General features: G+C 40.1%; 2 protein-coding genes across 2 annotated transcripts; both read right to left on the bottom strand.

The window, feature by feature from the left end:
• Positions 1-42,772: 42,772 nt before the first annotated feature.
• LOC145100624 (protein IQ-DOMAIN 19-like) lies at positions 42,773-46,144 on the bottom strand. Its single transcript, XM_079037826.1, has 4 exons — positions 45,764-46,144; positions 45,201-45,446; positions 44,501-44,962; positions 42,773-43,242 (listed from the first exon to the last, which is right to left on the bottom strand). Exons 1-4 carry the CDS (start codon positions 46,142-46,144, stop codon positions 43,222-43,224), a joined length of 1,110 nt encoding a protein of 369 aa, XP_078893952.1. The 3' UTR covers positions 42,773-43,221.
• Positions 46,145-46,746: 602 nt separating this feature from the next.
• On the bottom strand, positions 46,747-55,791 carry EMB3144 (AAA-type ATPase family protein). Its single transcript, XM_079034582.1, has 16 exons — positions 55,452-55,791; positions 54,544-54,799; positions 53,723-54,089; positions 52,739-52,997; positions 52,425-52,556; positions 51,459-51,659; positions 51,262-51,371; positions 51,101-51,179; positions 50,216-50,353; positions 50,008-50,119; positions 49,728-49,891; positions 49,322-49,427; positions 48,437-48,513; positions 47,589-47,732; positions 47,327-47,490; positions 46,747-47,130 (listed from the first exon to the last, which is right to left on the bottom strand). Exons 1-15 carry the CDS (start codon positions 55,680-55,682, stop codon positions 47,347-47,349), a joined length of 2,520 nt encoding a protein of 839 aa, XP_078890708.1. The 5' UTR covers positions 55,683-55,791; the 3' UTR covers positions 46,747-47,130; positions 47,327-47,346.
• Between the last annotated feature and the right edge of the window lie 16,298 nt (positions 55,792-72,089).

Genomic DNA, 72,089 nt, shown 5'->3' with positions numbered 1-72,089 from the left:
GGAGTATTTCGAGAAAGGGAATTGATAAGCCAAGAAGACAGTGGGAGGCAAATTGATCTTGAAGAGATTCAAGAACAAAGCGATGAAGGAACCTCTAACACTGGCGCTCAACCCGAGGAGGAAACTCCTGTTGAACCCGTCGATGAGTCCTTACCTCTTAGATGTTCTAGTAGGGTTAGTGTTCAACCCCAGTTTTATGGTTTTCATATTACTAATAAAGGGGATATGTTTATTAGTTATGAAACACTAATGAATTTGGACGAACCTAGTAGCTACAAAGAAGCCATGGCAGGCCCGGGAGTCTGCTAAATGGAAAGAGGCGATGGACAGCAAGATTCAGTCCATGTACGACAATCAAGTTTGGAACTTGGTTGATAATGTGTCGGGTCGTAAGACAGTCGGGTGCAAGTGGATCTTTAAGAAAAAGACGGACATGGATGGGAATGTGCACACTTATAAAGCGCGATTGGTTGCGAAGGGCTTACTCAAACTCCCATAGTTGACTATGATGAGACATTCTCACCAGTTGCGAAGATAAAGTCTATTAGGGTAATGCTTGCAATAGTTGTGTTTCATGATTATGAAATCTGGCAGATGGACGTGAAAACCGCTTTCCTTAATGGGAACTTGACTGAGGATGTGTATATGAATCAGCCAGAGGGTTTTGTCGATGAGAAGCATCCAAATAGAGTGTGTAAGCTTCAGAAATCCATTTATGGATTGAAACAAGTGTCTCGCAGATGAAATCTTTGTTTTGACGAGAAGGTTAAAGAGTTTGGCTTTCTGCGAAGTGAAAAGGAATCTTGTGTATATGTCAAAGCCAGTGGGAGTATAGTGAGCTTCCTCGTATTGTATGTTGATGGCATACTACTCATAGGAAACGATGTCCCAACCTTGCAGGAGGTCAAGTCCTAGCTTGGGAAATGTTTCGCTATGAAGGACCTCGGAGAGGCTGCTTATATTCTGGGAATAAGGATAGTAAGAAACAAGGAAAAGAGACTGATAGGACTCAGTCAGGATACATACTTGGACAAGGTACTAAAGCGTTTTAGTATGGAAAATTCCAAGAAAGGGGAGTTGCCAATCCAAAGCAATACCAATTTGAGTAAGACTCAAAGCCTGAGTACAGAGGCAGAGATAGTTGATATGATCCGAGTACCTTACGCTTCCGCGGTAGGCTCTATCATGTACATTATGACTTGTACTCGCCCTGATGTGGCTTTCGCTTTGAGCATGGTAAGCAGATATCAGGGGAACCCAGGTAGAGCTCATTGGATTGCGGTAAAGAATATTCTTAAGTACCTATGAAGGACCAAGGAATGGTTTCTAGTCCTCAGTGAGAGTAATGACTTAAGGGTACGAGGGTATAGTGACGCTAGTTTTCAGACGGATCGGGATAGTTATCGATCGCATTCGGGCTGGATCTTTACCCTAAATAGAGGAGCAGTGACTTGGAAAAGTTCCAAGCAGGAGACCATGGCTGATTCAACGTGCGAGTCAGAGTACATTGCGGCAAGCGAAGCGTCGAAGGAGGCTATATGGTTGAAGAACTTCACTGGAGCCCTTGGAGTTATGCCATCCATAAAGGAGCCGATGGAAATTTTCTGTGATAATGAAGGAGCGGTTGCCTTAACCAAGGAACCCAGAGATCATGGGAGATCTCGACATATCGACAGAAAATACCATTTTATCAGACATCGGGTAGAAGAGGGACTCCTTGTTGTGAAGAGGGTATCATCAGAAGAAAATCTAGCAGATCCCCTTACGAAGGGACTGAGTAGGATCAAACACTTGCAGCATGTTAGGAACATTGGGCTGAAGGATGATATAAGTTTGGATTAGATAAGAAATGTGTAATAGATAGTTTGTACTTGACATTTGATGAATAAATAAAGTTGTGTTATTTATAAGTAAAGTTACTATCTTGTGTTGGTTATTTATCTATGGTTTCAATTTTGCATGTTTTGACTTCCTGAATAATAAGATTATTCAAATGGTCCACAGTCGTTCATGTTTTGGAAGTAGATGTGAATGAAGACTGTCATGAATTGTTTGTAGATTGTCTAAAAGGTTTTGGGCATAGCAAAGGTTTGCATCAAAGTTCATGAGTGCTTATGAATTTGATTTGTGCATTGGAATAAACCCGTGTTTGCTGGTATCACTTCGTGGTGTTGTACCTAAAGTGATCGCAAAGAGATAATATCATATAGTCTTAAAACGTAGAGATATGATTAATGTTTGTTGGTTGGTTATGCATTGATGATGTGTAAACGCATCAGTAACTTGATGTTATAAAACACAATGTTGTGCATGATTCAATTAGTGAATAATAGATGCATATGAGTCGAAGTTGATCTATTTCTTTTATTCTATGAGAATAAAAAGTGATATCTTGGCCACTTGATGATTTGGTTTGACTTATGTGTCGGGCCCGGTCAGAATAAGGTTGATGTGTTCAACTAAATTCTATGTCAAACAAATAAGAGATCAAGAAACAAGTGTTGGACAATAAGCATTGTCAACATGATATCTAGAATAGAGGATTATACTATCCATTATCTAAAGGACAAGCTGATCAGAGTAGACAACGAAGTATAGAGCTACGATTGCCAATCGGATTCTGAAGTCATATGTGAGATATAGTTACTAGACTTATCCAAGTGGGAGACTGTTGGAATAGTGTCTAAGCCCATAACTATATTTGGTATGTACTTGACCCGGTTGTGCATGGTCCTTTTGTGTTGCCTTCACCAAAGCAACTTGACAAGGTAATTTAAGGAGAAAGAGAGAGTATTATGGTTTATTATATATTATCAGAATAATATATTAAAGGAGAAATCAAACTTATTTAATTAGTATTGGTCATAAATTAATTAGGAATTAATTTGGTAACTAAAAGAGATTAATTAAATAAAGGGGTATAAACTTTCAAAAGTGTGATAGTTAAGTTTTGGGCTAAGGAAGCCTTATGGACTTAAGGGGGAACGAAATTATGATGGGGATCCATCATATTTTCGTCCAAGGCCTTATTGCAGAAGGTTCCTTGGGCTGTTCGGTGATTAAGTTGTCCATTAGGGTTTAGACTTAAACCCTAGTAGCCTGCAAGAATAAATAAGACCCCTAGGCTATGGAGATCGGCTACACATGCTTCTAAAAGAACCCTAGGGCCGATTTCAGCACCTCTCACCCTTTCTCATATTGCCTTCTTGCTTGCGGGGTTTGTGAACCATTGGAGGGGTTACAATTGTGACTCTAGGCTCAAGATCAAGAAGATTACAAGGATTTCAAGCTACTAGAAAGAGGTAAAACACTTGGATCTATTTTCTTTATGATAATTTCGAATTATATATGATAGATCTAGGTTTTTAAGTCTTGGATTCAAAGCATGTACAATAGAGAAACCTAGATCCAAGCATTAGGGTTTGTATGAGCACATAGGATTTTTCTTATGCATAAAACCCATCATTTGTCTCTATAATATCGTATTCTAAAATGGTTGCAGTAGCATACTTTGTAACACCCATAAAAATCATGCCAAATTTGAACTTTTAAAAACCATTAAATCGTTACAAACTTGTTTTCAAAATATAATATATCAGAGTTTTCCCAGAAACATCAACAAAACATGAGGAGTTGTACGATCACGCCTTTAGCTTGCCGTGATCCCCAGATGTACCTGAAACAATAAACTGAAGATGTAAGCCCGAAAGCTTAGTGAGTTCCCTAAAATACTGATACACTACACATAACACATATACAAATAAAAACAGCAGGTACTGGGTCCACAGCTTTACATACTGGATTACCCCCTAGGCCCACAGTGTGAGTCTGGTTTTCCTTATGGCCCACAGCTCATATATGGCTTGCCATTGTGTAACACCGTAAATTTCAAAACAATTTTTCGCATTTTATACAAAACACAATTCAATCAATATTCATAAAAGTATCATTGTTTGAAACTCGAATTAGTAGCATATAAAAATCCCAAGATCTCATAACATAAAAATCCCGTGTGTGTATTGATCAGGCCGGCGCCTTCTCGCGATCCTCACTAGTACCTGAAACAAATAACACCAAACACTGTAAGCACAAAGCTTAGTGAGTTCCCCAAAATACCACACATAGCACATATTAGCCACTCGAGGCTATAACTCTGTGGGTCCGTGGACCCTACTCTGTGAACCCTCTGGTTCTAACTCTGTGAACCTTCCGGTTCCAACTCTATAAACATGCACAGCATAAATCACATAGAAATAATGCAGTACAACACATAACATACATATAGCATACAAATACTCTGTCACATAACTCTGATTACCTACTCAAGGTAAGGTATAGTGAGAAGACTCACCTTGTGTATCTCGGTAACTCGTAAATCCCTGAAATCACTAGTGCTCGATCTCCCGAGCTATAGTCCTCCTATAACACAATACATCTCTAATTAACACTTTCCCAACTAGGGTTAACTAACCCTATCAAGTCAACACCGGTCAACTCTGGTCAATGGACAACGGTCAACTCAACTCACCGAGTCTCTACGGGGACCCGATTCCTCTAAGTCCCTTCCGACTCACCGAGTCACTCACCCGACTCGGTTACTCAACCCCTGGTTCGAAATCACTAAACAACCCACACCAACTCATCGAGTCTGGAAATGGACTCGACGAGTGCATTCCATGCACAACCCCAAATGACCTTCTGAGGTCAGATCTGCTCCACTAACTCATAGATCCAGTCCTTCCAAGCTTATTTATCACGTAAAGTTCATGTCTTGGCGCTCATAACACACCTAATGACTCATAAATGGTGTTTTGACCTCAAGCACAAAGATCCCAAACTAAAACCTCCATGGATTCATAAAAATCTTGGACAAAGGGACACTCTGGACCTCCAAGGGTCTAGATCCAGAACCTAACTCGCTTAAGGGACCAAGGAAGCACTAGATCTAGCCACAAAAGGGCTCAATAAGCCCTAAATCAACATGAACGTCACCTTAACAGAAAATGGTTCGAAAATAGTACCTCAAACGTGATGTTCTGGACCTCAGATCTTCAGGAAGTTGATCCTCTTCTTTCCCCTTGGCTATAGCTTCCTTTCCCTTGCTAGATAACACCTCCAAGCTCAACAATGGCTCCTTCTCACTCCAAACGCTCAAGCTCACTAGGGTTTCGCTCTACGGACTGGTGAGCACAAATGATGGCCATAAGGCCCTTTAAATAGGCCCCAAACCCGAGAAATTAAGGTTTCATTAAACAGCGCGGACTCGCCGAGTCCACCAATGCGATTCGTCGAGTCTGGTCATTAATCCGGGTGAGAAATCGCGTCTCTACTCGGCGAGTCTATGCACCAACTCGCCGAGTTCTTCCACAAAACTCAAAATAAAATGAATAAATATAATACCTGAAATTCCGGATGTTACACATTGAGCCCACAGTACGAGTCTCCCTCAGCTCATAACTAGAATGCTCCCGAGCCCGCAGTACGAGTCTCCCTCAGCTCATATCTGGAATGCTCCCGGGTTTGTTCGTTACCGCATGGAGCAATGTCACATCAACCCATCCCACATAATATGTCAACATATATCATAACTAATACGCATACAGACAATCACATAACAACACAGGTAGTCCTACAAATCTACCTAACTGGCATAGTAACTACCATGCAACACTACTCAAATACAACATACCACCACTGCTAAGATATCATATCCAATGGTTCGGCCTTGGTGCCTTAGACCCCTTATTATAGTGAGGATAACTCACCTCGTAAGTGGTGCTGAAATACTGTAATCTTTGATTGTTGTCTCACCGGTAATCCCGAACTGTCACAAAATAGTTACTAAGTTAATGCCCTAAATAACCTCCTTAACTAAGTGTCCACATCCCTCATTAAGTCCATTCTCATTATTGGGCCAAGGCCCAATACCAAATCCTTAACCTGAAAGTCCCTATATATATATATATATAGCCTATTATTGGCCCAATTTGCTAAATTGGGCCCAACCTCCTAATTGGGCCTAACCCCATGTTCCACTATCACTATCTGGCCCCAAAATATCTTATTTACAGAATCCAGCAAAGGTCCAGTTCCATTTTGTCCATAAACAGCCCAAAATCCGAAGCCTATTTGTCAAAGGCCCAACAGAGGACGTACGCGGGGCGTACTCATCCAAACATTGACCACTGTCGGGGTGGTTGACCTAGTACGCTGGGCATACTAGACGGTTTGCCAAAACCTTATTAAGTGCTTAATGGCTTAAGCACTTAAGCCCAAACTTCAGATCCAGAGACCTAACATGCCTAGGATCCATAAAGTCGTGAACTTTATCACTTTGGACGTCCATAAAGTTCTTACTGATTGGTCTTAATCCATTAACACCTTATCTTTCCATGCATGGGACACATTCAGCTAATGGGACCTCATTTTTATCACTCAAGGTCCCTTCAAGAGTTTAGAAGGACAGTCCTTTTCATCCAAAACACAACATGCACCACCTTGTGGTTTTTGGGACAAGAAAGGGGTACTTTAAAGCAAAATGGTGAGATCTATTCTTATATGCATGAGTTTAGAGCTTTATACCTTCTAGAGCTTCTTAGGCACACACTAACTTCAGATCCACAAGCTTGATCTTCTTCTCCAACTCTTTGATGCAATACCCTCCTCTTAAAGCACTCAAGAACACACTAAATGCGCTTAAACACACAAAAGAAAGGCTAGGGTTTGGGAAAGACGAGTTTGATCTGTGGAGGCTGAGGTAAGGGAGGTTTTGGTGCACATTATGTTGCTTATATAGGCCCCAAACCCTAAATATTAGGGTTTCATTCCAGACGTTAGTACGCCCAGTGTACACAAGTGTATGGCCAACGTACTAAGGCGGACCTTAGTACGCTTAGCGTACACTTATGTACGCTCAGTGTACTCCCTTTTTGGACCAAATTTGCAAACTTGGCCCTTAAACTTATTATGGGCTCTTCATTCTCAATCCCAAGGCTATAATTGACAAAGTAATGATAGAAGAGGGTTCGGAAATGCCTGCAAAATTTCGAGATGTTACAATTCTCCCCCACTTGACCTAGACTTCGCCCTCGAAGTTTGTTGCGGCAAATTAATCCAAGTAATGCTCGTGCATATCAGACTCGGGTTCCCACGTCCACTCGGATCCTCTCCGATGCCCCTACTGTACCTTCACCAAAGGTATCTCCTTGTTCCGTAGAACTTTCATCTTCCTCTCTGGTATGGCCACAGGCCTCTCTACATAATTCAGGCGCTCATCGGCACCACTTCCTCCTGATCCATAATGCACTTTCGTAATTGCAAAACATGGAAAGTGTTGTGGATATGACTAAACTCCTCAGGTAGCTCTAGCCTATATGCCACCTTGCCAACCCTGACAATCATCCTGAATGGCCTAATGTAACGGGGACCCAATTTCCCCTCTTCCTGAAGCGGATCACACCCTTCCAAGGTGAGACCATCAGCAGTACCATATCACCCACCTGGAACTCTAGCTCAGATCGACATTCGTCGGCATAACTCTTCTGCCGACTCTGAGCAGTCTGAAGTCGCTATCTAATTTGTTGGATCTTCTCGGTAGCCTGCAAGATTACCTCCGTCTGTCCCATCACCCTGTGACTGACCTCACCCCAATAAAATGGGGTGCGACATCTCAGCCCATACAACAGCTCGAAAGTCGGGGAGCCAATGCTGGAATGATCGTTATTGTTGTAGGAGAACTCTGCAAGGGGTAGGTGGGAATCCCAGCTCCCACCAAAGTCAATGAAACATGCCCTCAACATATCCTCAAGGGTCCGAATAGTTCGCTCGCTTTGACTGTCGGTCAGCGGATGAAATGTTGTGCTAAAGTGCAGTTGTGTACCCAGTTCCTCGTGGAACTTCTGCCAGAAGCAGGAGGTAAATCTAACATCCTGGTCAGTAACAATAGAAACCAGAATCCCGTGGTGAGCGATGATATTGCGGAAATACATGTCGGCCAACTTCTCGGCCGATGAACTCTCCCATATGGTCACTCTTGGTCAATCGATCTACGGTGACCCATATAGCATCAAACCCTTTTGTCATCCTCGGTAGCTTGGTAATGAAGTCCAATGTGATCTGCTCCCACTTAAACATGGGAATCTCCAGGGGCTGCAGCGTGCCATGCGGCCTCTGATGCTCGGACTTGACCATCCTACAGGTCAAGCACCTCTCCACGTACCAAACGATTTCTCGCTTCATACACGACCACCAGTAGCTCAAACTCAAGTCCTGATACATCGTGGTGGCCCCCGAATGAATGGAGAAGTGAGACTTGTAGGCCTCATCCATAACTGTATGTCTAACCCCACCAGACATCGGAACCCACACTCGACCGCATCGGTTCAACAATCCCTGGTTATCCTGCACCAACGGGGTGTTCTCGCCCCTGATCCTCTCCAACTTCCAGTTCTCTGGTTGCATGCCCTCAACCTAATCATCTCTGATCAAACTCACCAGCAGATAATCCACTACTATCCTCATATATATCGTTGGGGTGGAAGACCCAGCTGACTTGCGGCTCAAAGCGTCCGCCACCACATTTTCTTTACCGGGCTGGTAAAGGATCTCGCAGTCGTAGTCCTTGACTACATCCAGCCACCTGCGTTGTCTCATGTTCAGGTTCAGCTGATCCATGATGTGTCTCAGGCTCTTGTGGTCCGTGTATATGGTACAGCGGACCCCATATGGGTAGTGCCTCCAAATCTTGAGAGCGAACACCACCGTTCCCAACTCCAAGTCATGAGTAGGGTATCTCGTCTCATGCGGCTTCATCTGTTACAACGCGTAGGCTATCAGCCGTCCTCTCTGCATGAGGACTACCCCCAAACCTGTGATGGATGAATCACAGATCACCACAAAATCCTCAACTCCCTCCGGGAGAGTCGAGACTGGAGTCTCGCACAATCATTGTCGGAGGGTCTCAAACACCCCTTGTTGCTCAGGGCCCCACCGAAAATCCACCCCCTTCCTCGTTAGACGAGTGAGGGTACTATAATCTTGGAGAAATCTCGTATGAATATCCGGTAGTACCCTGCTAATCCCAGAAAACTCCTAATGTCTGAAGGAGATCTCGGCACCTCCCACTGCATGACTGCCTCGATTTTGGCCGGATCGACCAAAATCCCCTCCTGGTTAATGAGATATCCGAGGAACTGGACCTCTCGTAACCAAATCTCACAGTTTGAGAACTTGGCATCCAGCCATTCTCATCTCAAAACTCCTAACAACTACCTGAGGTGCTCCTCGTGCTAATCTCGAGTCTTGGAATACACCAAGATATCATTAATAAACACTATAACTGAGCGATCAAGCATCGGTCTGCAGACCTGATTCATCAGGTCCATGAATACTGTTGGTGCGTTGGTGAGCCCAAACGGCATCACCACGAACTTGTAATGACAATAACGAATCTGAAACGTTGTCTTCTCCATGTCCTCCTCTCTGACCCGGACCTGATGATATCCTGACCTCAAATCTATCTTGGAGAACCAAGATGCACCCTGTAACTGATCAAAGAGGTCATCTATCCTCAGGAGTGGATAACGGTTCTTCACCGTCAACTTGTTCAGCTCCCTATAATCTATGCACATCTAGTTCAAACCATCCTTCTTCATGACGAAGAGGATCGGTGCTCCCCATGAAGAACTGCTAGGTCGAATAAAATGCTTGACCAGCAGTTCCTGCAGCTGCGATGACACCTCCTACATCTCGGGTGGCGCCAATCGGTATGGCGCCTTGGCGATAGGAGCCGACCCGACACCAGGTCGATCCAAAACTCAGCCTGCCTCTCCGATGGTATCCCTGGTAACTCCTCCGGAAACACGTCAGCAAAATCTCTCACCATTGGAACCTCTGAGACTGAAGTCTGATCCCTGACTCGCGTATCCACCACATACGCTAAATAACCCGCAAACCCGTGCTGAATATACTTTCGAGCCCTGGCAGCTAAACAAAACCCTGATCCCACTCTGGTGCCCTCGCCATATACCACTAGTTCTTCCCCACTTGGGGTTTGAACTACCACTCGCTAACCCTCATAATCAATCATGGCAATGAATCGACTAAGCTAGTCCATCCCCACAAGCACGCACCCTTCCCCCATCGGAATCGGAATCAAGTCTATCGGAAAGGATACTCCGAAGATCTCCAACTTACATCCTCAGGAGACCGAAGAAGCAGAAACCCCATGTTTGTTGGCGATAGAGACTCGTAATGGACACTCTAGCTCGCCTACTGGCATACTGAACTCCCTACTAAATGTTTGTGACATAAATGACCGACTCGCCCTCGAATCAAACAAAACCAATACATGCCAGGAGTTTACTAAAAATGTACCTAATCACAGGTACAATAGATAAGCATAAAACATATATAATAAATGAGATAAATGATAGAAACATACCAACAACTACATCCGGTGCTACCTTGGCCTCCTCGACTGCAAGCTGAAAGGCGCGCCCCTGAGCCCTCGGGGGCTCAGCTCTACCCTGCCTCCCATCGGTGATCCTCAATGTAGTCGGTGCAGGAGCCTACACTGGCTTAGCAGCAAGCAACGGACAGTTGGCCTTCACGTGGCCAACCTGATCACGGCGATAACATAACCTCATACACTGAACCGGGGCGGCCTGGCGACAATCCTTCGCGTAATGCCCCTCCTTACCACACCTGTGGCACCCACTACCAGCTTAACACACCCCAGAATGAACCATTTCTCACTTTCCACAAGTGCGGCTCTGCTGACCCCCGGTCCTAGAATCAGCGGTCTTAGACCGCTTCGGTGCCGACTGAGACTATGTCGGGGCCTGTCGCTGCTCCCTCAACTGCAGCTCAATCTCCAACTCATGCTGCCTAGCGACCTCCTAAATATCCAAAAGAGTATCACATCGTTGTGTGGCCACAAACTGACGGATGTCCGTCTTGAGCATGCCCAGATAACGAGTCATCTGAGCCAACTCGGAAGCAAACTCTGGGCAGAACATCACCCTCTCTGTGAACATACAGGTGATCTCCGTTACCAACTCCCCATCCTGTCTCAAACTCAAAAACTTCTAAGCCAAACGTTCTCTCTCGACCCACGGAATGTAACGGGCGCGGAATATGTCCCTGAACTGCTCCCAAGTAAAAGCAGCTCTATGCTCATCAATTTACAACCCTATCGTCAATCTCCACCATTCCTTGGCCCCGAGCCTCGGCATGTTCAGGGCACATCTGACCTTCTGGTCAGTAGGACATGAACATGTGAAGAAACAGCTCTCCATGTCAGATAGCCGCCTGATAGCTCTAATCGGATCCTGGGTACCATAAATGTCGGGGGCTTCGTGTTATCGAAGTCCCGGTACTAAAAGCCCCTAATGACTCCTCTTCCTCCTGCCGCTGTTACAGCCGATGCGGCTGCATCGGCAGCCGTCTCCGCAAGGGCTGTGTAACACTCGTCGAAATAGTTGACCATAGCGGTCTTAATAGACCCAAACATCTCTGGTAGTTGTGCCCGGAACATAGCAGCAATCTCATCAGGCAGGATCTCTCGAATCCTGGCATCCAACTCCTTTGTACCCAACTGCACCACAATCTCAGGTGCTCCTGGCCCCTCCTGGCCTCCATCTCCTGATCCTGATCCTGACCCGGATCCCACGACATTGAGTCTCGTAACCACCATTCTGAAAACATACCAAAAAGATATCAGATAATCCGCATAATAACAGGAGACCAACACCCAATAAAACCCTAGGGGTTTTGATTTCCTTGTTGCGCGTATGGGTCATGGGCTTTCAGTAGTACGGGCACATACTACCTTCCACACGTACCAATATTAGTCTTAAGTATCATCACAACACCCTACTATATACATAATCTGACAAGTGCTTAATCCTTACCCTTAGAGGAAAGGCTAACCACCTCATAACTGACCTCTCACTACCCACCCATCCATAAAACTTCCACCAACCCTGCAGCACTAGTGTATGCTACTCATACATAATGTAGGACCCTATAGACTTTCGAATATCCAATCCTACCCTAAGCTCCCAATCAAACAAGAACAGAACATAAGGCCAAATCAAACATTCTCAGGCTATAAGATCTTAATTATGTACAACCGTGATGCATACACAAGTAACTATAGTAATGATTTCAATCTCATATAAGGAAAACCCTAGGCTAGCAGGCATCATGTAATCATGCAATTCCTGAAGATCCCTAGCCTAATACTAGCATGTTGTTCTAACATATCACGATACCAAATAACTGTATGGTATTTTGAGGTCTACTTACTGACCCCGGCTGATCGTACAACCTGCATCCTCCTTTACTTATTTTGAAAACCATTTAGAATTCATTGTGAATACCTTTCCTTGATTTGAGACTAGATTCACATGAATGCCCCTCCAATTCACTCAAACCAAAGCGCTGATATCAACTTGTAACACCCATAAAAATCATGCCAAATTTGAACTTTTAAAGAACATTAAATCATTACAAACTTGTTTTCAAAATATAATATATCAGAGTTTTCCCAGAAACATCAACAAAACATGAGGAGCTGTACGATCACGCCTTCACCTTGCCACGATCCCCAGATGTACCTGAAACAATAAATTGAAGCTGTAATCCCAAAAGCTTAGCGAGTTCCCCAAAATACTGATACACTACACAAAACACATACAAATAATAACAACAGGTACTAGGTCCACAGCTTTACATACTGGATTACCCCCTGGGCCCACAGTGTGAGTCTGGTTTGCCTTATGGCCACAGCTTACATATGGCTTGCCATTGAGCCCACAGTACGAGTCTCCCTCGGCTCATAACTGGAATGCTCCCGAGCCCGTAGTACGAGTCTCCCTCAGCTCGTATCTGGAATGCTCCCGGGTTTGTTGGTTACCGCACGGAGCAATGTCACCTCAACCCATCCCACATAATATGTCAACATATATCATAACTAATACGCATACAGACAATCACATAACAACACAGGTAGTCCTGCAGATCTACCTAACTGGCATAGTAACTAGCATGCAACACTATTCAAATACAACATGCCACCACTACTAACATATCATATCCAATGGTCCGGCCTTGGTGCCTTAGACCCCTTATTATAGTGAGGATAACTCACCTCGTAAGTAGTGTTGAAATAATGTAATCTATGACTGATGTCTCACCGGTAATCCCGGACTGCCACATAATAGTTACTAAATTAATGCACTAAATAACCTCCTTGACTAAGTTTCCACATCCCTCGTTAAGTCTATTCTCATTATTAGGCCAAGGCCCAATACTAAATCCTTAACTTGAAAGTCCCTATATATATATATATATAGCCCATTATTGGCCCATTTTGCTAAATTGGGCCTAACCCCATGATCCACTATCACTACCAGGACCCAAAATATCTTATTTATAGAATCCAGCAAAGGTCCAGATCCTTTTAGTCCATAAACAGCCCAAAATCCAAAGCCTATTTGTCAAAGGCCCAACAGAGGACGTATGCGGGGCGTACTCCTCTGGTACGCGGGGCGTACTCATCCAAACGTTGACCAGCGTTAGGGTGGTTGACCCAGTACGTTGTGCGTACTGGATTTATGTTGGGCGTACTGGACGGTTTGCTAAAACCTTATTAAGTGCTTAATGGCTTAGGAACTTAAGCCCAAACTTCAGATCCAGAGACCTAACATGCCTAGGATCCATAAAGTCATGAACTTTATCACTTTGGACGTCCATAAAGGTTTTAATGCTTGGTCTTAAACCATTAAGACCTTATCTTGCCATGCATGGTACACATTCAGCTAATGGGACCTCATTTTTATCACTCAAGGTCCCTTCAAGAGTCTAGAAGGACAGTCATTTTTATACAAAACACAACATGCACAACCTTGTGGTTTTTGGGACAAGAAATGGGTCTTTTAAAGCAAAATGGTGAGATCTATTCATATATGCATAAAGTTTGGAGTTTTATACCTTCTAGAGCTTCTTGGGCACACACTAACTTCAGATCCACAAGTGTACGCACAACATACTTAGGTGTACCTTAGTACGCTTAGCGTACTCTTATGTACGCACAGCGTACTCCCTTTTTGGCCCAAATTTGCAAACTTGTCCCTTAAACTTATTTTGGGCCCTTCATTCTCAATCCCAAGGCTATAATTGACAAAGTAATGATAGAATAGGGTTTGGAAATACCTGCAAAATCTCAGGATGTTACATACTTGGGATTTGGCTCTTGGATTCTTTCCATCCTTCGAAGTAATGGAGGTGACATCTCCCTTTCACTAGCATCTCTTGTTTGATTTGCTTCTTGCTCAGTGACATCGGTGTCATTTGGATCTTCAAGTATATCAACACTTTACCAAATGTGTAATGTTTCCGCCCCCATCTTCTATTTTAGAATTTCTTCAATATATTCCAAGTCTGGTATAACTTTCTTCTTTATGGACCATTATAAAGATGATTCATCTAAAACTACATCTCTTGAGGTGTAGCATTTTCTATTTGTTAGATTACAGCACCTCCACCCTTTTCTTTGATTATCGTATCCAATAAATATACATTTGACCAATTTCTTATCAAACTTGCTACGTAAATGATTGGGCACAAATACATAAAAAAACGTAGCCAAATACTCAAAAGTATGTAAAAGTAGGTATCATGTTCCATAATGCCTCAAATGGTGAGATCAAACCTAACTTTGGTTAGGGAAGTTTGTTGATCACATGGGCAGCAGTTCGCATTGCAGTAGCCTAAAATCTTCCTGGGATATTCTTTACGTGTAGCATGCTTCAACAAATTTTAGCAAGATGTCGATTCTTTCTCTTAGCTACACCATTTTTTCTAAGGTGTGTTGGTACATGTGAATTAATGACGTATACCGCATTCTTGTAGATAGTGATTGAATTCTTTCAAGGTTTATTCTCATCCATTGTTCGAGCGTAGACACTAAATCTTTACTCTCACTTCTCCTTCGATCGATTTCTTGAATTCCTAAAACTTTGAGAATGTTTCAGACTTTTCTTTCATGAAGAAAAACCACACATATCTCAAATAATCATTAACAAACGTCACCATGTACCACATCCCACTAACTGATATCTGCTTGACTGGACCGAACACATCCAAGTGAATTAACTACAATGGCTTCTTTGCTCTAAAATTTGACTCTTCGTAGGGTTATTTTTGAGCTTTACCATACTGGCATCTAGCACAAATTACATCACCTTTGACTTCAAGTTGAGGTAAGCCATTGAGCATGGATTTCTCCATTATTACCTTCAACTTGTGATAACCAACATGTCCCAACCGTGCATTCTATAGATCTGTTGTATCATACTTTTGAGTCTTGTCTACATATGAAGACTTTTTTGAGAGCACATAGACGAACTCCACTCTTCATCCTTCTATTTTTGGATTTTCCGACATCTTAAGATCTCAATATACCTGCACATCTTGTGGGCCAAACAAGACATAGTTAACTGACGACGTTAGTTGCGATACTAACAATAATTTCTTCTTCATACCCAAAACATGGTATACATTATGTAATGATACCATCTCGAGTTTATTACTAGGCATGATCTTCGTGTTACCGACCTCATTAATTAGAAGTTGTGCATTGTTGGATATAAGTACCATGTGGCTTCCTTTGTACCCCTTCATGTCTTGTAGTTTTTTATGATCACCAGTCATGTGGGTGGAGCATCTTGAATCAATAATCCAGTTACTTTCATAGTTGACACACTCTCCTATCATTTCCATCAATTTCAACTCATTTTCTTCTATGACACATAATTCCTTAGCATCCCATTCATCCTCTATTTCCTTTTTAGAAGTAACTACATTGATTTCAATAGATTTTTCTTTGACCAGCAATCCTTGGACATGTGGCCCCACTTTCCACAATTGTTGTAATTGCCTTCGAACCTCCTCCACCGAGAAATCTTATTTTCAGTCTTTTGAGATCTACATGGTTGTGAGGTTCCTTGCCATCTCTTCCCTTTGTCAATAATTTCGTATCCTTCTTTAGTAGGTGGCTTGAAATTCCTCCAGTTTTTACTCATGTAAAGCGCCTCCTCTTCACTCTTCAGCATGATGTCTCCCATTTTCTTAGCCATAGCTTCTTGGTTGGCCAGCAAATCCTCAAACTCTACAAGTGATGGTTGAACATGCCATCCTTTTACAACCATAACGAAGCTTATATCTTCTAGCCTCATTCCATGTATGATGATCCTCTTCATTCGAGCATCTTCAATAACAAATTATGTACCTAGTTCGGTAATTTCCTGACATATTGACTTGAACTTATGGAAATACTGAGAAATCATCATGTCACATTATGAGATAGATAATAGCTCGTTCTCCAGAAGTTGTGGTCTTGTATCATTATTCTTTGAGAAAAGTGACAGGAATGTATGCCATGCTTCTTTTGGCATGTTTCCATTCCAAATATGCTCTAACAGTTCATCTTCGTTTGTGGTCTTCGAGGAAAACATTGATTTGCCTGCTTTGATTTTCCATTTGTGTAGAGCACTATTAACATCTTCCGTTGGTAGCGTAATTATGCTTCCACCAACGACCTCCCATAAGTTTTATCCTTGTAAGTAGGATATCGTATATGTTTTCCACATTTTGTAGTACTTGTCGTTGAGTTTCAAGATTCCTTCGACGTCTTGGAGATCACCCATCGTGTTGGCAGTACCTCGGTAATACAAGCTAGTTTCAAAAATAAAATTGTAGAGTCACAGACTACTCATGATACAAAGAGAATCACTCATTCTCACTATCTAGAAACCTCATTGTGATACCAGATTGTTGTACATGACTCTTTGAAACATCCCAAAAGTACGGTCCAAAAATTTCGTTTTCAATTCATATTTAAAATCATAAATCATCCAATGTCATAAGTAAAATCGTGAATCATGTATCATAAAACATCATAGTATCTATTAAAAATCAAATCTCATAACAAAACATCAGAGTAAACTCCTAGGCTAATATTGTGGCGTGTGTCATGCCATCATCCCGAGCTCTTCCCCTTGCTCCCGGAAGTACCTGAAACCAAAACTGAAACCGTAAGCATGAAGTTTATTAAGCTCCCGTAAAGTACCACATACCATACACATATAACATGCAACTAGGAGATACAGGCCCCGCAAAAACTCATGGAGATACGGGCCCCGCCTACACTCCGCTAACTTGGAGATACGGGCCCTGCCCACACTCCGCTATCTCTGATATACGAGCCTCACCCACACTCAGCTACTTTGAGATACGTTCCCTGTCCACACTCCGCTGCTATGAGATACTGGCCCTACCTACACTCATCTATTAGGCAGATGTACAAGTATCACACAGACAACAAGTATAACTAAATCTATCATTCGGGCATATATCATAATCAAACTTAGCTACTAGCAGATATGGGCCCCGCCCACACTCAGCTAACTAAGAGATACGGGCCCCACCCACACTCAACTACTAATCATAACATGTTGTGGGTCGGCCTTGGTGCCTTAGACCCGTTCCTACTGAAGGGAAACTCACCTCGTATGATCGTTGGCTGAAAACCTAAGTGAGGAATCCCTGTCTGCTGCTCTGGTAATTCTCCAGCTATAAATTCCATAATGACACTTAGTCAAGAACTAATAACTATTCTTAGGGTAAAATGACCATTTCACCCCTAGTCAAAGTCAACATCCTGGTCAAAGTCAACCTTCCAGGTTGACCAAACTCGCCGAGTCCTAGAATTTAGAACCCTGGAATCGTGACTCAACTCGCCGAGTCACCCCATGAATCATCGAGTTCCCAAGCTACATGTCATTACGATTTGTCGAACTGACTCGTCGAGTCATCCTCAGACTCGTCGAGTCCTGGCATAAACAGAAAAGGGGTAAGATCCATCTACTCGGCGAGTTCCTTAATCAACTCGCCGAGTCCTATGAACATTATCGGGGTTTCTTCATCGGAATCGCTGAGTTCCCTTATGAACTCATCGAGTCCTATGCAGATCTAACCTAGATAACTGATTTTACGTTTCTACAACTCCATAATACAGATCTAGGTTGTCTCCAAGGTCCATTTATATAAAGTTGGAGACTTGATGGCTTTGCACACCTTAAATGGACCCAAAATCAAGTTATAGCAATCTACTTTCATGAACATGGCCATGGCTTGGATGAAAACGGGTTCACGACCCTCTTTATGGCTCTAGAGGCTCAAAATCACAGAAAAGGAGAATTGTTTTGCATACAATCCATAAGAACAACTTTTCCTAATCTAAAGGGTCAAAAAGACCCATAAATCATCCTACAAAGAGATCTAAGCTATATATCATCAAGCTAAGAGCTTTTTACCTAAGAAACCTGCCCAAGATGATTATACTTCTGGATCTTGTTCTTCTTTCACAACCTTGCAAGCTCCAAGCTCTTCCAACTAACTCCAAAGGCACAAAACACACTCAAAAACTCAAGGAAGAGGCTCACAATTGTATTAGGGTTTCTAGAGGACAGGGAGGCTGATAAGGGAGGCCCAAAGGGAGATTAAGAGGTTTAAATAGGGTGCAAAACCCTAAAATTAGGGCTTCCTCCAGGCAGGCCTACTCGTCGCGTACATGCTTGGACTCGACGAGTAGACTCTTTAAGCCCCGCATCTAATCTGGCATATACTCGACGAGTTAGAGCTACCAACTCGTCGCGCAGCTCAAAAATAAATACTTGATAAATTGAGAAATTGCATACCAGGAACGGGGCGTTACACTCTTTATATGGGAAACAACAATACTTTTAGTAAGACTGCTTAAACAGTACATACACTTTGAGAGACTAATACAATTTCCTTACTTTGAGTGTTTCATGGATGTTTTGGATAAAATGAGCTTCACACCTATTTACAGGCCTCTTACGAAGCTTCTAGATACTAAAATACACTTACAACTTACTAGATAACTCTAGAACTATCTATCATACTCTATAAGCTTCCATATGTTTCCAAAACATTCTATCTTGTTCTAGAGAAGTCTATGACATTCTACTGACTTCTATAATGTTCCATAAACTTCCAGGTTCTTCCATGTCATTCTATAATATTTTAGAGTCTTTCGGCGTCTTCTAGACTCCTCCATATTATTCCATAATGTTCTAGATTCTTCTAGATCATTCAAGAACAAGATAACTTCTTCTAGGCAATAACATTGGTTCTATTAGGTTAGTGATGATCTTTAACATTTTCTAGTCGTCCTGCTCACTTGGTGGGCTCTTTTGGTTTTGATGTATGGCAGTTTCTCTATCAGGATGACGCCGTCTCCTGAAAAGGAGTTAGTTTGTTTTATAATTATTACTCTTAATATACATTTATTGGCAATTATTATATATTCGGCTTATATGTTGGTAATAATGCAGAAAGTTTATAATAATATCGTACCCTTCATGACTGAAAATGGGGGTATGTATATGATGGATCAGAAAACTTTTTCTTGCTAAGAAAGAGGGAATGAAAAAGGCTAATTAAGATATTGACTGATGAATCAGTCAACTTTTTCTAGTAAAAAAGAGTGCATGAAAAGGGCTAAAAAATGTGAAGTGTCTTTGGATTATGAGTTTAACATATCGGTTCTTATTGATGATTTTCGTCCCTAGACTAAGGGTATGCGAGTGTTGGTGGATTGTGTAGAAAAATAACCATACACAAGTGAAGTGCCTCGAGTGATAATTGAGAGGAAGCTCAAAAGCTTTATGTGAAAAATACTTCAAGCTGGAGTGGTAGAGAATATGAAGGAAGAAATTGGCTCAACAACAAAAAGAAGGTATTTCTATAGATTCTTGTCAAACTATTTTGTTTCCATTTTTAGTTTTTGCTAATAAAAGAGGAATGCTAAAAAAAGTTTGCTTTTACAATGTTGTTTTGGTTAGGCTTGAATTTTTGGAAAATATTTAATTGTATATGCTTTTTAATATATGTAGTTGCACAACTGTATGAAATATCTATTTACCATGGAACTTGCTATTAGGAACAGGGCATTCTAGAATGTATATTTTAATCTACATCTAAATTTTTAAATACATATTACATAATGAAATGATTTTTCCTACACATAAAATTCATTGAAGTCAAATATAGGTGCAAAAAAATTGCTATTGATTTTTTATAGTTTCTTAACACCAACACAATCTATGTTGTCAACAGATTTTTGTGAAGATTATGACTGTGTTATGAATGATTTGGTATTCATGTAAGTTTAAAAGTGTGGACTGTAAATAGGAGTAATAAACTTGTTATGTTTTTTCCTCTTGTTAAGTCCTGTGTAGATAAAGCTTTTTGAATAAGTAATGAGATCTAATAGTTTATATATATATATATATATATATATATATATATATATATATATATATATATATATATATAAGATAAACTACCTCGCCACTTAAGTTATATCCATGTCAAGTCCATTATGTTAAAAAAAACACTAAAGTATACTTGTGTGGAACATGAGTTTTTCTCATTAGGCATGGATTCCTTGTTACTTCAATAACTTGAGAGGTTCAAAACTACGTATTATGCTTGGCTTTATAGTATCCTCTCTGCTTCTAGAGTGTAGGAATAAGGATTGCACGGAAAGGGTTTGAAAACTCAAACCTTGAGATAAACATGAAAAGGTTGCTAATAATAATTTTAGTCAAGTCTTGATGTTATAAAATGTATTGTTGTGTATGATATGATGACTGAATAGTGCAAGCATATAAGTCGAAGTTTATCCGTTCCTTTTGCCCTAAATGAAAAAAAAAAGCGATATATATGGTCCCCTCGATGATTTTGATGATGACATCTAAAGCGCTTGGCCAAGCCTAGACTAAATTGATGTGTTCAATTAGTAGTCTGATATCGGTCGTCATAAATCAAATATCGGGAAACAAATATTGGATAGAGAGATTAATTATAACCCATGTCTCATTTCCTTACGATATCTTGTAGAACGGAGGAATATCTGACCACTTATCTAAGGACACATCATTGACTGGGTCAGAGCTCGACAACGACTTTTGGTAGCTACAATTTGCTGATCAATTTGGTAATTATATTGACATTATAGTTATTAGACTTATCCAAGTGGGAAACTATTGGATTAGGTGTCTAATCCCATAACTATAATTGGTATATAGTTGAATTGATAGTAGCAAAGTCCTTTTGGGTTTCCTTCATACCTGACAATTGAATATGATAGCTTTTAGAGAGAGAAAGATGATTTGTTAATTTATTACTTGTTTAATAAATTAATTCAAAAGCAAAATAAATGATTTATTAATGTATAGTGGATATAATATATATGTCAGAAATCATATTGTTTAATTAATATTTAATCAAAAATTAATTTTGGGGTTAAAAGAATTAATTAAACGTGCAGGGACTAAAGGTGACAATATTCAATAGTTGAGCATTGGGCAATTCTAGAACCTCCCTAAAGAGGGGGGAACGAAATCTAAAGTGCTCCTAGGGTTTCCTTGGGCTCTAAGGGTGACTTGGATGCCTTAGGGAGGAAGTAAAGGGATTAGGGTAATCTTGGAGATACCTGCCTAATCCAATACCTTCCTAACACCTATATAAATCCTCCTTATGGTAGAATTTCGGTCATGACTTCTTTCTAAGTGCCTTGGACAAAATTTAGGCTTCTTCTCTCTCTTTCTCTCTCTCTCTCTCTCTCTATATATATATATATATATATATATATATATATATATAGTTTTCCTTGGTTGCTAGGTTTTTGTGTGAACCACTAGAGGCGTGACACTTGTGGCGCTTGCTACCAAATGTAACACCCATAAAATTCGAGCAAATTTAAAAAAATTTTAAGTCATTTAAAACCATTCAATCATTACCATTTGTTTTCAAAATAGTTTAAACATTAGAGTTCCCAGAAATCAAAATCATCAATCGAAGAAGCGTATGGTCACGCCTTCGCCTTCCCGCGGTCATCCGCTGAGCCTGAAACCATAAACTGAAACTTTAAGCCCGAAAGCTTAGTGAGTTACCCCCAAAATACAAACCTCATATAACCGTAATCATATCATATTAACAAATACAGAACAACCATACATCTCGAGTTTGCAGTGTGGTTGGGCCGCCCGCATCGGGCCTTCAGTCCACCTGGTCCACTCCCTAAGTCTACAGTACGACTGGACCGCCCGCACCGGGCCTTCAGTCTGTCTGGTCCACTCTCTGAGCCTCGGCACGTCTAGACCGCCCTCTCGGGCGTTCAGGCTACCCGGACCGCTCGCTGGGCCTTCGGCCTGACAATGTACCCTTATGGGTCTGCAGTCTATCCGGTCCAACCTGGGTATGTTGGCCTACAGCACAAAGCAGGACCCGCCTCAACCCAAACCCCAATCAAACAACCATGTGCACATATAACAGATAATCACATAACAATCCATAGACAAACAACCAATCTAGCAGATCATATAACATAGCAACATCCTAACTAGGATACCGACCTAACCGATCACTATCATAACATCATTCTATATACCAAGATACCGACCTAAACCAGTTCACTAACATAACATCGTACTATATACCAGGATACCGACCTAAACCAGGTCACTAACATAACTACATCCTATATACCAGGATACCGACCTAAACCAGGTCACTAACATAACTTCATCCTATATACCAGGATACCGACCTAAACCAGGTTACTAAAATAAATTCATCCTATATACCTGGATACCGACCTAAACCAGGTCACTAACATAATACCATCCTAACTACTAGGATGCAGATCTAGCAAATCAATAAACATATCATGCAAATACCCGGATACGAATCCGATAAAGGGCCGGCCTTGGCGCCTTAGATCCTGTCGATATAGTGAGGATAACTCACCTTGCAACTGCCAAATCGAACCACGAAAGCATAATCCCGAAGCACTGCCCCATGCTCCAACACCTATAACCAATAATGGTCCATTGACATAAATATCCAAATTACCTTAATACCCTTGAAGATCAAACAGGTCAAAGTCAAAGTCCTGGCCAAATTCAGCCTTCCTGATTGACCCTACTCGTCGAGTCAACCCATTGACTCGCCGAGTTCTTAAACTCAGAAAACTATCATATCACGACTTGACTCACCGAGTTACCCCATGACTCGTCGAGTCCATCAATCTCCGAGTCTTATTCTGACCAACTCACTGAGTCACCACTCAACTCACTGATCTGAGTCTTAACCAAAAGAGGTTGGGGGTTCTGCGCTATGACTCGCCGAGTCCAAGAACAGACTCGCCGAGTCCACGGCAATCTTCATCAGACTCGCCGAGTTATTCATCCAACTCGTCGAGTCGATGCCCATCATCATATGACTCACCGAGTCAACTCATGCGACTCGCCGAGTCTTTTCAGTCCTTCATCCATACATTCACTTTTTGAGCCATGCGGAGGCTCCATACTATAGATCGATCCTCTTAGGGCATGACTCTCACGTAAAGCTGCCAACTTTACGTGAGTACAAGGTGTTATTGGCCTAAAAGAAGCTAGGACTAGGGTTTAAGACAAGAATGCTTCACAACCAAACCAAGGGCTGATGCTTTATGATTTCCTGGACCAAGGCAAGTCTAGATCTAAAGTTGCAACCCCAGATCTAGTCCTAAAACCCAAGATGGATCTCAAACATGACAAATAGCCCCAAATCATCATCCAAGAATAGTTCTAGAAGGAAAGAGCTCAAAGCAACGACTTGTTACCTCCAGAATATGCCTAAGATGAATTAGATTCTAGATCTACACGAATTCCTTGATGTTATCCCTTTGATTTACAAGCTTCCTTCTCTATATTCCTCCTCCAAAGCTCAAATCTCTTCAACAATGGAAGCTCACACGATTTTAGGGTTTACTGACTCCCAAGGGTAACAAGGAGGATGAGGGGAGGACATAAGGTCCTTTAAATAGGGTGCAAACCCTAAGAATAGGGGTTTCTCTTCCCAGCACCAACTCGTCGAGTCCAGCTGCCAACTCGGCGAGTTGGTCACTTAACTCACGACCAGAACCCGCTTCGACTCGACGAGTAATTGCACATACTCGTCGAGCATCTTCCTCAATTTACACTTTAGGCCCTTAAATTATACTTCTAAATTTTGGTATGTTACAACTCTCCCCCACTTAAATTAGGCTTCGTCCTCGAAGCCTACTGCAGCACACAATTTTGGATAACACCCCTACACTGCAGACTCCGATTTCCCAAACCAACTCAGATCTCTCTAGATGCGATTATCGCATCCCTACTAAGGACAACTCCTTCCTGAATCTAGTCCCTTTCCACACTAACGAGATGACACATCCTTCAGCTTCCGAGTAACTCTCATGAACAACCAGCTATATCACATAAACACTCATACCTAGCCCAATCAGCCTTGGGCTGGAATACCAGGTATGCCTATGACGGGTCCGGTCATCCCTAGGATGGTATACCCTCACATCCTCATGCATGTTTGGCCCAATCAACCCTCGGGTTGGAATACCAAACACACCTAATCCAATCAAACATAGGGTCCGGTCATCCTCATGATGGAATACCCTAGACTGGAATACCACTACATACATATCCCATGCCTACAATCATACTTGGAATCCAAGGATCTATCCTTGCATCTCCTTCAAACTCCTCTGATTCGACACAACCGAGTGCAACTCCCCCAAATCTTTAATAATACATCAAGTTCGAACGCGCTCTACAACAGACATAACCAACACAATCTCTATGCCCGCAGCCTATGACTGGAATGCTTCCGATGACCGATCAATACTACTATCGTCCTTCAGTTACCTGACACTCCAACCCTGTAGATATCCACTTTCCTCCGCCACTCGAAGGCCTAATCGACGCTCCTCTCGTCAACGAACAGCATAACGATACAAAACTAGTACCACATATGAATCCCAAGACACATCACAATAACTCAAACCATCATCAACATACCTACCACTACCGGCCAACCAGTACGGCACTCATATCTAACCCATATCACCCCCTTTGGGTTAGAATACCAACATGTCTAATCAATTCAACTATTGAGTTGAAATTCTCAGGGTTTGTTGGCCTACCTCCTCAACCCTACCGCTCCCTTCGAGCCTCCGTGCCTACGACTCACAGTCGGCCCGCACCGGGTATCTTGGCCTACTGCATAGAGCAGGACCGCCTCAACCCCAACCAAATGCCATAGACGATCATGAGAAAGATCTAACCCGGTTCTAAAAACCTTAATGACAGAATATTATAATCCCAAACCTTCCCAAAATTGACGAACACCTATTCGGATCCACTCTCAGTCCCTAACTGGAGTATTACCCGATCCAAAAAGATGAAACCTCGGAGACACTCCGAACTGATGAGATCACCAAGATCCTTTGAACTCCATCTGACCACTAATAACAACTTCCGATCAACCAAAATACATCGGAGTCCTCAGCCTACTCCAGCAGCATGTTCAATACTTGGAACAGGCCTATTGATTGCTATAGCATAGTAGCCTACTCAATACCCAAACATAGATCCACAAACATAAACATGGTCTTCAACATACCCAACAGCATATTCGATACCAGGAGACAGACCTACCGATTGCTATAGCATAGCAGTATACTCAATACCCAAATCATAAGTCTACAATGCTTGTGGGGTCTTCAGCATGGCTGGACCACCTCATCGGGCCTTTAGCCTATTTGGACCACTCCCTGAACCTTCAGCATGTCTGGACCGCCTCTCTGGGCCTTCAACCTGTCTGAACCGTTCTCCGAGCCTTCGGCCTGACTAGTACGCCCCACTGGCCTTCAGTCTATCCGGACCGCTCCAAACTGTTGAGCATCTCCCTGGACCACCCCTCCTGGTGATCTCCCCCATGCAGACTGTTCTCACCCACTTGGGGTTCCGAACTCCTGATCCATACCATCGACTCTAACCCCAGCCTAACCCTAGGCCTCATGTCGATCGTCCATCCTCATGGAAATCTATGGTCTAATCCCTGACCTGTGTATCTACCACATACGTTAGATAACCCGCACACCCGTGCTGAAAGTGCTGTCGAGCCCTGGCAGGTAGCAAAACCTTCAACCTATCAATCCAAAACCCCCATAGCCGAGCACACCCTTGACCGAATACTCGAGCTGAACTCAAATCATGACCCGATCTCCAACCTGATTCCCCAAATTCTGCTATCAAGCACCAGGAAGACGTGATACACATGCTAGGGAGTTTTACCAAACTCCCAACTCACACAACCCTCAAACCAAACAGCTACTTGGGTTGTCTTCCTCTCTGACCATGGTGTGATACTTATCCCATTTCAACACTGCTCCTACTTCTGTATCTCGGGGTGATTCTCCCCCACTTAGCTTCGACTATGTCTTCATAATACATGAATATTGTAGGATTCCTAATCCTTCCCACTTCCAACGATCGATCTGATGACAACCGACTCTTTCCCACTAGTGCTCTATTGCTAGTTAGATCCCATTGATCACACACTTCTAAGACCCAGATGAACACTTCCTGAATCCCAGTGAAACCGTCAACAACTAATGCCTGAACGACCTCACACTCATGTCCTGAAGACCAAAAGATAAATGCTCCAACTAATACCTCGGAAACAAATCCCTTTCCATTGGTGCTTTAGTTCATCAACAACTAACGATTGCTAGCCACTGAATCCTGACAATGCTTAATAACCCTTCGTTGGGATCCTATCTGTAGGCTTCCCACATAATACCCCCTTTCCAAAGGTGTTCCAACAATCTTCCGACTCTCGTGCTCTAGAAATCACTCTCTTCAGGGTCCGCACCCTGAATCACTTACCAGCTCAAATGCCCATAGTTGAACTGTAGTAGATGAAACAACCTCTGCCCTAAACTGAACTACAAACTACTCCCATGACCTAGTCTACAATCCCAAAATTGCAATAGATCGCACATTCCATACTTTCTGTCCAATACAAGAGATCCAAGGCAAGCCGGACCTCACGATTACTTATGCCACCAGGCAGCTCAAGGGCCTGCCATTGCTTCCAAGTTGTTGTGCAACCAATTGAGAACTCTAAGAACTCATATGCAAAGCCAACTTTAATTGGAATGGGCACAGAATATGTCAACACAATAGGTTATAAACCTCAAGTCGTGTGCTAGGGAAGAGCTTCAGGTTTTATTCTTGATTAGTTCTTGAGTCTTTCAAGACCTTTAAGACTCCCACTGTCCTCTTGACATATAAGACTTTCTTGTCAGATATTCAAGAGATAGTGTGGATTCTAATCAAGACAAACACTTCACACAATTGGCCTAAGTTGGTCTTTGTTTTATCTAAAACATCACAACTTACCAACTTCAAATGTACAAGAGTAGGACACTTTTACTCTTACATTTGACAAGTGTTTTTAAACCTTCTTTAAGACATGTCACTCAAGTTACAATCTTGGTGTATGACTCTAAGACTTATATTGGAACGAAGTATGACTCATCTTCTTGATTTAATCATTTCAACAATTCAAGTTCCTCTTCTTAGTCATAAGAATGCACTAAGATTTCCTTAAAGAACTAATTGTGCTATGGTTTCTTAATCATTAAGATGATCACAAAACTGATACTAAAGTGCTCTCCCATCTTTTCAGATTTGAGAAACTTTTATCCTTCTGCCTAATTTGATTCTTCTTATTCGCTCTGCCTTACATCGGAACCTTTTCCAGTGTCTCGGAATTATACTTAAACTTGTAAGTATAACCATATTTACTGAACTTAAGTAAATCATGTCGAATAGTCTTATCGATCTTTTGTGTTGGACTTAGTCCGTGCACAAGAATGTGTACTCGATCCCTTAGTCCTTTACATGACTCACACATCCATGTGAACAAGTAGTTAGTCTTAAATTTCCAATACTTGAAAGTTCTCATTCATCATGCTATACAACTTGCATGATTCCAAGTTCCGGTCCAATTGAAACTTGGGTGATGAGAATCTTTCCTTATTTGGTAAATTTAGACATTACCACAAATGAAAGAATCAATTTCATAATTCCACTCTTGCTATTAATGGAATCCTATAAGCAACAAAAATTTTCACAGATGCCATTGTAAGGATATTTTAAAATAAATAAAATCAGAAATTTTCCTTTTATTTTAAAAACTTTGCGGAAAAACTTATCCTTACAATCCATATGAAAACTTGTTGTTATCTATTCCTAAGCAATAGTTCATATCTCCTAAGAAGTAGCTCAAGAATCCGATCTTCAAACTATGCGATAGAAATCCATCTACGCGATCAGATTCAGCATATTCTTTCTTTAAGTTTATTCACTTTTCTTTGATTCTTAAAACATCAACATGTGACCCAATCACATCATGTATCAAGAATCTCATAATATAAACTTAGCAGAGTTAGATAGTGGACTTTACGTGAAGTAGAGTCAAACTTATTGACTTTAACATCCTTTGGCAATATAAACATATGGATCCTTTGGTAATGGTACACGGGACTATCCCAGACTTAACTTTTCTCTTTACCATTTGGTCAACCGAGTTGACTATGGTTGATCCCTTTCCATTGGGAAGAGAAGGCTTTACTGGATATCCAATGTCATCATTGTCAATGTCCATAAACTTTTAGGAAGTTGATCTTAGCAAATAGATAAGATCATTAAGGGTCTTGTCATACTATATTTCAAAGGTGTCCTAAAGGAACTCACTATGTGACTTATAAAGTGATTGAGCCACCAACTTTCTCAAGACTTTGACACCCAACTCTCCCGGCTTGTCAATATGTGACTACATCTCCAAGATGTGACCACACCTAGACCTTGCCTTGCCAATAGGGCTTGAGTGACCTTAAACTTTTCAAGAACTTGTGGGTTAGGGAGAATAATTGGAGGAGGTGAAAGAAGTATGATTTCCATGGGACATCATCTTCATTTAGGAAAGCTTGTTTCAAGAGATTTGGGAAGATCATAGATGTATTAACAAGACATCTTTTGGGAGATATTCAAGATAGTTGATCTAAAGTCCTTAATATAACACACAGTATGAAATATTAAGGCTAGGACCCAACAAACTATTTTATAACTTAGAAGAGGGATGTCGTAATCCAAGCTATAAAATATTTGAAGGTAGGTGAATGACGATTCACCAATTTCCACCAAGATAAACGAAATGTGTTGTTAGGTTTTAATTGAATTTGAAACTCCTAGATCTTTGAGATTCATTGAACTGTTCAATGGCATGTTTCAATCTCGAGTGTGCCCTTCAGGTTTTGTGACTGGGATGCCGAGAATCACAAAACAAGGTGTGAAGTAACCATGCAAATTACTTGGTACCCTTAAGTGTTTACCCCTCAATCGATGTGCCGGTTAACCACACACGCTCCATCGATACTATGATAAACATTAAGTTACCCTTTTCCTACCTTGTTAAATACGAGTTAGTGTGCTGGTTAACCACACACGCTCCACTAACCGACTTAAACAAAGTGCAAAGTGTAATTTCATGGATTAGCACCTTATTCACATTTTCCTAAGTAACTAAGATTGGGTATTTATAAAAGGTTTAGTTACTTAGTATTTATCATTAATACTTTTAATGAAGGGAGAATTATAGTCCTGTCAAACCCGTTCGGCTAACGACCCTCCACCGGTCAAGGAAGCGGTGGGTGAGAGTGGCCACCCATTAAACTGCCATTTTATAGGCAGTAACCTTATACCCCCCCCCCTTATAGACCGGCTTCGTGAATGAGGCTTACTAACGGTAAGACTGACTTTACTTTTATACTTATATATAAATATTATTAACTTATAATATTATAAAGTACAAGGGTTGAATTTTAACTTTTAAAATTCTAAGGGCTAACTTGGAATTAAAGTATTCATAAGTGAAAACTTTTCAAATTCCAAAACTTGAGGGCAAGTTTTGAAACTATCCAAAACTAATTAATTCCATAACTTATGTGTTAAAAGTAGTTTTAATCCAAAAACTCTTCAAGTTCCATAACTTGAGGACAAGTTATGGAAGACATTAAACTAATAAAAGAATTAACTTTTCTTTATTTTATAACTTATGGAATTAATTAAGGTTACACTTTTTTTTATTTAATGAAGAGAGTCTTGGTCCTCCATAACTTGAGGACAAGTTATGGAGTCATAAAACCATTTAATTAGAACTAGACTCTTCATTTTGTAACCTTTGCCAACCTTTATGAGTTTTATGAAACTTAAATGTGACTTTTCATATAACTTGGGGACAAGTTACAAAAACACATTTTAGAATCAACTCTTAGATTAATTTGGATTGAAAACAATAATTTCACATAACTTTCTATTAATCTAAGCAACTCATAAGAACAAGATAATTCAAATCAAACTTTTTCATGTAATTAGTCTAAACCTTAAACTAATACAAAACATGAATCTATTGACAATTATCTTTGAAATCGGATTAGCATGAACATTACCAGATCAAAAACAAGTTTATAAGTCCAAAAACATCTTAGGGTAATGTTCCTAGTCCAATTCCTGCCAAAAAAGTCGAATTTATGCTGTCTGGGGTTCCAACTCGGAGAGTGCACGAACCAACTCGGCGAGTTGGATGCATTTTGCCTTGGACTCGGCGAGTCCATTCATGGACTCGGCGAGTCTGCTGGGCAGACAGCAACAAAACTCGATTTTTCAGCTTCTATTGCAAGTATAACAAGAAAACAAGCCTAGGCTCTGATACCACTGTTGGGTTTTGAGCATTCTAACACTCCTAAGTGTACATGCAACCCTAAATACCTTGGATCTATGTTTTTTCTATTATACATACAAATATGAACATCCAAGGTATTATCCTAATCTAGCATACAAAACAATGAATATAACAAGATAGAATACATACCTCTTTGATGTAGAAAGTCTTCATGAAGCTTGAGTGCCTAGTGCCCCAAGTGTGACACCTCAAATGGTTCACACAACACCAAATACACTTGGAATAACTTGAGAGAAATCTAGAACACTTGAAATCGGCTAGCCCTTCTCTAGAATCATAGTGGCCGATTTTTCCAAGAGTATGATCTTTATATACTGTTACAATTAGGATAACCCCTAATTGTCATGACTTTCCATTTCCTTGGATCCATGGGTTCAAATACACCATGGAGCATCCATGGAGCATCCTATGGGTTTTAGCCCAACTTGATAATCCATGGAACATTAGCCCACTATACAAGTATGGATGATTTACACAATCAACCCATATATTTAATTAGTCTTCTTTTGATCACTTAATTAATTTAAAATTAATTCTTGATCAATACTAATTAAATAATCCTATTAATATATTAGAACTTATAGTATATTAATAATCTTTAAGTGTTATTTCTCTCATTATAGTCAATCCAAATGCATGATGCCATGCAACCCAAATGGACCATGCCGGGTCGGGTCAAGTCTTACCAATTATAGTTATGGACTTAGACATTAATCCAACACACCCCCCTACCCAACCCTAGGGGTTGTGACTTCCTTGCTATGCGTATGGGTCCTGTGCTTTCAGTAGTACGGGCCCATACTACCTTCCACACCTACCCATATTTGTCTCAAGTATCACCACAACACCCTAACAATATACATAACTATACCAAGCGCTCAATCCTCACTCCTGGAGGAAACTAATATCTCATAACTGGCCTCACGGCCTCTCACAACCCACCCATCCATGAAACTTCCACCAACCCCTGCAGCACTAGTGTATGCTATCCATTCACAACGTTGGACCCTATAGACTTTCGAATATCTAATCCCACCCTAAGCCCTAATCAATAAGTACAAAACATAAGGCCAGATCAAACATTCTCAGGCTATAAGATCTTAATTATATACAGTTATGATGCATACACAAGTAACTACAGTAATGATGTCAATCTCATATAAGGAAAACCCTAGGCTAACAGGCATCATACAATCAGACAATCCTGTCATGCAATTCCTGAAGATCCCTAGCCTAGTACTAGCATGTTGTTCTAACATATCACAATAGATAACTCTACGGTATTTTGGGGTCTACTTACTGGCTCCGGCTGATCGTACACTTCGCATCCTATTCTGTATTTTGAAAACCATTTGAAATCGGTTTGAAAACCTTTCCCTGATTTGACACTAGATTCACACGAGTGTTCCTCCAATTCACTCAAACCAAGGCTCTGATACCAACTTGTAACGCCCATAAAATTCGAGCAAATTTAAAACTTTTTAAGTCATTTAAAACCATTCAATCATTACAATTTGTTTTCAAAATAGATTAAACATCAGAGTTCCCAGAAATCAAAATCATCAATCGAGGAAGTGTACGGTCACACATTCGCCTTCCCGCGGCCATCCGCTAAACCTGAAACCATAAACTGAAACTGTAAGCCCGAAAGCTTAGTGAGTTACCCCCAAAATACCAATCTCGTATAACCGTAATCATATCATATTAACAAATATAGAACAGCCATGCATCTCGAGTCTGCAATGTAGCTGGTCCGCCCGCATCGGGCCTTCAATCCACCTGGTCCACTCCCTAAGTCTACAGTACGACTAGACCGCCCGCACCGGGCCTTCAGTCTGTCTGTTCCACTCTCTGAGCCTTGGCACGTCTGGACCGCCCTCTCGGGCCTTCAGTCTATCCGGACCGCTCGTTGGGCCTTCGGCCTGACAATGTACGCTTATGGGTCTGCAGTCTATCTGGTCCAACCTGGGTATGTTGGCCTACAGCACAAAGCAGGACCCACCTCAACCCAAACCCCAATCAAACAACCATGTGCACATATAACAGATAATCACATAACAATCCATAGACAAACAACCAATCTAGCAGATCATATATCATAGCAACATCCTAACTAGGATACCGACCTAACCGATCACTATCATAACATCATCCTATATACCAGGATATCGACCTAAACCGGGTCACTAACATAACATCGTCCTATATACCAGGATACCGACCTAAATCAGGTCACTAACATAACTTCATCCTATATACCAGGATACCGACCTAAACCAGGTCACTAACATAACTTCATTCTATATACCAGGATACCGACCTAAACTAGGTCACTAACATAACTTCATCCAATATACTTGGATACCAACCTAAACCAGGTCACTAACATAATACCATCCTAACTATCAGGATGCAGATCTAGTATATCAATAAACATATCAAGCAAATACCCGGATACGAATCCGATAAAGGGCCGGCCTTGGTGCCTTAGACCCTGTCGATATAGTGAGGATAACTCACCTTGCAACTGCCAAACCGAACCACGAAATCATAATCCCGAAGAACTGCCCAAGGCTCCAACACCTATAACCATCAATGGTCCATTGACATAAATATCCAAATTACCATAATACCCTTGAAGATCAAACGGGTCAGAGTCAAAGTCCTTGGCCAAAGTCAACCTTCCTGATTGACCCTACTCGACGAGTCAACCCATTGACTCGCCAAGTTCTTAAACTCAGAAAACTGTCATATCACGACTCGACTCGCCGAGTCACCCCATGACTCATCGAGCCCATCAATCTCTGAGTCTTATCCTGACCAACTCACTGAGTCTCCACTCAACTCACTAATCTGAGTCTTAACCAAAAGAGGTTGGGGGTTCTGCGCTATGACTTGCCGAGTCCACGGAAATCTTCATCAGACTCGCCGAGTTTTTCATCCAACTCGTCGAGTCCATGCCCATCATCATATGACTCGCCGAGTCAACTCATGCGACTCACCGAGTCAACTCATGCGACTCGCCGAGTCTCTTCAGTCCTTCATCCATACATTCACTTTTTGAGCCATGCAGAGTCTCCATACTTTAGATCCATCCTCCTAGGGCATGACTCTCACATAAAGCTACCAACTTTATGTGAGTATAAGGTGCTATTGGCCCAAAACAAGCTAGGGCTAGGGTTTAAGACAAGAATGCTTCACAACCAAACCAAGGGCTGATGCTTTATGATTTCCTAGACCAAGGCAAGTCTAGATCTAAAGTTGCAACCCCAGATCTAGTCCCAAAACCCGAGATGGATCTCAAACATGCTAAATAGCCCCAAATCATCATCCAAGAATAGTTCTAGAAGGAAAGATCTCAAAGCAGCGACTTGTTACCTCTAGAATGTGCCCAATATGAATTAGATTTTGGATCTACATGAATTCCTTGATACTAGCCTCTTGATCTACAAGCTTCCTTCTCTATATTCCTCCTCTAAAGCTCAAATCTCTTCAACAATGGAAGCTCAAACGATTTTAGGGTTTACTGACTCCCAAGGGTAACAAGGATCTACATGAATTCCTACGTTGGGCCCCCACCCTCAACGTAGTGTGTGTTCTACATCGAGCCCTGCTCGAATTATAGATTTGTCAATCACCAGGCCCCGCCAGACATTGGGCCCCACCCGATACACACATAATCATATAAACATATAACCTTACTAGCACATGTAATAATCACAAATACTATAGCATCCCATACATTCATCGAGCCCCGCCTGGAATCGGGCCTCATCCAATAATCATAAAAACACATATTGATAACTAACATACAATATCCTCATCAGGCCCCGCCTGACATCGGGCCCTTTCCCGGTAAACATATCATCAAATAACACATGCAAGGGTCGAACAGACATCTAACATCCTAACATAAAACCATGGGCCAACATTAATGCCTTCAACCCACTAAATCCAGTGAGGAGACTCACCTCGCATTGCCGAACACAAAGACAATCCCTGGTTGCTGGCTGACAGAGTCCCCAAACTGTCAATATCAAAACAACACCCAACTAACAATTGGATTCCAAACCATAACCATAAATCCATATTCGGGGTAAAAAGACCATTTTACCCCTAAGCCAGCTTGGTCCAAGACTATGACCAAAAATCACAACTTAAAAGGCCCAAAATCCAAATTACCAACCTAGGCCCAAATATGGCCTAATTTTCCAAATTGGGCCCAAACCCCTTACATGGGCCTTACCCTAAAGCCCAACCAATATTCCTAGTCCAAGACACTTATACTCAGATGGTCCATTAAGACTCAAACACCCAAGCCCCAAAAGGAAGCCCAACACGAAGTCCAGAATCCAAAACTCTCCTGACTGAGTAAGTGGGGCGTACTCGGCAGTACGCTAAGCATACATGCAATTTGTCTTGTACGCTGCGTATACAGACTTGTATGCCCAGCATACTCATCCATTAAGCCAAAAACTCCATTAAGCACTTAATTCTCAAGACCAGGAGTCCAAACCATAGATCTACTTCTTAAAAAATGTCTAGAACCATAAAGTCACTGACTTGGTGACTTTGCATGCCCTAAAAGAACCCAATCTCGAATCATAACAGTCTACCTCAATTAAATGAACTCAAACTCAATCATGGGGGATTCTAAGCCTTAAAGGTGCCAACTTTATGAATCTAGGACCATAAAAACACCAAGAGTGGCAACTCTAAGCTCCAGGAGTTGTATTAACCACTAGATCTCATTCTTAGGACCAAAATGAACCAAAACTCATACAAATTAGATCTAAGCCAACAATGAACAAGATCAAAGCTTTTTACCTCAAACAAGTTGGAAGTGCAAAACATAATCACGATCCACAAGCTCTTCATGATTCCCAACCTTGCACCAAAATCCATATTCTTGTGTAACGCCCTGTTTCGAATCGTTTCCCATTGTAGGGTGATGATAAAGGAGTGGGTATTAGCAAACTTAAAACACTTTAATAATTGAGTTTGGGCTCATTTGGAGGTGGATGATGTAGTTTGGATGATTCGGGTATTCGGTTTGTGTTTTGGAGCCCAAGAGTATTGGTAAAGGCATTGGTTCGAACATTTGATGAATTTTGGATTTAATTTTAATTGGCTTTCAAACTAAATAAAGTTTATAGAAGTGTGGGGCTTCTCATTACCTTTCTGTGGATATAAAGAACATCGAAAACGGATAAGGGATGCAAAATTTATGATCATTTGAAGTTAGAAGGGTTTGGACCAAACCGGGTACGCATGGCGTACGGGGGAATTTGGACGCGGGAGCATTTAGGAACTCCATGCGTTCCCCAAGGGAAAGCACTACGTTTTTCATGCCAAATTAAAACCCTAATTTAGGGTCTTGGACCCTATTTAAAGACCTTAACTCACCTCCAACCCTCATTTCCTTTAGCCTCCATCCTCTCTAACCCTAATAGCGAAACCCTAGCCTCCATTTGAGTGATTCTTGAGCTTAAAAGTATTTATGAGTATTTTTGGTGCTTGAGGGGGAAGAAGGAAATTCTTGAAGATTCATTGCTTGACTTAGAGCTTTTGGATCCATGCTTTGTGCACCTAGATCTACCTCTAAGGTATAAAGTCTCAACCTCGACAACTCTTTCATGTAGATCTAGCTAAGTGGTATTTTGTTATGGTTTTGGTCCCTTTGAGGTGGTTCTTATGAGTAGAAGTTACTCCAGAACCTTTAAGCTGCATATTTGGTCCTTGTTGAGGTTATGGAGTCATAAAGTTTGGTTCTTGATGGGTATAAACCTTCCATGCATGATCTGGTAGTCATTTGATGAAGTTTGGGACTTAGGGTTTTGATTTGGGTCCCATGGAGTTATGCTAAGTCATAAAGTTGGAAACTTTATGACTTAAGAAGTCCTTTGAAATCAGATCTGGACTTTTGGACTAAGGTCTTAAGGTATTAAGAAGTTATAAGTCATTTTTGGAGTGATTTTGACCTTTTGGAGTTTATCTTTGGTGATTGGGATTCATTAAGCCATGAAAAGGCTTAAAGCCTTCGACTTTATGGATCAAGTCACTTATATTTAGCTATTTTGAGATTTTGGACGTTTAGCCTAAAGGATTAAGTCAATAGAATGACTTTTGGGTGGTCGTCGTGAACGTTGTGCGTACCACTGGGGAACATCGTGCGTTCTACCTATGATACCCATTTTTGGACCAGTGACGTACCCCGTATGTACAAGCCATGTATGTCGTACGTACGTCTAATCAGATGGGAATTGGGCCTTTTGGACTTAGACTCTTAGAATGGGCTTTGACTGGTCTGGATTGTTTTCTTGGGCTATGAATTAGTTGGTTGGGCTCTAGTTAGGCCTCAATACTTTGAGTGGGCCTTAGGTATAGATTGGGCCTTGAGTTGTGTTGATGGGCCATTAGTGGGCCTTGGGCCAAGTTTAGGTTGGGCCCATTAAGGAAAGGTTAAAATTGTCTTTTACCCTAGGAGTGGGACTTATAAGTTGAGACCGCGGTTAATGGATTATGGCATAATTATTAATTGTAATTTTTTTGCTGTTAGTGTGGGATTTTCGGTTCGGCAGCCGAGTGTTATCTGATTTGCATCGGATCGAGGTGAGTCTTCTCATTGTATCCATGGGTCGAAAGCACCAATGTCAGCCCATTACTTGTTATGTTGAATGCTAGTTGTCTCTGTGATGCTTTCATGGAAGACCATGGTGGGAGCCTATGGCACTTGGATATCAGACCATGGGGGGATCCCATGGCAATCCAGGTAAAGACCATGGGGAGCCTATGGCAGTCCAGGTAAAGACCATGGGAGGAGCCCATGGCAACTATATGTATGTCGCATGATATTATGTCGATTGTATGTTATGTGGTATTTTGGGGAACTCACTAAGTTTTGTGCTTACGGTTTTCACTCTATGTTTCAGGTACTTCGGTTTCAATTGTAAGAGCTCGAGATGGTAGCAGAGCACAAACCATAAGTTTTCGCATTCCGTGATTTACTCTAATTTGATAATGTTTTGTTAGCTCTGAATTACATTGGTTTTATGGAAATCGTTTGTATTAATGATTTATTAATCTAAAAACAAAAAAATTTATGTCATGATTTTTCGGGACGTTACAACTTGGAAATGACCCAAAAACACCAAAATGCACATCATTAGCTCAAAATCACAACCATAGAGGCTTAGAGACGATTTTTAGGGTTTTGGGGACTTGGAGGCTGGTAAAGCGGCCAACCCTAATGACTTAATGAGTTTATATAGGGTACAACTTCCAAATTAGGGTTTTCCCTTTAACCCTCGTACACCCAGCGTACGAGGTCTTGCATCCCCGTTCTGACCCTTACAGTACGCTAAACATACACAAAATTACACCTAGCATAACACCATTCGCATCAGTACGTCCCATGTACTCCCTAAGTACTCCCCGCATACTAGGGTTTCCCCTTAAACCCTAACACGTTCTGAAGGTTGTAACTTCCTCGTTATAAATCCGATTCCGATGATCCATATATCCATAAAAGTAATGGGGAGCTCTACACTTTAATCAGCTCATACTAGCCTTGCAATTTCCTGAACAAGCCTCTATTTTCCATAAAATCTTAAGCTGACAAATTACCGAAATACCCTTGGCTCCAAAACACAAACTGAACACATAGATCATCCAAATTACGTCATCTACCCCCAAATGAGTCCAAATATCAATTCTTCAAGGATCCCAAGCCCTCTAATACCTAATTCTTGATCTCGACTCCTAAATGGGAAACGATTCGAAATAGTGCATTACTTTTGACTCAATACATGCCTGAGTAAAACAGTCATAACTTATTCATTTCAACTCCATTTTCGGTGATTTTTATATGCATGAGAAGGTATTTCCAAGCCCCATAACCCTATATAATTGTTTTTTTCTTAATACATGTCTGAGTAAAACCATAATCCATGAAAGAAGCCCAAAATATCACTTTCCCATTTTACCCTTTTGCTTTAAAGCATAATTCGAGGGTTTACTCACTAACCAACATTATCAACATCCGATAATGTCTAAAATTTATTCCCTTGAAGCCCAAATCCTTTACATGATCGAATTACAGTCCACAATCCTGAAATATAAAACATCCCGAAATTAGATGTTATAGTGGATCTGCGGAATCCATGTTTATATGTGAAAATGCGGTTTTTTATGTCTAATTTTTGGAATTTAACCCCAAAAAATGTCTATATCCGGAAAAATGCCATGAATTTAATGGGGAAAAAACTTAACTTGGTAAGCTATATATGAGTGTTTATGTTTCAAATGTAAGAAGAAAGATTAATTAGAGGAAATTGGTGAAATGAGGCTTTTCCGATGAAGTCTTAACTTTTTTACAAATTTTCCCTTGTGACCTTTTGTTTACCCATATTAAAATGTATATATGTGGAATAGGGTTTTTGGTTCTTTCTTAGTAACTTTATCTTGATTTCCTTTCATAGTATATAGTTTGTGTATATATAGAGGCTTTAACCTCTCTATCAAAGCAAGAAATATATTCCAGAAATATAAGTGTTTACAAACCCTTAGGTGCATGTTAGCGACAAAGAAAATCCCGAAGAAGCTTCCTCTTTTGAATCATATGAAGCTGATCATTCTTCTCATAGCTTATCCGGTTCTATAGCAAAGGTAAACTTGTTTATTTGAAAAGGGAAAAATATATTATTTTCCCCCTCTTACTGAAGTGTAAAATTATATTTGAGCAAATTGCATGAAATAGGCAATGTACTTTACTCTTTTTTACTAATAAAGCTGATGTACTTTATATTTCTTTACACTTACTAGCAACATGATTACATATTTTATCAAAAATAGCAATATATAGCCAAAAACTTGTAAAATGTAACTATTATACTCATAATAACAACATACTTACATTTATGTATTGATAATAGCAATTTGTAACAAATACATATTTTGATACTCATATTTTGAGACTAATAAATGATTATTATTTATTTATTTAGTTTTTTGCAAAAACTAGGGGTTAAAGCGCCACCTATTAGAACTGACAGTAAATGATTATAGGGGTTAAAGCGCCACCTATTATACTCATAATAACAACTGGTGGTTGTCGAGGCCAACACAAATAATAACCCTAAATATTACACACTAAAATAGTGTATAGTGGTAAAGGGATCGAATCCACGGAGATTGGTTCAATTTATAACTCTATGACAAATCTCTTTGTAAAAATACTTGTGAAATGACAATAAAAATAAAATGGGGGGTTTTGGTGTTTTGAAATACTTGAAACAAACTAGAATTAACTATGATTTAAATAGACAAATGCAACAAAAATAAGAGTTTGATGTAAAATCAATAAGGGAGAGATGGTTGACTTAAAGTTTCCTCACTTTGACTTTTGATGAACATATCATTAGAATCCAATGGTGCAATACTTTGATTTAAATCCTTAATTTGGCTATAGTAATCCAAGGAGCTTGAGATTACCTAGACTTTTCTTAATTGTTGAAATGGCTAGAGAAGCTCATAACAATTTCCTTAGCCAAAGTCACTAATTCCAAATAGCATGTAATTAGTGAAAGTTAACTAGCATTAAGAACCAAAAAGTCACCAAATCCAAGAGGGGTCAAATGCTTTCACCACCATGTTGGAGGAAATGTTTTTATGATTGTGTGAAGCAAAAACAACACAAAAATCATTTGTTGCTTGCTAATTTGAGGATCCTTTACTTAATCAAGAAATTAGCCAACTAATCACCACAAACACATTTAAACCCATGAACTAAAACATACAAGTAGTGATAAGATGTTAAAACACAAAACATTCCCATAAAGATTTAAGAACATGTTCATGGATTCTTCAACATTCAACAAAAGTTCAAAGGATTAACCAAAAGTCAACCAAGATTAGTTTAGCCAAGCATGGCTAAACTCAAAGAAACAAAGTTAGAGAAAATTGTACCAAACATTAAGCAAGAATCAAGAGGTAAAAATATGAAGTTCTTCAAGTGTTCTTGGCCTTCAAAAGTCTTCAAAACTCCAGAGAGAATCTCCAAAAATCGGATGCCCAAGAGTCTCCAAAAGATGGGCACCAACCTTCCTCAAATAGCCTTCCAAATGGATTTTCGAAATTGCCCCTGCAGGAGGTTGCGCGACCCCCATGCTGTTGCGCGGGTGGGTTGCGCGGGTGGTCCCTGAATGTAGCATCTTTGAGGTTTTGGGCCTCCATAGCTTAGCCCACTTGGCCCAGTGCGAGCCCAATCAGCTCCTAGCCCATTTTTCTTCAAGTTTTCTTCAATTTAAGCCCAATTTGGCTTCTCCAAATGATTCATAGCTCGCAAACTCGCCCGATTAATAATCTATGCATGCTTGAATATACTCCCGCATCTTGCAAATTTAAATGTTTATTTCTCTCCAAGCCTTCAAATAATCATCAAGCTCGCTCCATGCATCATCTCCACCACCCATCAAGCCTAAGATCCTTGTTTTCCACCAATTCTCATCGCTTTCCATACGTCCCGAATATTCCCGCTCCACTAGTCTCCATGAAATCTGCAATAAAGCTCACGAAACTAGAAAGTGCCCGAAATAGTCATAAAATAACAAAAAGGAAAATATGCATGAAAATTAACTAGATTATGGATGAAATATGCTAAAATAAACTATAAAAAGAAGTAAATAAAATGAAACTATCAACAACATACTTACATTTATGTATTGATAATAGCAATTTGTAACAAATACATATTTTGATACTCATATTTTGAGACTAATAAATGATTATTATTTATTTATTTAGTTTTTTGCAGAAACTAGGGGTTAAAGCGCCACCTATTAGAACTGACAGTCAGGCAAAATATGGAGTTATATAAAGAGGAGACGATGCGATATATTTAAGGTTTCCGAATAAAGGATATCGTGAAAAGATATTGGACCATTGTGTTGGATATATTGTTGTTACAAGTACATTCCACTTCTTTCAGTTTTTGTGTTATCTTTTCTTATTAAGGCATTGTACTTTGAGATTATACACCTATACCCAGTTTTTTGGTACTATAACACAACAAAGTTTGCCGAATTTACACATTTAGTTATTCAAGTATTTTTTGTGTTGAATAAACCATTAAAGATGAATTTTACATATCAATTACACCATTATATGACCTGATACCGGAACAATCGGTTACTTAAGTGACTAAATGTGTAAATTCCTCAAACTTTGTTGTGCTATAGTGTCAAAAACCCCATATAGGTATGTCAAGCCACGTCAACATGTCACCCGTAAACCGGATACAATTTCCCCCAAACTCGTAATTAGTCATTATTTCCTGACGTTAAGGACCAATTGAACACAAAAAATATTTGAGTAACTAAATGTGTAAATTCTTCAAACTTTGTTGTGTTATAGTGCCAAAACCCCCTATACCAAATATAGCAATTGCTATAATTGAGTAGATTTTTCAAAGTATAATATTGTAACAGAAAAAAAAAAAAAAAAAAAAAAAAAAAAAAAAAAAAAAAAAAAAAAAAAAGTAGGATTCTATAATAAACATGAAAGTACATTGTTATTTCTTGCATATCACCCTACTTTTTGGCCACTTCACTCCAACTTGTTTGACTATCAATTTTTCTTTGTCTATCTCACTTTTCCTTCTAAGGCATTGTATGTTGCTATAATTGTAACTTTCAGAAAAAAAAAAAAAAAAAAAAAAAAAAAAAAAAAAAAAAAAAAAAAACCGTATTAAGGTATTATACTTTATAAACTTATAGCATTGTACTTTAGGTTTTTTTTATTAGGCCATTGTAATAGCAGTGAATATTGATGACATTGCTATATTTAGGTAGAATTTTCAATACAAAGGAATGAAAGCATGATGCTATAACAAACAAATCAATGAAAGTATGTTGCTATTTCTTATAAAAAAAATTGATGAGTTTATTGCAGAAGCTGGAGGTGTTGCCTCGGATGCTTCCGGAAAGCCTTTAGACTTTTCAAAAGGAAGGTATCTTGATCTGGACACAGGTATCATTGTTACCAATCGCAAACTTATGCCAGCTGTCTTGAAAGCAGTTCAAGATTCACTCAAGGAGCAAGCTTTGCCATCACTGTAAATTTTAAAAGGTTTGTGTTGTGCATTATCTCAGTTTCTAAAACATGTTCTTGATTGTATTATTATTTTTAATAAAGATAAAGAGCGAATTATGTTTTCAGGGGCTGAATATTATTACAAAAATATTTCTTGTTTCCTTACAATGTTACATAAATCATCAATAACAACTATCATCTTAATACTTTTTTTCTCTTTCACCCTGTCTTGTCCCAAATTAGATCTAGCAGACATGACGATTGACTGTTTGTCATGAAAATGTGTCGGCTATTAACTCCTTGTTGATTCACTTGGTGCTAAGCTTTCATGCATATGGCTTGTTGCTAATAGAGATTTTCAGTCATCTGTGGCAAATATCCTTGTTAGAGTGTAGAAAAATAACAAAATTGTATGCATACGTGGATTCATATGGTATTTTTAGTCCCAAGAAGAAACTTTTGGACTTAGCCATGAGGCATTTTAACCGTATAATTCCTATGTCTTTTTTCCAGAGTTATTTGTTCTGTTGTGCATCTCTCTCTCTCTCTCTCTCTCTCTCTCTCTCTCTATATATATATATATATATATATATATATATATATATATATATTTGTGTGTGTGTGTATTATACGTATATACATGTATTTGAAAAACTAAAAGAGCAGGAAAGGGAAAACTAACCTATCCCAAGGCCCATCATATATAGTAAAAATCCCATAGCACTAACAATATTTTAGGCTTGTCAAGTTTTGAATGGTGAACTTCTTTTATTTAATTTCTCACTTTAACCAATAGGCTCTCTTCTGAGGGACAATGTATTTGTAAGTCTAGTATGCATGCATATGTGTGTCTATATAAGTTTGTGTATATGTATATTGTGTATTTGTATTTATATATTATATCAGTATGTGTATTGAGTCTCATGCATACATCTATTCTAATAAATAAATATTTTTTTGTCACATGTCACACTCTCATTCAATTTGCAATGTCATTTTGTGGTTATTTCGAAATATTTTTTTTTCACATGTAATTTTATGAGTATTATAGTTTATTAAATTCAACATAATATTTTATTGTAATAATTGCAATAAATATAATAATAAATGGATATCAATTTCATTAATGAACTTACCTTTTAATTTCAAAATTCTCAAATTAAAACTCATTATTTTCTTTTTCTTTTTTTTATTTAAATTATTTGTTTAAATTTAAAAGATAAAAAAACATTTCAATTATAATAATTCATTATTTTTCTTATTTTCTTATAAATTCAAAATTGTCAAATATTTTGACCATTATATTTTAAAAAAAAAATTAAATTAACCGATGTAATACATAGGTCTCACAACTAGTATATAATATGTACGTACATAACAGGTTAATAGCATAATAAGCGATAGGTTTAGCTTTAGCGACAGAAATAGACATTAGCAACTTTGGTTAAAATTAGCAACAGTTGGTCGCTTAGTTTTTTAATACAAATTCTGTCACTAATCAATGGTTATGGTAAATTTGCAACAGAATGAATCCATAGCTATATTCATTGCTGTACAAATTTTCCGCTGGTGGAAAAGATGATGAAAATTAAAGAAATTGTGCCCAGATGTTTGATGTACTAACCTGAGTTATACAATAAGATGAGCCATTAGTACAAGTACTTGCTGAGTCGAATTCAGAATCATTGATCGATTTTGATGACCGATGAGCCTTAGCCACACAACCCGAGTGCACCTTTTGATGGTTGTGGGTTCGAACCACCTTTGAACCAAGAGCTTCATTTGATGATGAATTTTGTCTATTTTCGCGTTTTTGTTTTGTGGGTCGTTGTCTTGGTTCGCTTTGTGACCGTGTTTTTGCTCTTGAAGACTTTGTTCGGGTCATGTAATTGGGTTCATCGTGATGTGATTGTGATCCCATTTGTGACACTGTAGAATAAGCCGCGTTTACTGGCTTATTTTGCAGTCTGGGTGAATTTTCTTGTTTCCATGGCAATGAATCTATTGAGAATCTGCGTGATGACTGTCGATAAGTTATAAAGCCGCTTGTCTTGCTTTCGAATTGTCCGATATTGTCATTGTGATCCTAAAGAAATAATACAATATTGCTTAGGAATTAGTATATTATGTAGCTAATTGAATTTGCCCTATCCTTTTTTACAACCGTCGGTCAAAATACAGATGTGGTCAAATTTTATGCCTTATAGAGCAACTTTGTACACATAGTTGTAGTTTTGTAACTCATTGAAAATTTTAACATGTTATAGCTTTTGAAATTGATTTTGTATTTAGATGACATTGCTATAGTAAGAATGAGAGTTTACGAATTGTGGTGCACTCAGACGACGTTCATGAGCTATCACAAATCCTCTTCTACCTGTGGCATGAAGATGGGATTGTGACTCCACATCTTCAACCATTTGAATTCTTTGATATCGAGCTCTAACTTGAATAGAGACAAGTGCCTTCATGCATCTAACCATGGTTGTGGTTCGCTTACGCACCAAGTGTCCCCTCACCAAAGCTTGTAGCTTCACTAATCCACGTAAAGCACACAACGCCCTTCGTGCCTACGTACAACCAATGTTAGATTCATTAAGGATGTCCTAAATAAATACTTTATAACAAGAAGATCCTGGAAAAAGGTTATTCTTTTAGCAACTTCTAAACTGGCCCATAAAACACCCTCCCAAAAGTATCATATGAGATATCATAGTCAGGTGACTTAAAATTTAAAAGCCCATACGAGCCCAATCTACATTGGAAATGAAACTGTGACTACATCTACCAATCTGCTTTGACCCGAACTACCTGTTTTTGTGAAGATAGTAAAAAAAAAGGGGGGGGGGGGGGGGGGGGGGGGGGGGGGGGGGAATAAAGTTGGTACCAAATATGAACGGAAAGCCGCTTGAATTCTTGTTGCAGCTGCAGCTAAAACCACACAAGGGAGTCCATATGTGGCGGCTTTGGGAGGCGGCACCACCAACATGGTGGTGTAGTTTTGCTGCTGAATCGCATAGTCGAACAAAGCTTGTGAAACTAACTGGGAGGTGATGATGGAGTCAAATGATCGGCAACTCTTGTGATTGACTACTATTTCTTTGTTATTTGATTTCCTAAAGCTCCATCTCCTCCGGTGAGAAGGTGATGGAGTTGCTGGAATAATGGCGGTGGTGCATGGTGGAGATGTGGGGCCACCTTCTTTCTTGTTGATTTTCTCCTCCTTTTTGCCTAACAAGTTTTTGATCCATCTACCTGCCTTACCCATATCAATAGAGGTTGTCAATATAGATTCATGGTGTGATATATATATATATATATATATATATATATATATATATATATATATATATATATATATATATATATATATTTCTGAGTTGGGTGTTCAGTTGACTATTTTGACAAGAAATAGAAGAAAAAACGCTAAGGCCTGCATCGACTGCTCTACTTATGCCAAATGACACTTTGACAAACACTTATCACTTGACCTTGCCACATACACACGCACAACCAAACTGGGTCAAACAACTGGTTCTTGTTACGGGATTTTCTTCACCAATTTTGAACCTGAAGTGTTATTTTTTTATTTCAAATTTGTCTTCTTTTAAAATTTTAAAAAACAGAATTTTAATGAATTCTTGTAATTCGTTTGGTTTATTTAAACTTTTAATGTATAATCAATCATTTAAGTATGTCATTTAGAAATATATATATATATATATATATATATATATATATATATATATATATATAATCTTTAATCTTTAATATGAAATATAATACAATATGATTTCTCTAGTCTTTAAAAATCCTTAATTTTCATTTCTTTTTTATTCGATCTATTATCACCCTCAAAAGACATGAACCTAAGAAAAAACAAAGCAAATATTATCCTCCAAAAAGTGTGGCAAGCATATTTCACTATATATATATATAGATACAAGCTCTCCCTGTGATTTGCATACTAGCACTACATAACCTTTTTCTACCGCTACCATCCAAAACAGATGTGAAATCCCATTTATGCCCTTGGAATAAACTTAGGCCTCTTACAAACTGATACATTTTCACTGTAATTATATCTGAGAACATCTTCATGCTCCATGGTTGCATGCAATCAAGTTTTTTTTTAGTGTGTGATAACATGATCTTCCAATGACCCATGAAATCAAGATCCAGTAAATCTTTGGAGTGAATGGATCTATGATCAAGAAAATGAATGCATCTAGATTCCACATAAGTTGTAATTTGCTGCCAAAAAAATCAAGTGAACACATTTTTAGATTGTATCCAATGTTACTTTATTAAAAAAAATACTGTATTCAAAATACAAGCGCCTTTTCTGTATTTTGTCCATTAAAAAATGAAGCCCTTTAATTGCCTAGCAACATTTAGTGCTTTTTAGTTTTTAGAAACTATATATTTACCAACAAGTAGACACACTCACCACCAAAGAGGCAACAAGAATCATAGAAAATGGCTTGCCATCAAAACCTGTGGCTTCTCATTTTCCGCTTCAATTTCCCTTTTTGCCCCTTCTCTAATTTCCTCAACCTTCGTGTCCCAAATTTTGTCCACTAGCTTCCATGTATCATCACTAATAATTTGAGTCTACACACAACAAAAGTGCAACCATTTTTTATTATTAAAAAAAATGTATGGTTAAAACTTAGAATTTAAAATTATATCTATATAGACTTGGCACTAACCTCCATTGGTCTAGGAGCACCAAAAGTTGCAAATCCAACATTTCCAGGTGCAAATGTGACCCTACCTGGAAGTGAAGCACCATGGATTCCCCACCTTCCAGCATATATCAGTGCACCATATTCATCAACAGGGGTCACACGAGGCTGAATCATTATAAATATTAAAAAAAAAAAAAGTAAGATTGTATGACATAATGTTCAAGTGGGCCCCGTTTGATACGAATGAGATAACAAACTATATTGTGTTTGGGGTGTATTGGACTAGGAGTGAGACCGATGTCAATGGGAGTAAAAATTACATTTTTTTGTCCAACCCAAAAAGGTGGAACAAGGGGGTATAGGGACACACTCTTGATATCTCATTTGTGAAAAAAAGACATAAATACCCTCCTCATCCCCATCATCGAAAATAACCCTAGAAAGCTTGTCTAGTTTAGTACTGTCTCATGTAACAAACACAAGAACAGGACTAGATGAGCTTTCTAGGGCTATTTTCGATGATGGGGATGAGGAGGGTATTTATGTCTTTTTTTCACAAATGAGAGATCAAGAGCGTGTCCCTATCCCCCATTGTTCCACCTTTTTGGGTTGGACAAAAAAATGTAATTTTACTCCTATAGACATCTACCTCAGTAGCCAAAATTAACTAGGGATGTATATGTTTAAGATAAGGATTCTGATATTGTATACATTTAAACGTTTGGTATTTCAAAAAAGAAAAAACTAGATGAATGATCAATGATGTATCAAGGTAATAAAAATATGTTACGTTTATTGAAATGCAAAATAAAAGAAGCTGATAACTAGATATACATGTACATTATCGGGTTGACTAGTTTGGAAATAACCTGAGGTATCCGAGGGCTATTCTTGTATATACTCCAAATTTCATCGGCTTCAATTTCTCCCTTCTCAATTAGAATATCTGTAATTTTTTTAATAGTTGTGTTAGCAAAATGGAGGGTTCCACATAGAAAATGCAGCACCTTTCAAGTCTGTTTGGTTGGATGGAATGGAATGGAAATGGACAAAGGAATGGAATAAGCAAAAGGTTTTAGAATGAGTCATTACATTCATTCTATGATTAAATTTGGCTGGCCTTTAGGAATGGAATGAATTTTTTATATGAATTATTTTATCTAATAAGTAAAATTAATGTATAGTTTTAACTCTACTTGATATATTATTTAATTATAATTGAGTAATTATTCATTTAGAGATATAGAAAAATTAACATAATGAAATCTTATTAAAACCCACATAATATTATAACAAACTATGTTTTTAGGTACATTTTAATATAAATTGTAATTAAATAAAAATCATGAAATTCTTTAAAAAAGATTTGTGCCATTAAAAATTACGTAAACAAAAATGGGTTATATTGTCATTTTCATTATTCCATGATGGAATGAAAAAAAAATAAAAAAATACAACCCCCCATTAAGGTGTAAAAATTAACAAAAAGGAAGGAATAATATTCCTTCAGGAATGGTCCATTCCATGAGGCAAAAGAAACAGGTTTTTCCATTCCGATGGAATGAATCATTCCACACCTTCCAAAGACTACCTTAATGTTGCATTAATGCACATATTTCATACACAAATATGGATGTGAACATGAGGGTTTTGATTAATAAATTATCTTCCACGATATTTTATCCATATATCAAAATTATAACAAACCACTTCATATAAAAAAGCAAAAAAAAAAAAAAAAAAAAAAAACGAACCTGTGATCTCTTCTACAGCAGAATAATGTTCTCTTAAGACAGAATAACATTTTTCCATGGCAAAACGCATGTACTCATCCTTAAGTGCTTCAAGTTTTACTGCAAGCTATGAAAATAAGTCAACTATCAGAACATCAATTATAATAATAAAGTTGATGCATAAAAACAAAGACTAAAACCGAAAAATATAATAATTAAAACCAAGACTAAATCGGTTGAATGGAATGGAATAAATCAAGCAATGGAATGAGTCATTACATTCCATGATCATGTTTGGTCAGCCTATAGGAATCGAATAATTTCTCATATGAGCTTTTAATATCCAACATAATTCATTTACAATAAAAATAAATAAATAAACATTATAAATGTTCAACTAAGATATGATTGAAGAGATGACACTTACATTTGGTACTAAATCATGATTCTTTCGGTAATACGCCTTCCCAAATGATGTCATTCCAGTTTGAAGAATTAAAAATTCAGCAAGCATAGAAGCTTCTAATGTAGCTTTTGCAGATATCCAGCATAAATTGTCTAATCCAAACATCTCCTCTTCAATTACTCTCGCTATAATGAAAAAATAAACATAACGAAACATCACACAAGTCAAAATTTATAAATAAATAAATAAACAAAGATGAGTAAAGTTATCTTAAAAAAAAATGGAAATTGAATATACATACGAGCACAGGCACTGACTATGGAGTTCACATAATCTGACTTTCTTTTAAACACACGCCCTGGAACTTCTACGTACTGAAGGTTTGATTGGCTTTTAACAGAATTGATATCTGTCTGCATGCATTTTGGAAGATTTTCAAGATTTACCAATCAACTTTACACATAATCACAGAATTTTTATATATATAAATATTTTATATTTATATTTACCCCTGTGAAAGGTCGATAGGGATCTGGAAAGTAGCATGCCAGAATGGAAACTGCTGCTTCTCTATATGCCAACCTTATTCTAAGCTCTTCAGGTACTTCACTTTTATCTTCTTGACCTGTTTCAAATGTTCCTTTTTGCTGCAATTTTGAAAAAGAAACCATGAATAGGGAGCAATATGTTGAGTCAAGGATGTTAAGTGAACAATTAGGGGTTTGGTTTGCAGAAATCAGAATGTTTTTGGATGGAATCGAATCTTGTGAAAGGAATTTGAATATGATGGAGTTTAAATCCATGATCCATATTCCATCGAGTGTTTGGTTGGAAGGAAATGGAATGGAATGGAATTCAATTTCATTTCATCCTTTTGTATATTCTGTTTGGTTTGTAAATCTGTCAAAGGATATGGAATGTATATAATGACAAATGACAGAATTGCCCTTCATTGCTATTTGTTTTATAAAATACATATTGGAAAATAAATTTCAAATGCTTGTAAACTATTTAAAGTACCATTTCTATCAAATTTCTGTTACAATTTTTTAGAAAAATATTTTTAGGTGAAAAAAATAAATAAACTTTACATATTAGATGGAAATGCTATTTTTCAAAATTAAATTCTTTAGAACTAGTTTTTGATTAAAAAAATAATAGATATTTAAAAAATAAAACCATATTTGAGTATTCTTAACAAGGAAATTTGTGGTATTGAATTCCATGAGTTTTAGGATGAAATGCTTAAATCCATCAGATAAAAGATTATGTGAATTCCAACAGAAATAAATTCCGCATTCCGTTGCAACCAAACGCCAGAATGGAATGGAATTCAATTCCAATTCCGGCCAAATCAAATGGAATCCTGCAAACCACAACTTCTGACACCTTACCCTTTTCAAGGCCTCAAGAAGCTCTTCTCGCCCTATGTAGTCCAAATCCTTTCTAGCAGTCAAAATACCAGCTTCATTCCTGTCAACTTAATCATTAGCTTCTATAAATAAAACCATAACTGAAAAAGAAAAAAAAAATAAAACACTAATGCATCAATTACAGTATATTCTGCAATTCTGCTCCAGTAAAATCTTCTGTTTTCTCTGCAATTTCCAACAATAACGTATCCTTCTCCTCCTCAGAACGAAAATACTTGTTTTTTGCATGCACCTAATAAACCACACTTATAAAAATCATCAAAAGGTAAAATTTAAAAAAGTTGGATTCCAAAAATGATAATCTTTTAGGGGAAGTTACCTTCAATATAGCCAATCTACCATCTTGAGATGGCAAACCAACCCTTATTATTTTATCAAAACGACCTTTTCTCAAAAGGGCAGGATCAAGAATATCCAGCCTATTTGTTGCTCCAATAACTAACACTTGAGATGTTGACTCTTTGAATCCATCCATTTCTGTTAATATTTGAAGAAGGCCTTGTTCCCTTTCTGCACCACCCTTTTAAAGTATATAGGATAAAGTTAATTGCAAGAAATAGCAATGTACTTCTGTAAATTTGTTTATTATAGAAACGTACTTTTTTTTCTTCCTATTACCAACATGTATGTTAAAATTTCTACCAAATTATAGCCACGACAATTGGTTAGAACTAGTGATAGACAGGGACCATTTTTGTAATTTTTTAAACATATGGACTGTTTCTGTACAAAAATCTACACAGGGACCTTTTCTATAATTTACAAGCACAATTTTGGTAATTCATTTTCTACATAGGGACCAAACCTGTCAACATACAAAAGTCTTAAACACATGGACTGTTTCTGTTAAAAAAATCTGCACAGGGATCTTTTCAGTAAATTAAAAGGACAGTTTTTGTAATTTATTTTGCCAACATATGAAATTCTTGTGGACAAAGTCTCAAACTTAAAAGTATACTATTCATTTCCCAATTCAAAATATTTTATAACGTCCCAATAAGGGAAAAAATATGAAAAGTAGAAAATGACAACTGGGTGGTATTTATAAAATATAATGTCCTAATACGAAGAAAAAAAATGAAAGTGGACAAGATAATTCGGTAGAGTTTTTAAAATGTAATGTCACAGTAAGAAAAAAAAAAGATAAAAGTAGAATGTTATGATTGGGTGATATTTCAAAGTACAATTTCCTTAATAAGAAAAAAAAATCGAAAGTACAATGATGTAATAGGAGGTTTGTAGGTTGAAATAAGGAAGGCATTGTTATTGTTATTTGTTAACATACCCCACCAATGTCGGGCCCACCACGTTTGCTACCAATAGCATCTATCTCATCAATAAATATGATTGATGGAGCAAATGATCTTGAACTTGAAAAAAGGTCCTTCACACGAGATGCTGCTACCCCTACAAACATCTGTGCATACACAATTTCTATAATTACAAACTATCATCACATCACATATTGACATGACATGACAAGACAAGACAGACTGTACTGTGTTTGGGGTGCAAAAGACGTAAATGCCCTCATCTTGTGTAACAAATGCAGCCTAATTAAAGAAAAAAAAGTGATGAAGTTGATAAGAAGAATTTGACCTCAACAAAATCAGTGCCATTTGCAGCAAAGAAAGGAAGACCTGCTTCACCAGCTATGGCTTTTGCTAGAAGGGTTTTACCAGTTCCAGGTGGGCCATGAAGTAGGACACCTTTAGGACAATATATGCCTTTATTTTGAAACTCTTCCTCATTCTTTAATATCCTAACAATTTCTTGTAATTCCCTCTTTATATATTCCTGTCCTGCAAAATCATCAAAGGATACGCCAGTTGTTTCTTCTGCTGATATAAACTTGGCCCTGGGGAGTCGCACAAAAAAAAATTAGAAACCTGTTTCTGTCAAATTAACTGCAACACCATTGCTAGGATGAACACTATAAATGTTTGAATTCAAGATTTGTATTTCAACTTATTAAATATTATGTTCAATGTAAGTTATTAATCATCATGTGATTGAATGTTAATTGCATTTGTATCGTTACTCATATAAAAAATAATTTATTTAAGTATTTCAAAAAAAGAATTGTCAATTACAATTTCAATCCATATAATGCTTCTCAATCATTTTTTCTTCAGCTTCATTTCTAGAAAAAAGGGTAAGATGGTAATTTACTCTCATTCAAAGTGTTCATTAAGTCCAAAAAAGAAACAGTCTTTGTTCACACAGTACTTACTTCAGACAAATATTATTAATCCATTATAGTATTTAATCATTTCTAGAGACAAAAGGGTAAAATGGTCATTCACTCTCGTTAAGACAGTTCATTCAGTCCAAAAAGGAAAACAGTCTTTGTTCATACAACTTACTTTATATAGATATCATTTATCCAATCTAGCACATAATGGGAAAAAAGAAACACACCCTTAATGCAGACTTAATATAGAAAGTAAGGGAAATGAGGTTTTTCCCATTAAGTCCAACCTTTTTACAAATTTGCCTTCATTATTTTTTCAAATCTTGAATATTTTTTAACATCATTTTTTATATATTCAGCCCAAAAAAAAAAGTGAGTATTTTACTTACCGACTCTCGCCTAATGATCCAAGTGCCTGGTTTTTTAGAGGCTGTTTAATCTTTTTAGGAGGGGTTCCAAGATCACAAGGTATTAATTTTGCATAAATTGGCCTCATTATATTATCAATCCACACGTATAATCCAATAGCAAGAGCAAGTCGCATTGACCACACAACAATAGTTGCAACACTCGAATACACCTCTGCAGGAATATTGTTCACATTAACAACATCAACATTCACAAGTTGTTGATGCAACTTTTTCCAAACATCATTCCAGCTGTCAATAGGCATTCGATCAACAATATGTCTCTTGAAAACTATATCTTTTTCTGACTCGCTTTTTGATACTCCATCCTTGTAATGTGGTAGAATCACTGTAAAAAGGGAAAATCAAGGATTTAGGAAACATTAGGAAATTGAAGTAACGATTAATAAAACAATCTTGCAACTTATTTGCTGAAATAAAAACTCAAAGATTCCTATTGTATGGTTTTATGGTCTATATATGGTAAAGGGTTAAATGCAAGAAATAGCAATGTATTTGCATTGATTAGTCTATTATAGTATCCTAAGTTCATATACGTATATAAAGTACTTGTCAGAATTCTAATACAAAAATACATTATTTGTATTCACAGTATTATTTGGAAATGATCTGAAATACTAGAGTTACAATTCCAAGATTTCCAAGATTACTGTTTCATCCTGACAAGCCCTCAACTTTTTGAAATGAATTGCATTAACTAACATGGGTTTAGGATTTTGGGTTTAGGGTTTAAGGGCATGTTGAGATAAGTACCAAAACAATCATTACCAATGAGACTTAACCTGATACTGTCTGCCCATAATTTGAGTACTCCATATATTGAACATTATTTGAATTAAGGAGCCTTAAGAATTCACTATACTCGATCTTGTGAGAATTTTCAGGGTCCCACTCTGTTCCCTTTAACTTTTGCTGTATTGTCAATAATGTCCTGCTCCAATTTGAAGCCATAACAAGCTGTCTTTCTAACTGTGTATTTGCTTTTCTATCAAGCTCCTCCAGCTTGTTTATGCGCTCTTTCTCTCTATCCTTCAGCTTCTGAAACACACAATTTATCAAGAAAAGTTTTATTATTAGGTAATAATTGAAGTATAGCTTTCTAACCCTGCAAAAACAAGTTTTTTATAGCTTAATTATTCCTATACAACCAATTCATACTTTCTTGTGGTCTTCATCTTCTATTATACTGGTAATTACACCTCTAGAGACCTAGTAACAAAAGATTGGTCTTTTGTGTGACGAATTTTCAAGTTTTTCCCAATTTTTAGACAAAATATGAAACCATGTTTCATTCTAGGGCCAAAATATTGAAAATCTTACATGTAACCTACTCAACTGGTTGAAAAATGGTTGTATAATTTGTAACGGTTGGATAAATGTTAACCCTTTGGAGAATATATATACTTTTTCATAGTTGAAAACGAGTAGGATTACACCTTTATCTCTTTTTCAGGCAAGGAGAGAGTATATAACAAGTTGATTAACCAGTTACTCTCAATCCTTGCAGAATTTCCTACATTTTTAAACCCACTGTTGTAGCATTGGTAGAACATACTGTAAATTTCAATCAATGTATCAATTTAACATGAACACACATAAAAAACACAAGTTCAATCCATAAATAAAACTAGAATCAGAATATCATAGCAGTCAAATTCATGATAGTGCAAGGTTGAATTAGGTGATCAACCTCAAACAGCTGCGAGGACTCTGCATCCTCGTTGTCGGGAGTAGACGAGGACACAACAGAATTCGAAGACAAAGAAGCCCTAATTTTGAGTCTATTATTGCCATGAAAAGAAAACTTTGTCCTGTTGAGCTTCAATCGAACGAATTTAGGAAAGAAAACATGGGAAGATGAAGATAAAGAGAAGGGTTTGACTAGGGTTTTATCAGAAGAATGTAAAGACACCATTTCCATCCTTGTTTTCCTTCTATCTTCCTTATCTTTGGCAACAATGAGTTGAGTTTGCAGTCAGTGCCACGGGACACCAAATGTTCTTGAGAGACAAAAAGGGTTGTTTGGTAACAGCGATATTTCAAAATTTCGGTGTTTAGAAATTTTATAAAGATTTTAGAGTTTTTTTTTTTTTTTTGAAATGGTTCTAATAAAAAAATTTCATTTTGAGAAACCTTGAATGCAAATAGTCATTACCGTAAATGTCTAGATCCGTTGAATTGAAAGAATTTTGCTAAAAACAAGTATTTGTCATTTTATAAAACTTGTTTAAGAATCATTTGTAAAATTTTACACAATAATCATTTTAAATATTATATTCTTAGTCTCTTATTTTTCCTTTTACATTTTCATTCTTTCTTTCACAATTATTATATATTTTCTTTGGGATTTTATAATATATCTCCTGAAGAGAGATAAAAAAATATTAATTAGGAAAAATATTACCATAATTAAATATGAAATTCAATTATTATGAATATAATTAATGCAATTCACATTTAATTATGGTAATATTTTTTATAATTAATGCAATTCATATTTAATTATATGATAATACTAGTTGTAAAACTCGTTTATTACACGGGTTGATTAAAATGTAAATACTAAGTATTTTTTAAAATAAAATTTTCAAATAAGGATTGAAATTTGGAATAAAAAACATATTAATTGCAATTTAGTATAATATTTATTACATTTGATAGTTTACATATATAAATATAAGTATTATGTGGCTTTTTAATTTTAAAAATTGAAAAAATAACCATATATTGACATGTGGATATTATTTATTTAAAAAATATCATAAAATGACAAGTGTCAAAACTCATTAGAGATTGACATGTGGCAAAATTATCTTCATTTATTATAATAGATTTGTCATGATTAATATTTTTTATATCTCCTTACGGCATATGTTAGAAAATCTTATTTTCAAAATATATAAATATTTTTTTGTTGTCTATACTTTATCTAAAATATTCAAACTACGATACATAATTAAATATTTTCGTTTTCTATTTTTTACTTAAAACATTTTGAAGTATAATAACATAATTTTATTACTTTTTGATTTTTACATGATGTAAATTTTAAGATTTATTTATTTATCTTATACAAATATATTTATTTCTATGAAATTCGTAACTTCTTCATACGAGCTCCATTTTCGACATTTTTTATATTGTTGGTCTCCTATTGAAGAGTAAATAACTTTCATTTAGGTTGTTTTAGCTAACAACCAACCGATTTTTATTTCAATTTCTGTATCGCACGCTGATTTATTGTGTCGCACTTGAAATTTTGAAAAATCATAATTCCTCATACGAAATCACATTTAGGCATCCTGTATATTGACGCGTTCCTATTATTTCAAATTTCGTTTACATCATTTATCCAAATTTCATTTTTATTTTTAATTGATACTTTTAGCTTTTTATCTCGTTTTTAACTGTATTTTTATACAAATATTATTTCGTAATAATATTTATCCGTATAACATAAATACAATATTATATACAAAGAACACTTTGTAAACACATAACACATAAGAAAACTTCTCATTTATTTATTTATTTATAATACAATTTACATTTAAACGACAACGTAAATGAGGGTCTATCCGTGGAAAGTCTAACGAAAAATGTGGATGTTACAGTATCTTAGCTAATAGTTGACTTCGCTGCTATACATGCTAAAATAATTAATTATATGAATAAAACATTCTATAACACATATAACATATCAACATATAAGGGTATTCTAGGAATCACTTACTCGAGCTTGGTTGATTGGATGCATCGTACCCTTTTCTTTATAAAAATCCTTTTTAAAAAACTTATTTTTTTTTCAAAACGATTATAGATTCCTCAGTTTGAGTTCAGACACACTCGAGAGCATGCCTAATGATGGGTTTTATACATAGCAAACAATCATATGTGTGCAGGCAACCCTAGATTTGGATCTATGTTTTCACTATTAGACATACAAGCATTGGACACAAAAATTGGAAACCCTATCATGCATCTAATAATTTCGAAAACCATATAAGAAAGATTAGATCACATACCTTTATTGTTATGTAGTAATAACAATGTAAAACTTGAAGATACCTTTTGTCACAACTAGCAAATTAGGGTTGAGATTGTGATTCTTGTACGAGACAGTTTCCTCCATGTAACCTTGCAACACCCAATTAGTGACATTCAAACTACAATGTTATTTAAGTTCATACGTACATACATTGCAAATCAAGTTGAAACAGCCTCGTACAAGCCCAAAAACTCGATCCAATAGCTAAGTCCAATCCATTTTGGGTTTTGGTCCAAGAATTCTTAGCCCAACACCCTAGTGGGCCGAAAACTCTTTCTTTGGCCCTATTGGGCCGAAAGCATTCCTTTGGGCCTTATTGGACCGAAAATTTTCTCTTTGGGCCTTATTGATCCGAAAACTTCTCCTTGGGCCTTGTTGGGCCGAAAACTTCTTTGGTTCTTCCATTGGACCGAAAACACTCTTGTTGGGCCCAAATAAACCAGAAAGCCATACACATCATATTGGCCCGAAAGCCCATTTAAAAACCTTGAGGACCGAAAACCCTATAGGGTTCGGTTAGGGTTGATAAAAAAAAAAGGAAAAAGAAAAGGGGAAAAACACTTGCCACCTCAATATTGTCCCCCAAATAACAAGGTCTTGGACCATCACGTATCTATGAATGTATCATATCAAACCATCAAGAAGTCAAACATCTTTCCCTCCCTCTCTCTTATACCCCTCCCCCATACCCTCACCAAGAATCATATTTCACTCCATTTGCTCTCAAGAATCCTTCTCATCTCTCTCCCCAAAAATTCATGTGTGGTGCCATCCTCAAGGTTTTCTTCAAACAACTCACAAGAACTTGGTAAGTTTCTTGTAAACTTAAGTGATTTCTTTACATATCTAGATCAAGAACTCTATATTTACACATATTTTCGTGTGTATAATTCTTAGAACTTCCACTTTTCGAGAACTTCTCCAAGACCAATCTTGGCTCGAAAACTCCTTCCTTCTTTCTTCCTACCACACGGAATCAACCAATGTGAGATTCATACCTCACTATTTTCATGTTCTTCATACTTTTTTTTTTTGGGGGGGGGGGGATACAAGTCAAACCTCGTTTAACCATTGCATAATTTCATGTACCGATGTGTAATGTGTTTAACCTTTGGGTAATAGCATGCATCTTAAATATTGTGATTGAAATATTGATTACTTCATGTTAACCCACCATAAACTCGAGATTTACAAGGCTCATGTTGCTAGATTAAGTTTATCCTTTCGATAATTTCATGTACCATAGTCATGGGTTGAAGATGAAGCAAGCTCTCAGCTAAAAATATTATTAATATATGTTAAAAATCACAAAGTATATGTTAATAACATCCTTGAGTTATGAAAGTTTTGTGGCCATGTTGTTCACCCAAAATGACGAAAATATGGGTTTTATGCTCAAATATGTTAACTTTTGGACATACATCTTTTAACACTTATAACTACAAAGATATTTGGATAAAATAAATTTCAACGTTATTTTATGTGTATTGTAGAAATTGTGACATGTTAGAGTCAACACAAAATAAATTATTTTGTGTTACAAAACTCTCACAACAATTTTAGTATGTTAAACAAACTATGTCGACACTTGTAACGCCCGTGTTTCTGGGCTAAAGCATTAATAATGGTGTAATAGTCTAGGTCAACCTTTGTAACTCATTTTGAAGTAATAAAGATGAATTATGTGAATATTATGTGAATTATGTGCTTATTTGCTTAATTATTATAAATTAATTAATTAATAATAAAAATAAGCGTTGAAAATAAATATTAGATATGTAACAGCCCGGAATCTCAGGTATTGTTAAATTATGTTTTTGGGGTGATTTAAGAGGGGACTCGGCGAGTTGGAGCCTAGACTCGCCGAGTAGGATCGCAGACTTGGTCGCAGGTTCGCGACTGGACTCGACGAGTCCAGATATGGACTCGACGAGTCGACGTTGTTCAGCGGAAACCCTAGCCGTTTGGTTTTGGAACGTATATAATGCACTTATAGGCCGTCATTGTCCGTCTTTAGTCGACTGAGAAGAACCCTAAACGGCTGTGGGCATCTAGAGCAAGATTGAAGGATATTAGGGCTTTGAAGAAATTGTTGTGCAAGGAGGAGAAGAGTTTTGGCTAAAGGAACAGCAAGGGATTCGAGTTCTGCGGTTTGGGGACACAGAGAGTGCGTTATTCAGGTAATATTTCAGATTCTTTCTGTATTGTTGATGTGTGCATGGATTTAGGGTTTATGGAACCCATTTGGTGATTAGATGAATTAGTACCTTGTTACCCAAACGACTATAACCCTGTATTAGGACCTTTAGAGGTCCAGAAGGTCCCATGCTTGTGTATTTCGGGACAAAACTTATCTCAGGAAGCAGTTTGATCGACTGCATGGCATGGACTCGCCGAGTCCGATGAACAGACTCGGCGAGTAGCTTGGAGATTGACTGGAACTCGTCGAGCTGTTCTTCAGACTCGGCGAGTGGAGTCGGGGTGGCCCCGCGATTCTTTCACGAGGATCTCGTCGAGCCAAGAGGGATACTCGACGAGTAGAAAGGGAACATCAGGGGAAGTTGGGGAGGACGTCTAGACTCGCCGAGTCGTCATGGCACTCGCCGAGTCCGGTCGAGTTGACCGTTGACCGTTGACCAGAGTTGACCTAAGTCTGACTTCTTAGGAATAGTCACACTTAGAAGATATAAGTGTTAATGAGGGATATGTGATGTTATAGGGAGGTTGTAGCTCGTCGGATTGTGCACGAGTGATTTCAGGATTTGCTAGCTTTCAGCATTCACGAGGTGAGTCTTCTCACTATACTGTACCCGGAAGGGTTTGACTGTGTGACCGGAAGGTCGGATATGATATGTGATATGTGCTATATATGGTAAGTTATTTGTTATATGTGTGCTATGTATGTCATGGGCCGGAAGGCGATTATATTATGGGCCGGAAGGCAATATGTTATGGGCCGGAAGGCGATATGTTGTGTGATGGACTGGAAGGTCGGCGTGGGTAGGACCGGAAGGTTTACCCAGCAGGGACGGAAGTCCCCTGAGACACATGGACCGGAAGGTCAGGGCCTGGAAAGGCGTATGTGCGTAAGTTGTATATTGGGGAACTCACTAAGCATTTATGCTTACAGTTGTTATGTATGTGTTTCAGTTACTAGCGAGGACCGTGGGAAGGCGCCGGCGTGATCGATACACACTGAAGGATGTTTTTATGATCTTGGGATTTAGACAGTTTGTATTTGACATGACACTTAAATTATTTATGCCTTGTTTTGAATGAAAATACTCTATTTTTAAAATGAAAATTTGTTTGAAAATTTGCGTTGTTACAATTGGTATCAGAGCCTTGGTTTGAGGGATTCGGGTGCACCTTCGGGGGTAACTGAACTCAAACCGAGGATTTGAGGAAACTTTTTAAATAAAGGCATAAACTTTTGTAAATGGTTTTGTGGTAAGCAAGAAAGAAGCAGTGTGTACGATCAGTCAGCGCCCGAACGGTAAAGATCCCCAAAATACCTTACAATATTATATGATATGAATAGTTATGCATGCTAGAAGACTAGGTATTCATGATAGGACTAGAGTGGCCTGATTTGTGATGCCTTAGTCTAGGGAAGTTTGCCGATATGAGATGCTTTGTTAGTGTGCGAGTAGATAGTGCATAACAGAAGTAGAGTACTCACTATCCGGGGTTTGGGGAGGAAGATTTGGGATGAATGCTGATGCGGTGTGGTCGGTAGTATTGGGCCCGTACTACCGAAGACACCGGGTCAGTGGGAGACCCAAGTAAGAATCCCTGGATATCGGAGACTGAGTAGGGTTGCGTTATCGAGTACGATTATACTCGATGGAGTCTCTGATGGTTTTATGTTGTATTTCAGAGACATCATGGTTAGACCACGCCACAGAGCGAGTACGAGCGGGGTGAGTGACGAGGAGATTCGTCAGATGATTCACGAGGAGGTAGCTGCGGCGATCCGGGCTGAGATCCCGGAGATGTTTGGGTCTATTAAGACCACCCTGATGGAGACGTTTGAGGAGCGGTACGCCGCATTGACTGAAGCTGCAGCCGCTGCAGCTACCGCAGCTGTGGCCGCTGCCAGGCCACAGGGGGGTGACTCGTTGCTGTTCCGGGAGTTCAGCAACACGAAGCCACCTGAGTTCGATGGGACGCAGGATCCGATTGCTGCGATGAGGTGGATCGCGGATATAGAGGGGTGCTTCTACACTTGTTCATGCCCGGAGCACCTGAGGGTACGGTTCGCTTTGAACCAGCTCCGTCTGGGAGCGAAGGATTGGTGGAAGTTCGTGACGGCGAACTTCACTCTGGCAGAGATTACAGCAGTGACATGGGAGGGGTTTACTGCTATGTTCAGGGATGAGTACGTTCCCCCGGTGGAGAGGGAACGATTGGTTCAGGAGTTCTTAACCCTCAAGCAGGGTACTGATTCTGTTGCGGTGATCACGCGGAAGTTTCATGAGAGGGCGATGTTCTGCCCCGAGCTGGTATCCACTGATCAGGCTCGGATGAGCCGGTACTTGGGTGTGTTGAGGAGGGATATCCGGGAGTTTGTGTCAAACTCCACCTACCATACTTTTGCTGAGCTTCAGGCAAATGCCAGGAAGCGCGAGATCGAGTTGGAGACCCAGGCCGGGGAGGAGGCCGAGTCTCAGCGGGTGGACTGGCGACCGGTTCAGTCCCAGCCGGCAGCTAAGCGGATAAAGTCCGCCGATTCGAGGACAGGAGGTTCGAAGGGCCGCACTTGCGGGAAGTGCGGCAAGAGTCATGATGGGGTATGTTGATCTGGTGCTTGCTACAAGTGTGGCAAGGAGGGGCACATTGCTAGGGAGTGCCCCAAGGGGTTTACGGTTTGCTTTCATTGCAACCAGACAGGCCATCGGAAGGCCGAGTGCCCTCAGCTTCGTCAAGGATCTGCACCTACTGCCGGGACTACTGAGACTCGACCGGTGAAGGTCAAGGCCCCGAGGGCTCATGGGAGAGCCTTTCAGCTGACTGCGGAGGAGGTCCGCGCTGCGGCCGATGTTGTGGCAGGTATGCTGTAATTCATGTATTTATTTTTTTATGTTGAGATGTTATGCTTATGTTATTATATGCGTAGGTACTTTCCTTGTGAACTCTGTGCCTGCCTTAGTGTTATTTGACTCGGGTGCGAGTAGGTCCTTTGTATCTTTAGCCTTTAGTCAGCATATCAGCGTTAGTCGTCGTTGAGTCGACCTTTGAGAGTTTCTATAGCTGACGAGAAAGTGATTTATGCCACGGAGGTTCTTCGGGGATGCGTGCTAGAGATTTTCGGGGTTGAGTTCCCGATAGACCTGATTCCTATTGCGATGGGTGACGTCTGTGTCATCGTGGGCATGGACTGGTTGAGCCGATTCGGCGCTGTCATCGACTGTGAGCGTCAGCTGGTGACTATACGAGACCATAGTGGGGGAGTTCTTTCGGTGTACGGCGAGGGTACCCGTTCGGGATCTGCTTTTTGTTCGGCCGCTAGGGCGAGGCAGTGTCTACAGCAGGGCTGTAAGGGTTTTGTGGCGTATGTGATGGATACGCGGGAAGTTTCCGAGAGACCGAAGTCAGTGGAGGAGGTCCCAGTGGTGCGTGAGTTTCCAGATGTTTTCCCCGAGGAACTGTCGGGAGTACCTCCTGTGAGACAAGTAGAGTTTGGTATTGACCTGGTTCCGGGGGCCGCGCCTATTGCTAAGGTGCCTTATCGTCTTGCACCTCCAGAGATGCAAGAGTTGTCCTCGCAGCTCCAGGAGTTGCTGGGGAAGGGATTCATTCGGCCGAGCAGCTCGCCATGGGGAGCACCTATTCTGTTCGTCAAGAAGAAGGATGGTTCACACCGGATGTGCATTGATTACCGGGAGTTGAACAAGTTGACGGTCACGAACCGTTACCCGTTACCGAGGATCGATGATTTATTCGATCAATTGCAGGGAGCATCTTGGTTTTCCAAGATCGATCTGAGGTCAGGGTACCATCAGGTGAGAGTGCGGGATGAGGATGTCCAGAAGACAGCGTTTAGGACGCGTTATGGGCATTATGAGTTTGTGGTGATGCCTTTCGGGCTCACCAATGCCCCGGCGGTGTTCATGGATCTCATGAACAGGGTATGCAGGCCGATGTTGGATCGGTCAGTGATTGTATTTATCGATGACATTCTGGTGTATTCGAGATCTAGAGAGCAGCATGAGGAGCATTTGAGGGAGGTCCTTGAGGTGTTGAGGTCGGAGAAGCTTTATGCAAAGTTCTCCAAATGTGACTTCTAGTTGCGGGAGGTCCAATTTCTAGGACATGTTGTTAATCAGAAAGGGATATTGGTCGATCCGGCCAAGGTTGAGGCGGTGATGAGTTGGGAGGTGCCGAAGTCACCCTCTGAGATCAGGAGCTTCCTTGGGTTGGCAGGGTATTATCGGAGATTCATTAAGGATTTCTCCAAGATCGCAGTGCCGCTCACCAGATTGACCCGGAAGGGTGTTGCATTCTCATGGGGGCCCGAGCAGCAGACCTCCTTTGAGACACTTCGCCAGAGGTTGTGCGAAGCCCCGGTATTAGCTCTCCCGGAAGGAATGGAAGATTTTGTAGTATATTGTGACGCATCGATTTCGGGACTGGGTGCAGTGTTGATGCAGAGGGGTCATGTGATAGCGTATGCGTCGAGGCAGCTGAAGCCTCATGAAGCGAGATATCCCACGCATGATTTAGAGTTGGGGGCAGTAGTATTCGCTCTCAAGATTTGGCGTCACTACCTGTATGGGGTTCGATGTACGATATACACGGACCATAAGAGCTTGAAATATTTGATGGATCAGCCCAACCTAAATATGCGTCAGAGGAGGTGGTTGGATGTGGTCAAGGATTATGATTGTGAGATCCTGTACCACCCAGGCAAGGCTAATGTGGTAGCCGACGCGTTGAGCCGCAGGGCGGAGAGCACTCCATTGCGAGATGTATGCTTGAGACTGACTGTGATGACTCCAGTATTGGATATTATTCGTGGGGCACAGGCCGAGGCTGTGCGGCCAGAAATGCAGAAGAAAGAGCGGATTGTGGGGTTAATTTCAGAGTTCGTTAAGGATGGACGAGGGCTTATGACGTTTCAGGGTCGGATCTGGGTACCGTTCGTGGGCGGTACGCGTATTACTCTGATGGAAGAGGCTCATAGATCGAAATTCTCGATCCATCCCGGTGCTACGAAGATGTATTTGGATTTGAGGAAAGAGTATTGGTGGCCCTGTATGAAGAGGGACGTGGCATGGTTCGTTGAGAGGTGCTTGACCTGCCGTAGGGTTAAGGCCGAGCACCAGAGACCGCATGGCAAGTTACAGCCATTGGAGATCCCCGAGTGGAAGTGGGAACAGATCACTATGGATTTCATCACCAAATTGCCGAGGACTGCTAGGGGAGTTGACGCAATTTGGGTGATTGTGGATAGGTTGACGAAGAGTGCACACTTCCTTGCCATCAGCGAGGGTTCTTCAGCGGAGAAGTTGGCGGAGATATATGTGAGAGAAGTGGTATCTCGGCATGGAGTGCCGATCTCGATTGTTTCAGACCGTGATGTGCGCTTCACTTCCAGGTTCTGGAAGAAATTCCATGAGGAGCTGGGCACTAAATTGCATTTTAGTACCGCATACCATCCCCAGACAGACGGTCAGAGCGAGCGGACGATTCAGACGCTGGAGGACATGCTTCGAGCGTGTGTGTTAGACTTCGGGGGTAGCTGGGATGCATATTTACCCTTAGCAGAGTTTTCCTACAACAACAGCCATCATTCGAGCATTGGTATGCCACCTTTTGAGTTGTTGTATGGTAGGAGGTGTCGGACCCCCATTTGCTGGGGAGAGGTGGGACAGAGAGTGATGGGCAGCACAGAGATCGTGCTTTAGACGACAGAGCAGATTTAGCAAGTTAGACAGAGGCTATTGACCGCCCAGAGCCGACAGAAGAGTTATGCAGACAGGCGTCGATCCGAGCTTGAATTTCAGGTCGGCGACTTCGTTCTCCTGAAGGTCTCTCCTTGGAAAGGAGTGATTCGATTCAGGAAGAGGGGCAAGTTGGGGCCCCGGTATATTGGACCATTTCGTGTGATTGCAAGGATAGGCCGGGTAGCCTATCGGTTGGAGTTGCCAGCGGAGTTGGGACAGATCCACGACACTTTTCATGTGTCGCAATTGAGGAAGTGCATAGCCGATGAGTCGGCAGTGGTTCCATTGGAGGATATTCAGGTGGATGCGAGCCTGAATTATGCTGAGAGACCAGTGGCCATCAGGGATCGGAAGATCAAGGTTCTTAGGAACAAGGAAGTACCTCTGGTGTTGGTCCAGTGGCAACACCGGAAAGGTTCGGAAATGACTTGGGAGCCGGAACGTGAGATGCGGGAGCAGCATCCGGAGCTATTTTCAGAGTGAGACTTCGAGGGCGAAGTCTAATCCTAGTGGGGGAGAGTTGTAACAGCCCGGAATCTCAGGTATTGTTAAATTATGTTTTTGGGGTGATTTAAGAGGGGACTCGGCGAGTTGGAGCCTAGACTCGCCGAGTAGGATCGCAGACTTGGTCGCAGGTTCGCGACTGGACTCGACGAGTCCAGATATGGACTCGACGAGTCGACGTTGTTCAGCGGAAACCCTAGCCGTTTGGTTTTGGAACGTATATAATGCACTTATAGGCCGTCATTGTCCGTCTTTAGTCGACTGAGAAGAACCCTAAACGGCTGTGGGCATCTAGAGCAAGATTGAAGGATATTAGGGCTTTGAAGAAATTGTTGTGCAAGGAGGAGAAGAGTTTTGGCTAAAGGAACAGCAAGGGATTCGAGTTCTGCGGTTTGGGGACACAGAGAGTGCGTTATTCAGGTAATATTTCAGATTCTTTCTGTATTGTTGATGTGTGCATGGATTTAGGGTTTATGGAACCCATTTGGTGATTAGATGAATTAGTACCTTGTTACCCAAACGACTATAACCCTGTATTAGGACCTTTAGAGGTCCAGAAGGTCCCATGCTTGTGTATTTCGGGACAAAACTTATCTCAGGAAGCAGTTTGATCGACTGCATGGCATGGACTCGCCGAGTCCGATGAACAGACTCGGCGAGTAGCTTGGAGATTGACTGGAACTCGTCGAGCTGTTCTTCAGACTCGGCGAGTGGAGTCGGGGTGGCCCCGCGATTCTTCCACGAGGATCTCGTCGAGCCAAGAGGGATACTCGACGAGTAGAAAGGGAACATCAGGGGAAGTTGGGGAGGACGTCTAGACTCGCCGAGTCCGGTCGAGTTGACCGTTGACCAGAGTTGACCTAAGTCTGACTTCTTAGGGATAGTCACACTTAGAAGATATAAGTGTTAATGAGGGATATGTGATGTTATAGGGAGGTTGTAGCTCGTCGGATTGTGCACGAGTGATTTCAGGATTTGCTAGCTTTCAGCATTCACGAGGTGAGTCTTCTCACTATACTGTACCCGGAAGGGTTTGACTGTGTGACCGGAAGGTCGGATATGATATGTGATATGTATGCTATATATGGTAAGTTATTTGTTATATGTGTGCTATGTATGTCATGGGCCGGAAGGCGATTATATTATGGGCCGGAAGGCAATATGTTATGGGCCGGAAGGCGATATGTTGTGTGATGGACTGGAAGGTCGGCGTGGGTAGGACCGGAAGGTTTACCCAGCAGGGACGGAAGTCCCCTGAGACACATGGACCGGAAGGTCAGGGCCTGGAAAGGCGTATGTGCGTAAGTTGTATATTGGGGAACTCACTAAGCATTTATGCTTACAGTTGTTATGTATGTGTTTCAGTTACTAGCGAGGACCGTGGGAAGGCGCCGGCGTGATCGATACACACTGAAGGATGTTTTTATGATCTTGGGATTTAGACAGTTTGTATTTGACATGACACTTAAATTATTTATGCCTTGTTTTGAATGAAAATACTCTATTTTTAAAATGAAAATTTGTTTGAAAATTTGCGTTGTTACAATTGGTATCAGAGCCTTGGTTTGAGGGATTCGGGTGCACCTTCGGGGGTAACTGAACTCAAACCGAGGATTTGAGGAAACTTTTTAAATAAAGGCATAAACTTTTGTAAATGGTTTTGTGGTAAGCAAGAAAGAAGCAGTGTGTACGATCAGTCAGCGCCCGAACGGTAAAGATCCCCAAAATACCTTACAATATTATATGATATGAATAGTTATGCATGCTAGAAGACTAGGTATTCATGATAGGACTAGAGTGGCCTGATTTGTGATGCCTTAGTCTAGGGAAGTTTGCCGATATGAGATGCTTTGTTAGTGTGCGAGTAGATAGTGCATAACAGAAGTAGAGTACTCACTATCCGGGGTTTGGGGAGGAAGATTTGGGATGAATGCTGATGCGGTGTGGTCGGTAGTATTGGGCCCGTACTACCGAAGACACCGGGTCAGTGGGAGACCCAAGTAAGAATCCCTGGATATCGGAGACTGAGTAGGGTTGCGTTATCGAGTACGATTATACTCGATGGAGTCTCTGATGGTTTTATGTTGTATTTCAGAGACATCATGGTTAGACCACGCCACAGAGCGAGTACGAGCGGGGTGAGTGACGAGGAGATTCGTCAGATGATTCACGAGGAGGTAGCTGCGGCGATCCGGGCTGAGATCCCGGAGATGTTTGGGTCTATTAAGACCACCCTGATGGAGACGTTTGAGGAGCGGTACGCCGCATTGACTGAAGCTGCAGCCGCTGCAGCTACCGCAGCTGTGGCCGCTGCCAGGCCACAGGGGGGTGACTCGTTGCTGTTCCGGGAGTTCAGCAACACGAAGCCACCTGAGTTCGATGGGACGCAGGATCCGATTGCTGCGATGAGGTGGATCGCGGATATAGAGGGGTGCTTCTACACTTGTTCATGCCCGGAGCACCTGAGGGTACGGTTCGCTTTGAACCAGCTCCGTCTGGGAGCGAAGGATTGGTGGAAGTTCGTGACGGCGAACTTCACTCTGGCAGAGATTACAACAGTGACATGGGAGGGGTTTACTGCTATGTTCAGGGATGAGTACGTTCCCCCGGTGGAGAGGGAACGATTGGTTCAGGAGTTCTTAACCCTCAAGCAGGGTACTGATTCTGTTGCGGTGATCACGCGGAAGTTTCATGAGAGGGCGATGTTCTGCCCCGAGCTGGTATCCACTGATCAGGCTCGGATGAGCCGGTACTTGGGTGTGTTGAGGAGGGATATCCGGGAGTTTGTGTCAAACTCCACCTACCATACTTTTGCTGAGCTTCAGGCAAATGCCAGGAAGCGCGAGATCGAGTTGGAGACCCAGGCCGGGGAGGAGGCCGAGTCTCAGCGGGTGGACTGGCGACCGGTTCAGTCCCAGCCGGCAGCTAAGCGGATAAAGTCCGCCGATTCGAGGACAGGAGGTTCGAAGGGCCGCACTTGCGGGAAGTGCGGCAAGAGTCATGATGGGGTATGTTGATCTGGTGCTTGCTACAAGTGTGGCAAGGAGGGGCACATTGCTAGGGAGTGCCCCAAGGGGTTTACGGTTTGCTTTCATTGCAACCAGACAGGCCATCGGAAGGCCGAGTGCCCTCAGCTTCGTCAAGGATCTGCACCTACTGCCGGGACTACTGAGACTCGACCGGTGAAGGTCAAGGCCCCGAGGGCTCATGGGAGAGCCTTTCAGCTGACTGCGGAGGAGGTCCGCGCTGCGGCCGATGTTGTGGCAGGTATGCTGTAATTCATGTATTTATTTTTTTATGTTGAGATGTTATGCTTATGTTATTATATGCGTAGGTACTTTCCTTGTGAACTCTGTGCCTGCCTTAGTGTTATTTGACTCGGGTGCGAGTAGGTCCTTTGTATCTTTAGCCTTTAGTCAGCATATCAGCGTTAGTCGTCGTTGAGTCGACCTTTGAGAGTTTCTATAGCTGACGAGAAAGTGATTTATGCCACGGAGGTTCTTCGGGGATGCGTGCTAGAGATTTTCGGGGTTGAGTTCCCGATAGACCTGATTCCTATTGCGATGGGTGACGTCTGTGTCATCGTGGGCATGGACTGGTTGAGCCGATTCGGCGCTGTCATCGACTGTGAGCGTCAGCTGGTGACTATACGAGACCATAGTGGGGGAGTTCTTTCGGTGTACGGCGAGGGTACCCGTTCGGGATCTGCTTTTTGTTCGGCCGCTAGGGCGAGGCAGTGTCTACAGCAGGGCTGTAAGGGTTTTGTGGCGTATGTGATGGATACGCGGGAAGTTTCCGAGAGACCGAAGTCAGTGGAGGAGGTCCCAGTGGTGCGTGAGTTTCCAGATGTTTTCCCCGAGGAACTGTCGGGAGTACCTCCTGTGAGACAAGTAGAGTTTGGTATTGACCTGGTTCCGGGGGCCGCGCCTATTGCTAAGGTGCCTTATCGTCTTGCACCTCCAGAGATGCAAGAGTTGTCCTCGCAGCTCCAGGAGTTGCTGGGGAAGGGATTCATTCGGCCGAGCAGCTCGCCATGGGGAGCACCTATTCTGTTCGTCAAGAAGAAGGATGGTTCACACCGGATGTGCATTGATTACCGGGAGTTGAACAAGTTGACGGTCACGAACCGTTACCCGTTACCGAGGATCGATGATTTATTCGATCAATTGCAGGGAGCATCTTGGTTTTCCAAGATCGATCTGAGGTCAGGGTACCATCAGGTGAGAGTGCGGGATGAGGATGTCCAGAAGACAGCGTTTAGGACGCGTTATGGGCATTATGAGTTTGTGGTGATGCCTTTCGGGCTCACCAATGCCCCGGCGGTGTTCATGGATCTCATGAACAGGGTATGCAGGCCGATGTTGGATCGGTCAGTGATTGTATTTATCGATGACATTCTGGTGTATTCGAGATCTAGAGAGCAGCATGAGGAGCATTTGAGGGAGGTCCTTGAGGTGTTGAGGTCGGAGAAGCTTTATGCAAAGTTCTCCAAATGTGACTTCTGGTTGCGGGAGGTCCAATTTCTAGGACATGTTGTTAATCAGAAAGGGATATTGGTCGATCCGGCCAAGGTTGAGGCGGTGATGAGTTGGGAGGTGCCGAAGTCACCCTCTGAGATCAGGAGCTTCCTTGGGTTGGCAGGGTATTATCGGAGATTCATTAAGGATTTCTCCAAGATCGCAGTGCCGCTCACCAGATTGACCCGGAAGGGTGTTGCATTCTCATGGGGGCCCGAGCAACAGACCTCCTTTGAGACACTTCGCCAGAGGTTGTGCGAAGCCCCGGTATTAGCTCTCCCGGAAGGAATGGAAGATTTTGTAGTATATTGTGACGCATCGATTTCGGGACTGGGTGCAGTGTTGATGCAGAGGGGTCATGTGATAGCGTATGCGTCGAGGCAGCTGAAGCCTCATGAAGCGAGATATCCCACGCATGATTTAGAGTTGGGGGCAGTAGTATTCGCTCTCAAGATTTGGCGTCACTACCTGTATGGGGTTCGATGTACGATATACACGGACCATAAGAGCTTGAAATATTTGATGGATCAGCCCAACCTAAATATGCGTCAGAGGAGGTGGTTGGATGTGGTCAAGGATTATGATTGTGAGATCCTGTACCACCCAGGCAAGGCTAATGTGGTAGCCGACGCGTTGAGCCGCAGGGCGGAGAGCACTCCATTGCGAGATGTATGCTTGAGACTGACTGTGATGACTCCAGTATTGGATATTATTCGTGGGGCACAGGCCGAGGCTGTGCGGCCAGAAATGCAGAAGAAAGAGCGGATTGTGGGGTTAATTTCAGAGTTCGTTAAGGATGGACGAGGGCTTATGACGTTTCAGGGTCGGATCTGGGTACCGTTCGTGGGCGGTACGCGTATTACTCTGATGGAAGAGGCTCATAGATCGAAATTCTCGATCCATCCCGGTGCTACGAAGATGTATTTGGATTTGAGGAAAGAGTATTGGTGGCCCTGTATGAAGAGGGACGTGGCATGGTTCGTTGAGAGGTGCTTGACCTGCCGTAGGGTTAAGGCCGAGCACCAGAGACCGCATGGCAAGTTACAGCCATTGGAGATCCCCGAGTGGAAGTGGGAACAGATCACTATGGATTTCATCACCAAATTGCCGAGGACTGCTAGGGGAGTTGACGCAATTTGGGTGATTGTGGATAGGTTGACGAAGAGTGCACACTTCCTTGCCATCAGCGAGGGTTCTTCAGCGGAGAAGTTGGCGGAGATATATGTGAGAGAAGTGGTATCTCGGCATGGAGTGCCGATCTCGATTGTTTCAGACCGTGATGTGCGCTTCACTTCCAGGTTCTGGAAGAA

The sequence above is a fragment of the Lactuca serriola genome, chromosome 4 (assembly GCF_051521515.1).
Source record: "Lactuca serriola cultivar US96UC23 chromosome 4, Lser_US96UC23_V15, whole genome shotgun sequence".
Lineage (NCBI taxonomy): Eukaryota > Viridiplantae > Streptophyta > Magnoliopsida > Asterales > Asteraceae > Lactuca > Lactuca serriola.
Note: the sequence above shows the minus strand (reverse complement) of the source record. Positions and strands in the feature narration are given on the sequence as shown.

Bases quoted from the DNA above. Each gene is read 5' to 3' on its own strand.
- LOC145100624 (XM_079037826.1), bottom strand. From the start codon at position 46,144: ATGGGTAAGGCAGGTAGATGGATCAAAAACTTGTTAGGCAAAAAGGAG. The intron at 44,963-45,200 runs GTAAACTCTCAT...TTATTTCTTTAG, and splicing joins GTCTGAGTGCACCACAATTC to GATCACAATGACAATATCGG. The intron at 43,243-44,500 runs GTTAGTACATCA...TATTTGCCACAG, and splicing joins CATCTTATTGTATAACTCAG to ATGACTGAAAATCTCTATTA.
- EMB3144 (XM_079034582.1), bottom strand. From the start codon at position 55,682: ATGGAAATGGTGTCTTTACATTCTTCTGATAAAACCCTAGTCAAACCC. The intron at 51,180-51,261 runs GTAATTGATGCA...TTAAGTTGACAG, and splicing joins GCAGAATTGCAGAATATACT to GAATGAAGCTGGTATTTTGA. The intron at 48,514-49,321 runs GTTCGTTTTTTT...AAAAAATTACAG, and splicing joins TGCTGTAGAAGAGATCACAG to ATATTCTAATTGAGAAGGGA.